Raw genomic sequence first — 72,089 nt, forward strand, 5'->3', positions numbered from 1 at the left:
CATGTGCTCAGATGAGTTGAATAGGGGTTTGTGAAAAGTCCCATAGTCTTAATAACCACAGCTTTCTAGGTGCATATTTAAGTCCCCAGATAAGTTGGGAATATGGCTAAGAGTAAACAGCATTCAAATAAAAGGTTCTACAGTGGGGACTAGTTGAACTTGGCTGGAAATTAAATATGGCTACAGATGTTGTCTGTTTCCACTTTTTCCTATTCCTTGGCAACTTATTTGATGGGTGCTAGGCACACAGATGCCACTGGAACTAATTGGAGCCTTCCTAGGCTCTGTGCTCTGAGGTTGGTAGATGACCACAGTGGTAACATGATGGTGGAACAACTAGGGAATTCCACCTTCTCAGAGTTGGGAGGGAGGAAAGTAGCCAAGGATTTCAGTGCTATAAACAAAATAGCCCTAGTCTTCTGTGGAGTCACCTGCCATTGGAGGAATCAACCAGGTCCAGTGTGTCATTGACTTCTCCATACCTATACATAGATCCCCTCTTTTCTTTTTTCTTCCCATTTAGGTCACCACAGAGCATGGAGTAGAGTTTCCTATGTCATGCAATCTGTTCTTGTTAGTTATCTATTTTATACATAGTATTTTAACCTTGGAAATAACCTTGGAAACAACTCAATATTTCTGAATTTCTCTCCAAAGAGTTTATGACGATTTATACCATCAGAATCAGTCTTTGAGAATTCCAGTTTCTCACATTTGAGTCAAAATTTAGTATTATCAGACTTTTAAAATTTTGCCAATCATGAGGGGTATGTTTTAAATTTGCATTTCCCTAATTATTAGTGATGTTGAACATATACTCATGATCTTCTTCAGGTGCTCTCTTCTGTGAATTCCCTGATTCTGGTTTGTGTGTGTGTGTTTTTTTGTTTGTTTTTGGTTTTTTTTGCTCAATGTTTAACGTATTTGTTTTTCAGCTTTGATTGATAAGAGTTTTTAATATATTCTTTACATACTCTACCCCCTTGTCAGGAATAAGAGGTCTAAATATTTCCATATATTGCTTGACATTTTTCCACTAAGATGACATTTGATGCACAGAATTTTTTTATTTGAACATAATCAAAATCACAGATTATACTGTTTTTCATACACTACACTTTTGGAGACTTATTTAATTCTTCCTTACCCAGAAGCACAAGATATTAAAAAGAGGTGGCAAGAATACACAGAAGAACTGTACAAAAGACATCTTCATGACCCAGATAATCATGATGGTGTGATCACTCACCTAGAGCCAGATATCCTGGAATGTGAAGTCAAGTGGGCCTTAGGAAGCATCACTACGAACAAAGCTAGTGGAGGTGACGTAATTCCAATTAAGCTATTTCAAATCCTGAAAGAGGATGCTGTGAAAGTGCTGCACTCAATATGCCAGCAAATTTGGAAAACTCAGCAGTGGCCACAGGACTGGAAAAGGTCAGTTTTCATTCCAATCCCAAAGAAAGGCAATGCCAAAGAATGCTCAAACTACCGCACAATTGCACTCATCTCACACGCTAGTAAAGTAATGCTCAAAATTCTCCAAGCCAGGCTTCAGCAATACATGAACCGTGAACTTCCAGATATTCAAGCTGGTTTTAGAAAAGGCAGAGGAAACAGAGATCAAATTTCCAATATCTGCTGGATCATTGAAAAAGTAAGAGACTTCCAGAAAAACATCTATTTTTGCCAAAGCCTTTGACTGTGTGGATCACAATAAACTGTGGAAAATTCTGAAAGAGATGGGAATATCAGACCACCTGACCTGCCTCTTGAGAAATCTGTATGCAGGCCAGGAAGCAACAGTTAACACTGAACATGGAACAACAGACTGGTTCCAAATAGGAAAAGGAGTCCATCAAGGCTGTATATTGTCACCCTGCTTATTTAACTTATATGCAGACCACATCATGAGAAACACTGGGCTGGAGGAAGCACAAGCTGGAAAAAGATTGCCGGGAGAAATATCAATAACCTCAGATACGTAGATGACACCACCCTCATGGAAGAAAGTGAAGAAGAACTAAAGGGCCTCATGATGAAAGTGAAAGAGGGGAGTGAAAAAGTTGGCTTAAAGCTCACCATTCAGAAAACTAAGATCATGGCATCTGGTCCCATCACTTCATGGCAAATAGATGGGGAAACAGTGGGAATAGTGGCTGACTTTATTTTTCAAGGCTCCAAAATCACTGCAGATGGTGATTGTAGCCATGAAATTAAAAGACGCTTACTCTTTGGAAGGAAAGTTATGACCAACCTAGATAGCATATTAAAAAACAGACACATTACTTTGCCAACAAAGGTCCGCCTAATCAAGACTATGGTTTTTCCAGTGGTCATGTATGGATGTGAGAGTTGGACTATAAAGAAAGCTGAGCACTGAAGAATTGACGCTTAAGAACTGTGGTGTTGGAGAAGGCTCTTGGGAGTCCCTTAGACTGCAAGGAGATCCAACCAGTCCATTCTAAAGGGGATCAGTCCTGGGTATTCATTGGAAGGATTGATGTTGAAGCTGAAACTCCAATACTTTGGCTACCTGATGTGAAGAGCTGACTCATTTGAAAAGACCCTGATGCTGGGAAAGATTGAGGGCAGGAAGAGAAGGGGACAACAGAGGATGAGATGGTTGGATGGCATCACCGACTCAATGGACATGAGTTTGGGTAAACTCTGGGAGTTGGTGATGAATAGGGAGGCCTGGCGTGCCGCAGTTCATGGGGTCACAAAGAGTTGGACACTACTGAGCTACTGAACTAAACTGAACTGAACTGAACTGAAAAGGAGTACTAGATGGCACACTTCTCTTCTTTCCAATGTCCTAAGAGCTAGAGGTAACGCTAGTGTCCCTAATGGCTCAGTCTCATGTCCCTATTAGCTCAGTTGGTACAGAATCCACCTACAATGCAGGAGACACCAGTTTGGTTCCTGAGTTGGGAAGATCCCCTGGAGAAGAGATAGGCTACCCACACCAGTATTCTTGGACTTTCTTTGTGTTTCAGCTGGTAAAGAATCCGCCTGCAATGCGGGAGACCTGTGTTCAGTCCCTGGGTTAGGAAAGGTCCCCCGGAGAAGGGAAAGTCTACCCACTCCAGTATTCTGACCTGGAGAATTCCATGGACTGTACAGTCCATGGGGTCGCAAAGTGTCAGACATGACTGAGTGACTTTCACTTCACTTCTAGGGCTAGAGGAGGCAGAACATCAGTCTGCTGAGCCTGGACCATGGGTAAGCCTACTCAACAGACCACCTCCCAATGATATTGAGCAGTCAGACCCCACATTATTCCGTTTTCCAAGCTCTAGTCAAAAAACATCTCAAGCTCTTCAAAATATCAGCCTCTCCTGACTATAAACTGAGAGCCACAAGGCCCCATGCCCAAATCAGATACAAACCTTCAGGATAATAGTGACTTTTACATTTTTTCTGTTGTTTGGGCTTTTGTTGCCTCATGTAAGTGAGGAGGCTGTGTTAGTTGCTCATTCGTGTCTGACTCTGTGACCCTTAACCCACCATGCTCCTCAGGTCCTCTTCCCTTCTCCAGAGGATCTTCCCGACCCAGGAATCGAACCTAGGTCTCCTGTATTGCAGGCGGATTCTTTACTGTCTGAGCCATCAGGGAAGGTCTCATGTAAAGCTGCTAATAACAGTACAGAGTATCTAATGTGTTCAGTGCCTCCTGGATCATGATTGCCAATAATCTCATGACAGTCCCTCAAAATTCAATGTCTCTAGCTAAGTGGATTAGAGACAGAATTGGACTTGATGCCTGGCCTACTGCCTTCCAGTCTAGAGAGCACTCTTTCTAGTACATTACACTGTGGAAGTGACATGCACACAAATTTCTAAGAACACGACTACTATGTAGGACAACATAACTATATATAAGTGAGGGCCCACCTAGTAGATAGAATAAAAACAGACATTTAGTTTCATTAGCTGGCAGAACCTCATAACTGAGACACTCCTATCTGCTGCTTTCTCTTCTAACATTTCTATGATCTGATAGCTTTGAAGTTTCCCCTCTTAGTCTTCTGAAGTAAAAAAAAAAAGTTGTATTTTTATACATTTAAGTTCTGATTCACCTCATGATTCTCTATGGCTTCAGGCTAATTTAATTGTTAGAATTAGTCCCTTGAAGAGTTGAAACTAACAATAATCAAGTTAAATTCCTACTACATGATCAGTGTTTATTAGATATTGATGCAAAATACTTGTTAATTACAATATGGTTATCATTACAAAATGACTCACTTTTTACATATCTCAGAGGAAATTAAGGCAAAGTATAATGGAACCCAGAGCCAGTCAAAGTCCTGAAAAGGTTAAAAAAATCAAGGAGGTGCACACAAAAATGATCCATTGATTTTTTGCAAATCTGCAAAATAGATCCAATAAAGGAAAGATAACCTTTTGAGCAAATGGTGGAAACTTGGAGCAATCAGCAAAAAAATCTATTGGTAAAAAATAAAGAGAGACCAAAACTTCATACTTTACACAAAAATTAAATCAAAATGGATCATAATATAAAACATAAAACAATAAAACTTTTAAAAAATAGGACAAAATCTTTACAATTTAAGATTAGGCAAAGTGTTTTTAGATTTGACACCAGAAAGACGATCTGTAAAATGAAAAATCAACAAATTGGACCTGATCAAAATGTAAAACTTCTGCTCTGCAAAAACCCATGTGAAGACGATTAAAAGACTGCAAACTGGAAGAAAATATTTTCAAAGTACGTATCCAACAAAGGACTTTCGTCTAGCATATATGAAGAGCTCTCAAATTCAACAATAAGAAATAATAAGCCAATTAGAAATTGGGCAAGCGACATGAAGATATTTTCACCAAAGCGAGTATACAGATTACAAAAACCACATGAAAAGAGGCTCAACATCATTAGCCATCAAGGAATGCAAATTATAACCACAGATACCACCACACCCCTATCAGAATCATTAGAATGAAAATAGCAGCACCATCAAACACTGGGAAGGATGTGAAGGAAATGGATCACTCAGAAATTTCTGGTAGGAATGCAAAATGGTACAAAACTATTTAGCCATTTCTTATAAAACTAAATATGCAAAAAAACCCTAAATATATAATTTCTGTACAATGCAGCAACTGCACTCTTGGATGGTTATTCCAAAGACATTAATGTTTATATCCATACAAAACCCCATACATGAATGTTGATAAAGCTTTGTTTATATTAGTTCCAAACTGGAAACAACCCAGATGTCCTTCAGCAGATGAATGGATAAGCAAACAGAGGTAGCAACCACAACATGGGATTCTACTCATGAAAAACAAGGAGTGAACTACGATACATGCAATGAACTGGATGAATCTCTAGAGAATTATGCCAAGTGAAAAGTCAATCCTGAGAAGATTCAAACTGTATGAACCCATTTATATAACATTTTTTAATATTTACTTTTATTATTTATTTATTTGGCTGTGCCAGGTCTTAGTCGTGGCTTGTGGGATCTAGTTCCCTAACAGGGATCAAACCCAGGCCCCCTGCATTGGAGCTCGGAGTCTTAGCCGCTGGACCACCCGGGACGCCCCTGTATAACATTCTTAAAATGACAACATTACAGCGATGAAGAGCAGACTAGTGGTTGCCAGGTGTTCAGGGATGAGATGGTTGGATGGCATCACTGACTCAATGGACATGAGTTTGAGCAAGCTCCAGGAGATGGTGATGGACAGGGAAGCCTGGCGTGCTGCAGTCCATGAAGTCACAAAGAATTGGACACGACTCAGTAACTGAACAATGAGTTAGGGATGGAACCATCATGTAGTCACTGGAGGGAAATGGGTATGATTATAAAGGGCAATTTGAAGGATCCTTGCAATGATGGAAGAGCTATTCAATACCTTGATGGTGATGGTGGATACATGAACCTGCCCAAGGGATAAAACTGTATGGAGTTCAGCAGACACACCCATACACACAAGTATATACACATACATGAGCACAAGTATAAATGGAAAAATCTCAATAAGATCAGTGGATTGTATCCATGTCAATACACTGGTTGTGAAAACTACTACAATTTTGCAAAATGTTATTATTGGGGAAACTGGACAGAGTTTCTGGACAGTTCCCCAATACAAAGTCTTCAAATTATTTCTCAAAATTGCATTGGAATCTACAAAGATTTCATTAAAAAATAAACTCCAAAGAGGCATCTAAGGTCTATGTGTGAGAAACACAACTTTAAAGCTGTTAGAAGAAAACAAAGGAGAATATCTTTATAACTCCCTAGTAAGAAAAGATTTATTTTAAAAAGACAGGAGCACAAACCATAAAGTTAAAGATTGACACATTGAAATAAAAATTCTGTGCATCAAATACCATTTTAAAAGACAAGCTACAGAGTGCCAGGAAATACATGCAGTACAGCCATCTGACAAAGGATTGATATCCAGAATACATAACAAATATATCAATAAACTAAAAATTAATGGGCAAAAGACATGTAGACAGTTCCCAGAAGAAGAAACCTGATTAATGTACATGTTAAAAGGTATTCAACCATACAAGTCATCTGCGAGAGGCCTAAATACCACAAGAAACAATTTCACACCCACCACATTGGCAAAAATTTAAAAGGTCTGACAATATCAGGTGTTGGCAAGGAATTGGGACAACAGGGCTCTCATACACTACTGGTAGTGTGTAATTTTATGTAAGCACTTTAGGAAGCAGTTTGGCAATATCCAGTAAAGTTAAAGATGCATCTATTTTGTGACCCAACAATTTCACTCACAGATCTATAACCTAAATAGTGCTTTGAAATCTTCTTTGGTCATAAGTCACAGTATGCATTAATTTTAAGTTGTAACCCAATGTGTATTTATAATGGAAGCAAAAGTTTTCTTGAGGATTTTTTATCCTGCATGCAAAGCACTCTCATACTTTTATTTTATTCTATTTAATTTTTTAATATTCAGCACAATTAATAGAATTGATTTCATGATCCAGTAAAGCAGTGGTTCTCAATCTTGTCAATATTACAGTTATCTTTTGGGCTTTAAATCTCAATTACCCAGACCACTACCCAAACAAATTAAATTAGAATATTTGGAAACACAAACGGCCATCAGCAGGAAAATAGATAAATGCACTGTGCTATATTCATACAATGGAATAATATGCAGTAGTTAAAATACATGAACTAAATAAAGTGCATATATCATCATGGATGGGTCTCAAGAACAGATAATGAGCCAAGCAAGTTGCAGAAGGGTCACTTATAGCATGATACCATTTTGTGAGGCTGAAAACCATGTGTGGTGTGTTAAGATGTGTGTTAGTGGCTCAGTTATGTCTGACTCTGTAAGCCCATGGACTGTAACCACAACTGTAGCTGGGGCAAGGAGCAGGGAGAAGCATCACATGAATTCTGAGCCCTTGGGGCTGGCATTTCATTAATGACTCAAAGAGGAGTAAACTCAGATGACAGCCCAGATCCTTTGACCCTACTTTAGAGCTTGTCACCTTGTTGGTATTCTCTTGAGGTAGAGCTGAGACTAAAACATAGAGCCCTAGGAATAAGGTCAATCTATGCAAACGCCACCATCATCAGTCACAAACATTTCTCTAGTACAGCCAAAGTCTGCGACAGGAGTAAGAAAAAGAGAAGTGGCATACCTTAGCCTTTGAATAGGAACTAGCCCCTGCTCGAGCTGTGAGTCATCAGACATTTGCCAAGATCACTCTTGGGTGTAATCACCCTGCTGACTTCCACTGTCTAACTGGTGTCACTCAGCATCCCACTGACAGGATGAATGATGGAGGAGGTGAAGGAGTTGATTTTGGATCCGGGACTACTTTGAAGAGATGACAGTAGCGAAAGGGTCGTGGGCACCTAAGGCCAGTGCAAAGATATTGAATACCCAGAGTACTCGAGAAGAGAATAAAGGTTGTTTATGTTCAGCTGCTAAGTCACGTCTGACTCTTTTGTGGCCCCATGGACTGTAGCCTGCCAGACTCCTCTGTCCATGGGATTCTTCAGGCAGGAATATTGGAGTGGGTAGCCATTCCCTTCTCCAGGGGATCTTCCTGACCCAAGGATCGAACCCGTGTCTCTTGCATTGGCAGACACTTTCTTTACCACTGAACCACCTGGGAAGCTCATAAAGAAAGGTGAGAGTCACCAAAGACAAACCCCATCTACTTCCTAATTTAGGCTCAGTCCTGGCTCCCACACTTTACCCCAGAGAACAGTGGGAAATGTCTTCCAAGGATGAAGGTGTATTTTGGCCCATTCTCTACCTTCCCCTGGTGAAGTTCCAGGGTCTGAGGGGTGAAGAGGTACAGTGTACCAACACCATCCTTTCTGCTTCCATGACACAAAGCAGAGCTTCTCCCCTGCCCATTGGCCCAGACCTCCCTCGAGAAAGGGAAAGTGATTCCTGATATCTGTTGCCAAGATACAGAAACTTGAGGTGACCCACTCATGAATGGGGCCATCACGGGAATCCTCCGCAGCAAACTTGAATCCCAGATGGGTATCTCCTTGTCCACGCAACAACACTCAATTACTGGAGAGACAGTGAGGAGAGGGAGGGTAGAAGAGACTCAGAAGATTGTGTTTACAAGCTTTGACCACTGATATGGGGATGCAAAGGGAGAGCTGTTGAGGATGGGAGTTGAAGAAGGAGTTGCAGAAAGTGGCTAGTCAGTGGGTCCTCATCCCTGAGATGCTGGGGAGAGGCAGGGAAACTAATCTGGGTGAGATGAGATGATGGTGATTTTCCTTGTTCACTTGCTCTACAGGATGAATTTCAGAATTTCAGGGTGTAACTGAGTGGAGGCGTCCAAGGTGCATGCGGCTCGCCAGGTTTGGAATTCAGAGGAGCGTCTAGGCCAGAGAAACATGTTGCTTCCCTGTGACAGTTCCTTGAGGGGAAAAAAGGCAAAAACCTTTGCGGAAAGGTGCCAGAACTCCAGTAGGAAATCAATGCATTTGATTTAATTTCCAATATGACATCATTGCCACCCCAACTGCTCCACGATTTGCACAAATTCAGGCAGTGGAATTAAACCAGAAAGGATTTTCGAGGAAGACACTGTACGTTGATGAAATAAATTGTGTTCCCTAAACCACCCTGAACGGCTCTTTATCTCATTTTTCAAGACCAATCTTTTAAGACAAAAACTTATTTTGGCCAAGTCTTAAGACACTGGATTGGAAAAGGCCCCTTAAATGATGGAGTTGGAGAGCATAATCAGACAGCAATTTGCTCCATCCTAGTTGAAAAATCATGATGAGCTGAGTAGAGGTTCTTTGACCAACTACGTACAGAGCATAATTTTATGTCTAGCTGCCAATGACAGTACATATTTCCCATAATAGGCACTCTAACTGCACAAAATTATGAACTGAGAGGAGGTGAGAGGCTGATAATGGGCTTAGTAAAACCTTAGCAATAGCCGAGTGACATTGATTAGGGAGCATTGAGAGTCCGTGTGACTAAGTCTTTAGCATACTAAATTCCTTCGACTAGCCCCTCCATCTCAGCATGGAGTTTTACTTCCTTTTGTCAGTGACAAGACTATATGAAGAGGGGGTTCGTGTGAATCAGACAAGTGACCTTCTCCCAGTGACTAGTCCCTGAGCTGAGAACACTTGATGTGCTCCCTGTTCCAAAAAGGTGCTTTGAGCCCGTTGATGAAGAAGCCCTTCGACACCAGCCTTCTCTGTCTCCTTCCACTTCTAGAACCTGCCCATTAGGAAGAGACAGTCATGATCGGGGGGATGAAGGCCTCTTGTACAGTGTGACACTCTCCCTGGAGCCCAACAACACAGCCTGCTTGTGGGGGGATCCTAAGAGATGAGGTGAAAGGAATTCTCAGGGGGACTTCAGTAATTTCGAACAGCCATATATCACATTGTCAGCATCCAGGGAAGGGAATTTGGGGAAAATATGCTTTACCTGCTGCATTCGTTTTCTAGGGATATTGTTAATACATACACACACACACATCTCACAAAGTAGAAGGCTTAAAATGAAATTTGCTCAGCTGTGTCCAACTCTGCGACCTAGAATTCTCTAGGCCAGAATACTGGAGTGGGTAGCTGTTCTCTTCTCCATGGGATCTTCCCAACCCAGGAATTGAACCCAGGTCTCCTGCATTGCAGATGGATTCTTTACCAGCTGAGCCACCAGGGAAGCCCAAGAATACTGGAGTGGGTAGCCTATCCCTTCTCCAGAGGATCTTCCTGACCCAGGAATCAAACCGGGGTCTCCTGCATTGCAGGCAGGTTCTTTACCAGCTGAGCTACCAGGGAAGCCCTTGAAAAATTTTTGTCTCAGTCCTGGAGGCTTGAAGTCTGAGACCAAAGTGTGGGTAGGCTTGGTTCCTTTTAAGGCTGTGAGGGTACACTCTGTTCCAGGCCTGTCTCCTGGGCTTGCCAATGACTGTCTGCTCCGGGTGTCTCCTGGTGTGCTTGTCTGTGTCTGTGTTCAATTTTCCCCCTTTATTAGATTAGGGCCCACACTAATGAATTCATTTTAACTTTATTATGTCTATAAAAACACTACCTCCTTATAAGGTCACATTCTGCTGTACTAGGGGTTTGGATTTCAGCATATCATTTTTTTTTCAACATATCATATTTGAAGTGAAAAGTGAAAGTGTTAGTCACTCAGTCGTGTTGGACTCTTGGCGACCCCATGGACTGCAGCCCACCAGGCTCCTCTGTCCATGTAATTTTCCAGGCAAGAATACTGGAGTGGGTTGCCATGCCCTCCTCTAGGGGAGCTTCCTAACCCAGGGATTGAACCTGGGTCTTCTGCATTGCAGGCAGATTCTTTACTGTCTGAGCCATGACAATTCAACCTATGACACTTGTCAAGTCTATCATGTGGTCCCTGGAGGAAAGGACTGCTCCCATGTTGTGGAGTTTATTGCTGGTAAGAGCTTTTGAGACTTGGGCCCACGGACAAAGCTACAGGGTACCCCTAGACACCATACTAAATTCATAAGTTAGTGGCTCAATTGAGACCACAGCTCAGTTTTTAGAAAGTACAAGAAGCCTAGGGCAGAAGCCCTAGGGAAGATGGCAAGAGGAGTACCCTTTCCCTAGGACCCACCCACAGAGCCTATTGTGATGGCAACTGAGTGACTCATAGCCACTGTCTTGGTGGTTTTCTGTCCTCCCCCATGGCCTCTCCCCTGCCCTCATCCCTTCCAGGTATCCATGAGGCCTGACAGTGAGTTCAACTGAAATGGGTTCTTTCACCGCTCCAAGAAGAGTTTAATTCCTATCCAAAGTGAAAGAGCAAAGACAGAAGGAGAAAATAAAGAAAGGTGACTCAACTAATTACAAAATGAGATTGAAAATCGTGGTAACTTGGACATATGCTGTTTTCTCTTTCAATAATAAAATGAAGGATCAAATTTATTGCCCAATCTTCATGCAGTCTCTCTTTCCAAGGTCTACAGACCATCTGTTACCCCCTTTCTTCTTTTTTGTTTTCTTTCAAAAAATTGTGGTAAAACATCTATAACATTAAAATTTGCCACTTTTCAGTGTGAAGTTCACTGATATTAAGTACATTCATATTGTTGGGCAGCCATCAGCACCATCCATCTCCATAACTTTTTTCACCTTCCCCAACTGAAAATCCATATCAATTAATTGAACAACTCCCATTCCCCTCCCCCCATCCCCTGGTAGCCATCATCCTGCTTCTTGTATCTGTGAATTTACTACTCCAGGTCCCTCGTATAAGAAGAATTACACAATATTTGTCCTTTTGTGATTGGCTGATTTCACTGAGCATAGCGCTATCAAGGGTCATGTATGTTTTGGCAGGTGTCAGCGTGTCCTTCATTTTACTTCTTTTAGGAGAGGTCTGCCTTCGGAAACTTAGCCAATGGATCATATTCAACTGAGAGAGGCCACTAGGACCAAGTATAAGTGGAACTAGGAAGTGATTATGGATGGATAAACAACAAGGTCCTACTGCATAGCACAGGGAACTATATTCAATACCCTGTGGTAACCCATAATGGAAAAGAATTTGAAAAAGACTGTATATGTATATCACTGAATCACTTTGCTGTGCAGTAGAAAGTAACACAACACTGTAAATACTTCGCTACAAATTAAAAAAAAGGGGGGGGGTTATGTTTTGAGATGAATCTTGAGCTCAGTGAGCAAGATTTGGAGAAATAGGCAAAGAAGAACAGAAATATAACTGAGCTCACAGCATAAGCTCAAACCTGAAGGCCAGGGCCTTTTCCAGTAGCTTTGTCTATTCAATCCAACTCACCACATGGTTATTGAGTACTGACGCACAAAGCATTATGGGCAATGCAAAGAGGACTTAGAGCAGGCCGGTGCGATGAGCTTGCCTACGGAAGGAGGGAAAGTGAGAGGAAGGCACTGAAAACATTCGTCCACCTGGCCTTTGCTTTCCATGGACACGTAGCTCCCCCTCCCTAATAGTCTCTGGCACCATACCTAAGGAACCAGTGCCACCAGCCATCTTTGGCCACTGCAAAGCCGAGTTAGGGAACTGACTGCTTGGAGTCTTATTCATTCCCTTCTATCTCATTCCAAAATGGACTTAAAGGGGGCTAGGGCAGTGAACTGTTAAGTTCTCTATAGCAGACCCTCCAACCTGTGGGCTACAAACTAGTCACAGGCTCACATAGTTGATCCCCTCAGTCTTTCCATTGGCTCACAGAGGCCGGGGCAGGGGCTCCACGTGTGGGAAGTACAGCTCGAACTGTGAACAGCCTCCTCAGTCTAACTCCAGTGTGCCGCACGACAGCGTTTTCTAAGTGGGACTTTATGTGCCAAGTCATTGGGAAGTCGTGAACGATGCGTTGTGCTTGCTTCCTCTGACCATGGCAACCGTATCTGTTCCCACCTCCTCTGTGCATTTCTCCTCTGTCACTTCCTGCCCAGCCCTCAGGACACATGGATTTCCCCCTTTTGAGGGTACAGATGAGAAGATACCAATGAACTGCCTTATTCTGAGCACTGATATTATACCGTGTAGAGAGGTGAACAGGAGAAGGGAAATAACCAGCACTTACTGAATGCGTGCTCAGTGCAGGGACTTTACATAGGGAATCTCACAACATGCTCAGCACAATGACCACCATTATTAACCCTAACTGATGGATGAGAAAACCAAGGCTCAGAAAAGTTGGACTAAGTTACTGAGTTTTATGATTATGACATCTTAGCAGCAGGATTTGAACTCAGGGAGCTCTTACTCGAAAGCCCACGCTGTCCTCAACTCACACCTGACTGCAGACCTATTTATGTCTTGTGCTTCCTCTACTCCTGCCAGACTGAGCATCACTTCCACATTGTCTAGTAGCACCGGGGCACATAGTGTTTCTGGACTGAGTTTCTTCCTTGGGTCTGAAGGGCGACATATAGTTTGCAGCCTGACACCATCAGGATTCAATGGATCTATAATCACTTTCAAGTTACTCTAATGATTTTATTTTCTGATCCATTTTTCCATACTTTGAAATGGTTTCTACTTTGTTGAAAAATCTTTTAGTCCATTAGGAGCTTTTAAAACTTCCCCTGACAGCTCAGCACATTCTACCAGCAACGGAAAACATAGATTGATTCCAAAATACCACCTTGGCAGAAATCAACTGATAAGCCTTAAATCAAAGCCTTTCAAGAAGCATATTGTAGATGATTGGAGCACTTAGCCTCTACAATAAATACTTCAACCCCATGTGAAATTAGAAAACAGTGAACTATTTTGGAGATCAGTGATACTTGAAAAATCCTTCAGACCACTTCACTAATTTCTCTGAAAAAAAGAAAACAAACTATCACCAGGAGCCTTCATCATAATAGTCTTATCAACACTGTTTAAGAGGGGGCTTCATGGGGCTGTGGGTGGGACACCCCGGGTAACACAGCGTAAGGTTACTGCTCTTAGTCCACCTCCCAATATACAAAATGAAGGGGCAGTGGACAAGTCAACCCCAGATTCTGTTAGCGTCTAAACTGACTATTTTAAAATTATTAATAGGTTTGAGAATATTGTAACTGACACAAGCGGGCCTCTAATTTTTGTGTTCATAGCCTACATATTAGAGTTTTTTCCGTGGCACAACCTAGGGGATTAAAAGGCTCAATACAATGCCAAACAAGCAAGCAGAAGTGACAACACCCCAAGCGTCCATGTCGTGGTGTCTTTGTCTACTTAGAAAAGAATCTCAGCCATCACCCTACACACTGGGTGGCCCGCTATCCCTGAGTCATGGTGAGGAGACACCTGTTTGGTACCTCACCCAGAGTCCATATACTTAGAAAGCAAACTTCTTGAACACAGAAACCACTCTGTTTCCTGTGGGCCATTTCTGCTGTTACACCACACATGCCTGATCTTTTCCTTGAAGCAAATTGTATCCCCTCTCCCTACCCAGCTCACTGAGGGCAAGAGGGAGAGAGGACCCAAGAGAATCAGAGAGGAAGCAGGAGGGGGAGGTAGGGTGACTGGGAGGAAGACTAGATAGGACTTTTGGGTTTCCTTTAAGAGAGAGTTTTGGGCAGAAGAGGGACAAAATTCAGTTTTACTTTGAGAACACCAACCTGGCAATGGGGAAGAGGATGGGTGGGATAGGATAAGGGTATGTGCAGGAAGAGTGGGCAGGAGGCTACTGTAGTGATGCCAGCCAGAGAGGCTACTGCTGAGAGGGAATGAAGTCGAAGATGTGGTGAGAATGAGAAGTGGCTATAATAGGAAATCAGGACACAACATGTTGCTGGATGAGACACGGGCTTGGAGAAAGTGATAAATTTTAAGCTCCAAGGTTTTGGCCTGAGCAACTGCTCTTTATGGAGATGTAGAAGTTGACGAGAGGAATGGGTTGAAGGAAGATGACTAGGGGTTGGATGTGAGGTGTCTTGTACATTGCGAGTCTATGCAAAGTTCATAGTCAAGTGTACAAGTCTAGGGATCAAGGAAGAGGCCTGGGTTGGAATATCAGTTTGGGAGGAGCACATGAAGGGTTTGAAAAGCCATGATTTTGAATCAGATCAGAAAGGCAATGAGTGTTAAGAAGATAAGTGAGGACATCTGCCGAATGAGTCTTACGGCTTTCTAACTAGAGACCAAATGAGGAGGTGCTGTCAAAAGAGAGGGAAGGATGGTGGAGTAGAAGGATGTCTGCTCATCTCTTCCTGCCAAAACACCAAAATCACAGCAAGCTGTTGAACAACCATCAACAGGAGGATGCTGGAATGCACCAAAAAAAGACACCTCCTGTCCAAAGATAAAGAAGAAGCTGCAATGAGATGCCTCCTCCATCAGAGGGCAGACAGAAGAAGCAAGAAGAAAACCACAGTCCCACAGTGACTAAAAACCCACATTCAGTTCAGTTCAGTCACTCAGTAGTGTCTGATTCTTTGTGGCCCCATGGACTGCAGCATGCCAGGCCTCCCTGCCCATCACCAACTCCCGGAGTTTACTCAAACTCAATTCCATTGAGTCGGTGATGCCATCCAACCATCTCATCCTCTCTTGTCCCCTTCTCTTCCTGCCTTCAATCTTTCCCAGCATCAGGGTCTTTTCAAATGAGTCAGTTCTTCGTATCAGGTGGCCAAAGTATTGGAGTTTCAGCTTCACCATCAGTCCTTCCAATGAATATTCAGTACTGATTTCCTTTAGGATGGACTGGTTGGATTGCCTTGCAGTCCAAGGGACTCTCAAGAGTCTCCTCCAACATCACAGTTCAAAAGCATCAGTTCTTTGGCACTCAGCTTTCTTTATAGTCCAACTCTCATATCCACACATGACTACTGGATAAACCATAGCTTTGACTAAATGGACCTTTGTTGGCAAAGTAATGTCTCTGCTTTTTAATATGCTGTCTAGGTTGGTCACATCTCTTCTTCCAAGGAGCAAGTGTCTTTTAATTTCACGGCTGCAGTCACTATATGCAGTGATTTTGGAACCCGTGAAAATAAGGTCTGTCATTGTTGCCATTGTTTCCCCATCTATTTGCCATGAAGTGATGGGGCCAGATGCCATGATCTTAGTTTTTTGAATGCTGAGGTGTAAGCCCACTTTTTCACTCTCCTCTTTCACTTTCATCAAGAGGCTCTTTAGTTCCTCTTCACTGTCTGCCATGAGGGTGGTATCATCTGCATATCTGAGGTTATTGATATTTCTCCTGGCAATCTTGATCCCAGCTTGTGCTTCATCCAGCCTGGCATTTCACATGATGTACTCTGCATATAAGTTAAATAAGTAGGGTGACAATATACAGCCTTGATGTACTCCTTTCCCAATTTGGAACCAGTCTGTTGTTCCATGGCCGATTTTAACTGTTGCTTCTTGACCTGCATTCAGATTTCTCAGGAGGCAGGTAAAGTGGTCTGGTATTCCCATCTCTTAAAGAGTATTCCACAGTTTGTTGAGATCTACACAGTCAAAGGCTTTGGCGTAATCAATAAAGCAGAAGTAGATTTTTTCTGGAATTCTCTTGCTTTTTCTGGGATCCAACTCTGCCTTTTCTAAATGTAGCTTGAACATCTGGAAGTTCTCGGTTCATGTACTGTTGAAGCCTGGTTTGGAGAATTTTGAGCTTTACTTTACTAGCATGTGAGCTGAGTACAATTTTGTGGTAGCTTTGCATGAAATGTTCCCTTGGTATCTTGAATTTTCTTGAAGAGATCACTAGTCTTTCCCATTCTATTGTTTTCCTCTATTTCTTTGTATTGATCACTGAGGAAGGCTTTCTTATCTCTCCTTGCTATTCTTTGGAATTCTGCATTCAGATGGATATATCTTTCCTTTTCTCCTTTGTCTTTAGCTTCTCTTCTTTTCTTTTCACTTTTTTGAGGGAAAAAAAAACACATTACAGACAGTTAATCAGCATGAAAAAGCAGAAAGTTTTGTCCCATGTGAAGGGACAAGATAACCCCCAGAAAAACAACTAAATGAAGTGGAGATGGGCAAACTTTCATAAAAAAAGAATTCAGAATAATGATAGTGAAGATGATTCAGGATCTCGGAAAAATAATGGAGGCAAAGATTGAGAAGATGCAAAAACTGTTTACCAAAGACCTAGAAGAACTAAAGAACATACAAACAGAGATGAATAATACACTAGAAGGAATGAATAGCAGAATAATTGAGGCAGAACAACAGATAAATGACCTGGAGGACAGAATGGTGGAAATCATTGCCACAGAACAGAATGTAGAAAAAAGAATGAAAAGCAATTAAGACAGCCTAAGAGACTTCTAGGACAACAGTAAACACACCAACATTCGCATTATAGGGGTCCCAGAAGAAGAGAGAGAGAAACGACCTGAGAAAATATTTGAAGAAATAATAACTGAAAACTTCGCTAACATGGGAAAGGAAATAGTCAACCATCTTTTACTTTTGTAAGTATTGCTCACTTAATACCATTGTATCATGATTGGTCACAGTGAACAAACTTAGGTGGCACTACTAATGATCACGCATTCTAACAATCTAAGATCAGCCATCCTGCCTAACCACAATCTTGCCTGCCACCATCCCAGCCCGAGTTCCACTGCTCTGGCTTTTTCTCACCACTGAGCACTCATTGTGGGCAGGGATTTTAGAGTTAGCACTCTAAAGAAAGCTGAGCACTGAAACATTGATGCTTTTGAACTGTGTTGTTGGAGAAGACTCTTGAGAGTCCCTTGGATATGAGAGTTGGACTATAAAGAAAGCTGAGGGCCGAAGAATAGATGCTTTTGAACTACGGTGTTGGGGAAGACTCTTGAGAGTCCCTTGGACTGCAAGGAGATCCAACCAGTCCATCCTAAAGGAAATCAGTACTGAATATTCATTGGAAGGACTGATGGTGAAGCTGAAACTCCAATACTTTGGCCACCTGATACGAAGAACTGACTCATTTGAAAAGACCCTGATGCTGGCAAAGATTGAAGGCAGGAAGAGAAAGGGACAAGAGAGGATGAGATGGTTGGATGGCATCACCAACTCAATGGAATTGAGTTTGAGTAAACTCCGGGAGTTGGTGATGGACAGGGAGGCCTGGCATGCTGCAGTCCATGGGGTCACAAAGAGTAGGACATGACTGAGCAACTGAACTAAACTGAACTGAACATCTTGAGCCAGGCTCAGCCACATACCAACTGTGTGACCTTGGACAAGTTACTTTACTTCTTCTTAGACTCTGCATTTCCTCATAATTTAAACAGGCTCTACATCCCAGGGCACTGAGACAGCACTTGTGCTCTTATCACTGGGCACAGAGTAAGAGCTCAGTGTCTTATCTCATTAGCCATTCTCTCACAAGAAGTAATGAAATGTAGTCTACTATCTGAGAAATCAAGTCACTCTACATTGATGTTGCTGAAACTCAGAGGAAAAAAAAAGGTTAAGCTACCTCCTTTGAGATAACATCAAGGTGGTGTGATGATTTCTCAGATAATAGACTACATAATAGACTACATTTTATTACTTTTAATTTCTTAGTTGCTGCAAGGGCTTAGTTGCCCTAAGGCATGTGGCGTCTTAGTTCCCTGATCAGGAATCGAACCCGCATTCACTACATTGAAAGGTGGATTCTTAACCACTGTACCACCAGGGAAGTCCCCAGAGATATTTATATTTTCACCAGGTTAATAGTTTTTGAAGCACCTTAGCATCAGCAAGAGTGGGAGAAAATGGAAACTTTCACACACTGCTGGTTGGTATTCAGTCTTAAAATGTGCAGAACACCCACCCAGCACTTTTCCAGGAATTTGTGCTAAGGAAATAATTATAGATGCACAAAAAGACTGAAGTGTAAGGATATTCACCATAGTTAATAATAGTGAAAATGCTGCAATAATTTAAATACTCATAATGGAGAACTGGTTAAGGCAATCATGGTACCTCATACAATGAAATATTTTGTGGAAGAATATTTAATGACATGAAAAAGCATTTGTTGTGTGCTGCTAGTTTTTTTTAAAAGGAAGCAACAAATCAGTCACTCTATCTGCACATTTTTAAGCACTTGTGTCACATGCATAGGTAGATGATAGAAAGACTAAACTTCAGATAGACTTTAAGTGTAAGCAGTGGTTACCTCTGGTGGTGGTTTTTGTAATTTTTTTTTTTTCTCTTTGGAAGGAGTCATTGTTTTCTACAATGAATATATATCCTCTGATAATAAAAACAAATGATATGTTTAAATTTTTATGAAAGACTCAGCCCAGCCATCACTGATTCCCAGTTGCCCTCGCTATTCCCTGATTTTGCTGCTCTTGCCTTGCAGCCTGAGTTAGCCGCTTCGTTCTCGTGGGCCAAAGCACCCTGTCCCTACCTCCTTTGGTGTGATTTCCACATAATACTGACCTGCTTGTCTATGTCTCTGTCCTTCCAGCCCTCAGTGTATTCAGATGGTGCCATGTCCCATCTGTCTCAATACTGATGTTTCCATGTACAGGGCCTGGTAAAACACAGGCACTTGGTGTGGTTGCAATGGAAATGAATGGCATTGCTAACTTACAGCCAAGCCAGCTGGTGTTAATGGCTGGGTTCCTTTACAGCTTTGTGAGGCTGTCCTGGGAGGAGAAAGGGCATTATGGATGGTGAGGGCTGAGTCAGCTGCACCTCTGGCCCAGACTCTGGCAACTTTCTTTGGAATAGCTCCAGAATCGAGGAGTGGCCATGGCACAGCACCTATTTATTTAGTGGTTCTCTTAGTGAGGGACTTCCCTGGTGGCTCAGATGGCAAAGAGTCTGCCTGCAATGCAAGAGACAAGGGTTCAATCACTGATTCAGGAGGATCCTCTGAAGAAGGGAGTGGCAACCCACTCCAGTATTCTTGCCTGGAGAATTCCATGGACAGAGGAACCTGGTGGACTATAGTCCATGAAGTCACAAAGAGTTGGACACGACTGAGTAACTATCACTTTCTCCTAGTGAGAGAACTAAACTGGTGGGATGTTATTTACTATGCTATTTGGTTTCAAGACAGTAGACTGACCAACAAATTGAACTTTGTTTTGGTAACCTTTAGTTCTGTCCTAGGTTTCAGCAATTAAATGATGGCAGGCCAAGTTGAAGCAGAGATCAACTGAATTCAATTAATAATGTCTCAGAAATGCACTAAAAATAGCGCATGATCCGTATCTAAGTTGGCTCCTTTACCATCACCCATACAAGCAGACCAAATAATGCTGTGTATTCAGGCTCTGAAATATGACTGCCCAACTCTGCCAAGGCTTCTACATTCCAAACAGTTGTGAACAATTTAATTGATATGACAAGCATTTGGGACAAGAACATATGGCAAAGTTGCATCATAAACGGTCTTTCCTTACTGAAAAAATTGGGGACATTTTAATTGGGTCTTGAATGATATTTATATTATGAAAAGGGAAAATTAACAAGGAGGGATGCTTCAAACATCTAAGCTTCATTTCTATAATAAATGTCATGAAATTAATCAAGGACCAAAGAACCACAGATGAACAGCAGAGCAGGGAAGTTTCTTAACATCTGAAATGCGAGACCAGCTAATGATAGTAATACCCTTCAGTAGCAAACTGTCCTCAGGCAGAGAGGCCAAGAAAAAGTGAACATGGGGAGAGATACACAACTCAGCTCAGGAGCCCCGCTCTAATGTGGCTTTGGTTTCCCTGGGTGACCTCAGGCCTATCCTGGGCCACCTCAGAGACTCTGGGCCATCCAACACCAGAGGACTCTGGGATGGATTGAGTCTGTTCCCCTAGCTCCTCAAGGCCTTGAGTTTCCTGGGAAGGTTCTAGAGGCTGTGGGTGGGTGTAGTGGGGATGAGTATGAAAGAACATCCCTCAGCCGACCAGTACACACACACACACATGTGCACTTCAGCCAGAATAGCTGTGCTCACCAAACTTTCCCATAATGATATTAAATTTTGGTAGGGAAAGATATTCTGTTTAAAAAAAGAAAGAAAGAAATGAAGACTGTTAAGAAACTTCTGGGTTCTTTAAGTTCTAAGATTCTGTGATCTCGGCAGCAGATTTGTTGATTCTGTACTCAGGTAACAAGTCAGTGAAAATATGGCCAGCTCATAAGAATTGGGTGGCAATGGTTTCTTGTTTTTTATTTTGATTTTTGGCCTTGTTTGTTTATCTCCATGCTTCTATTCCCAATTGCCTATTGCCTTCCAGGCTCCCTTGTACAGAACCAAAACAAACTGCTCAGGTAAATGACAGCCTGACATTTCGGATTTCTGATTCATTTGATATTAGTCACATTTTCCCCCACTGGGAAGATCCATATTTTTGTGACAGGCGCTTCATATTAATTTTAAAAGTGAATTCAGTGATGTCATAATTTCTCATTTTGTTCAGTCCTGAAGCAAATAAGTCATTCCCTGTAGAGAAGAGGGAATACATTCCACCATAAAATTACTGTTGTTTATTATGGAAGCAGAAAGAGCAATAATATCTTTTTTAGCATATTTCCCTCATTCATAATAAGGAGATTAATAAAAGATTAAGGAATAATGGGGGGGGTCTTTATTCTATTATGAAACACTCTTTTATTTATTATCAGTAAGATAAAATGTTGGACTTAGAAAAATAAGCAAGATTTGTAGCTAATTCCTATTGTCTGGTGGCTATTATGTTTTCTGACTTGGGAAAAAGTGTTTTCTGTAGATATGGAAATCGGAGGTTTCTTTTCAAGCTTGTTTGGCCAGTGGAAATGATAAAAGCAATGTTTCTGCTCACCTTAAAGTGTTGAACCTGGAAAAGCATTCTGACTTGGATTTGTCTGTCTGTCTGAGGGCCTGCAGGTAATTAATGTTGTTAGCAAAGAGCTCAGGAGGTAATTGTGCTGTGGCTGGAAGCCACATAAAATAGGTGCAGACTCAGTGGTGGTTCTATTAGAGGCTCATATTTTTACATTGCAGTTTTTTTCTGCAGAATGTAGCCTTTCAGTGACATCTGTGGTTTTACAAAGTGGTCCTGCTTGTCACAGGAGGAGATTTTCATTTTGTTTGGGTACAGTTTCCAAAATCGATTTCAAAATGAGCACCAGACATTAGAAAATAGGTGTCATAATCTCAATAAGGGCACCCTGAACTCACCCCCACAGCAAACCCACCTACATGGGTGCCACAGGCCAGTCTTGTCTCTGCTCACCCTGAGGTCATTAAGGCCCAGAGTGATTATGGGAAGTAGACAAAATGTCCCTTGAAACGTGTGATATGCATTCCCCAATGTGTATCACATTGAGCTCATCCATGAGGCATGCCTCTAAAAATGGAAAAATAAACGTGGACCCAAATCATCTCCATGTCCCTTCAGTCCCTGGGGGTTACCTGGCCTTGTGTTGCTAAAAATCAAGGAGAAATAGACTCTAAGTAGGGCTCTGTGGATGTCTCGTGCTTTCTGAAAGAAATCGAGCCACCCATGCCCACCCCTATCAATCACATAGCCACCCTCTCTGAGGGTCCTCCTTCCCTTTCTATCAGTGAAATTCACCGTAGCCAGGAGCACAATAGGTCTCAACAAAAAACAGGGAAATGAACTGATTGTGTTTCTGCTGTTGGTGTGAAAACCCAATGTGTACATTGGTGGGCGGGGATGGGGTGGGGTGGGAGGGATTTGGGGGCAGCAGGACAGTTAGGAGGGACATGGTAGTATATCTCAGTGGACTTGCTTTACTGGCTTTTGGGAAAAACAGACAGAAAACCAGAAAGGCTGCTTGGACAGTCTCTCAACACCCACCACCACCAGAATAAGCACAAGGTGAAATAAATGCCTACTTGGCCTATCACTGAAAAAACACAGATTTGTTGTGAAGCCACAATATTCAGATAGAACACAGGCTCCAAGTTCCCCTCAGTTCCAAGCCAGCCTTCAAAAGTACACATAAGGGCATTGTGAATCCCTTCCACTGCTCTGCCATCCACCATGCTGGGTCAAGCACTAGCTCATTCATTCCATCACTTCTCCCCTTCCTAAGCCCTGTAGGTGAGCATTCAGCAAACATTCATGATGTGTCTGTTGCATGCTAGGTGCTATGTTTCCAAGAGCCGAAAAGTTCTAGATAAAATAAAAAGTGATTGTTTACACACGTGTTTTCTTGTTCAGGATATCGTTTCAGCTCAAGATACCCCATCATCCTGCCACATCTTACTACCCAGCCTGACCTTGCACTAGTGTCTCATGGTTCAGATTGGCTGGGCTCCCTGCTATTCCTTCCAGACCATGCACTGTTAACAAGAAAATCCTTTACCCACCCCATCACCACCACCACCAAGCAGCCATGGCTACATCCATGTTTCAAGAAGCTCACTGCCACTCAAAGCAGGTGGTGTCAACACTGGGCATCTCAGCAGACCAGAAAATGTTTCCTCAGATTGGGCCAAAATCTACCTTCCCTGGTCCATTTACACAACCCAGGACGTGGAGATGCCGGTTACCAGGACTGTTATCAATAAGAATGTTTGGTACTGAAAGAACCACGGGAGCTTTCTCCCAGGTAGCTCCACCTCCAGGAAAACTTGCCAAAGAGACAAGCCAGGGAAAGTTTTCTTTGTTTGTGTGTTTGTTTTCCTTGTTCTTTCTTTCTTTTCCTTTCTATATAACTCACATTTAAATTACTTGCTGGGGGAGGAATATAAATGAGCCTCAGTCGGACCTCATGAGTCATGTTTCAGTGGGAAACAAAGTAGCTTTGCTTCAAAAAGCAATTTAATTAATTTTGTTATGTGCTGTGGAAATAAGCTTTTAGAGATGATTCAAAACACTTAGGTGAAATTGTCTAAAAATAAGTGAACAACACAATTACTGTCTGCTTTTTTAATGTAGAAATATTAAAATAATAAGAGGAGATTTTAAAATGTAAAATAACATAAAGTTTGTATGTAATATTAAAAGAGGAGAAAACCCAAGTGGATTCTTGGCTAGAAGCACGTCAAAGGTAAAGAAAAGCAAACATATTGCCCATGAAAGACAAAGCTCAGTTTTAACAGCCCTCTGCTGACCTAGGAAGAGAGGACACACCTTCTATTCCAGCCTTTGGACTTACACTCTCTGCATCCCAGTTTCCACTTCTGGAATATGAGAATGGATCCTGTTGTACCAACTTCCAGAGGTGACAGCCAGCTTGAAAAGTGGATGTGAAAGCACTTTGTAAACTGCAAAATGGTGCACCCATATATGACATGGTTCCACTTACTCATGAATTACTTTGAACCTGTGGGTAACCGTTAGTCAAATCCATTTCACTGGCCTTCACTAACCAAGGTCATTTAAATTGTGGCTACAAAAGACTTGCAGGTCCTCCAAGTGGCAGGTAGCCTAAATAACATGTTTGCCTACGTTGTTTTCCAGGAGCTTGGAGTCAGCCATATCTAATTGGAGCTGAGTGAGTTAAGACTAGATAGGACCACTGACCCTCCAACTGGGACCTTTTGACGTCATAGGGCCAAAAACTCCACCCTCAAATCCTGCTAAGCACCTCCATTTTTGAACATGCAGAGGCCTGGAACTTAGTTATACCTGCCCTGAACAGCTTTTTTTCCCACACTTTTTTCCCCAATCACCTTGTCCCTTGCTTCCCATTCTCAGATTACCCTGCTTTTTATTCTGTATCCCATAAATGCCCCGAGGCCCTGGCCTTCAGGGAGGCGGACCTTAAACTTGTTCTCCCATCTCCTTACTTGACTGCCTCTTAAAAAAACCCTCTGTTTGTTGCAAACCTTGGTGTCAGCATTTTGGCTTGCTGCATGGCTGGGCAAAATGAATCTGTTTTGGTAACAACTATTTCTATAGAGTAGAAAAATATCACCTTGAGTTATAGCTCTTTTAAGCAAAAACACTGCCTCGGCTTTATTTTCTCACCCCATTACCTGAAAATATGGTGAAACAGGACATTGAGACGCTTCTCATCTCTACACCAAACTGCATTTGCCCCATTTCCTGGAATGACTCTTAGTTGTCCCAGCCAGAAACCTTGAGGTCCTGCTTGATTCAATGATTTCCCCAACACCCAGTTCATTGACTCATCCTTCCAAATATGTACAGAATACAACTATCTTCATATATATATATATATATGTGTGTGTGTGTGTGTATATATATTCTATTTTCAACTTCCTTTTTCCCCCTCAATATTATCCATGTTTATATAAATACATGTAAAGTTGGTTCATTCACTTTTGCCGTTCTGTGACTAAGTCACAATTCATCCAGCAGTTCCCCAGCTTGGGGGGAAGTTGGTCATTCATCTATAATTTCCCTCACACTTAAGGAGACTTACATGGTAAGATCAAGAGGGACCACAGAGAGGGATTTTTAAAACATCTTCATTTACCTGCTTTAAGTTCCAGCCTTTATATGCTGTGACCACTTGGAAAAGCAATGTTTCTAAATATACTACAGGCGTCTCAAGCAGATGGCACAGAAAGAATATCATTTAACACTCTCTTGAACACTCACTGTTATCCCCAGAGACTTTGATTCAGAGGGACTACTGCGATCCCAAGGGGCTGGTCTGGGAGCTGGGGAACTGAGAGCTGTCTCACCTTTTCCATGGCTTGCTGTGTGACCTTCAGCAAGCGATTATACTTCCCCCCTTCTAGGCCTCAACTGCACAATGAAGAGGGAGACCAGATGATCACGTGATGGTTGCTTCTAGTTGTGTGAGGTATTTACCAAGTTTTCAAATATGTGCAATTTTCTGTTGGAGGAATAGAACCAGTTATGCCCAATGGCCTTCTAGAATTTGGTAGGCTAGAGAAGTGTGGATTAAATTAAACACAAGTGATAATTATTATACTTGTTAAACATTGCCACGACATATAATTGAATAAGACCAGGGTATATTGACATAATAAGCAAATTGTGTCTAATTACAAGGTCTTATTTTTAATACCCAAACTCCTAACGTGCTCATTTGGTAACTGAAAATACAATAATTTCAACACTCTTGTCATCAAGTATCCACTTCTACAAGTACAGACACACAATTAATATACATCCATAAAGGGATTTGTCTCCACAAACTGTGTATGAAAACTAGTCTAGAGTGCAAAACAAACCCCCTAAGCCCCTTCAAATTACAGAGGTGATGACAAATAACAACTGATTTGGTGAAAAATTACTTTGTGCCTTCAAAGCCTAAATGACAGCCAGAAGAGGAGAGCATCAACAAAATAATATGGTTAGACTAGATTGAATCCACAGGATGTATTATAAAAGAGGCCCTTAACTAGCTGGGCAAAGGATGGGCTTACTCACCAGGTGAAGTTAATAAAAGACCCTGTGACCAAGATTTCCATGACAAAGCTCTGCTAATTTTCTCAAGAAGAATCTGTTCCAGTGGTGAGTCACTGCCCTTTTACTGGCATTATTCTAATAATATGAGATAGAAGAAAAGGTCACAATTTAGATCAATGCCATCCTTGGATGACAGAGTTGGTGAGTCACCAAATGAAATTAATGCCGAAGCATGGTTACCATTTTCGCTGTATATGCTCTCCCCTGATACATTCTACATACAACACATTCAATGAGGCATTTCAGGAGAGCTGGTTGCTAGGTTTCAGCCTCATTCTAAGCTCTTCATTTCAGTATAGAACAAAGTTACAAAAAATTTCAAGATGATAATATAAACTTTACCATGAGGCAATCAAGAGGCTCAAATATTTCTATATTGATGGGGCTGCTATAGTGACTGACAAAAAACACAAAAATAAAAGAAAGCTATAGTTGAATCTTAGCCATTACCCTTACTTTATAGAAGACAGAGATTAAGAAAGGGAAGTGACCTGCCCAAGATGAAACATTTGGTAGCAAGAAGAAACCAGAATTTATAACTTCTGTCTCCTTTCCCAATGCACTTCTCCCAAATTGGGCATTCTTAATTTAAACAGTTGACCCTTGAATGACGTAGCTTTGAAATGCACAGGTCCACTTACACACAAATATTCTTTAGTAGTAAATAGTACAATACTGCATGGTCCACAGATTAACCCTCACGTTGTTAGCATCAACTGTATATTTAGTTGCTGGACTTTAGATTTTACAAAATGTTTCTTATAAATGATAATGGGAAGTAACAGCCAAATGAACAGGAAGACTTCTAAAAAGGGTTTGAAAAGTTTGTCAGATTTTTAATCTTTATTAAAGCATTTATTATAAAGATGTGCTTTAACACCTTACCAAAGAAGATATACAAATGGAAAATAAACACATGAAAATCTCAATGTCATAGGTCATTAGGGAACTGCAAAATAAAACCATGAGATACCACTGTACACTTATCAGAAGGGCCAAAATCTAACAGAAACACCAGATGCTGGCAAGGATGTGGAGCAACGGGAACTCTCATTTGTTACTGCTGGAAATTCAAAATGGTACCGCCACTCTGGGAAACAGTTTGGCAGTTTCTTACAAAGCTAAATATACTCTTACCATACAAACCAGCAATTACATGCTTTTACATTTACCCAAAGGAGTTGAAAACTTATTTCCACACAAGCTTACACTCATTAGTGTAAGCAAAGCTGATTTGCTTATATCAGCCTTATTTATAACTGGCAAAACTTGGAAACACCCAAGATGTCCTTCAGTGGGCTAGTGGACAAACTGGTCTATCTAGACAATGGAATATTATTTAGCATCAAAAAGAAATGAGCTATCAAGCCATGAAAAAATATACAGGAACCTTCAATGATATTGATAAATGAAAGAAGTCAATCTGAAGTCTATATAATGCATCATTCCAACCATATAACATTCTGGAAAAGGCAAAACTATGGAGACAGTGAAAAGATCAGTGGTTGCCAGGAGTTGGGGGTTGGGGGACAGAGGCAGGAGGGATATACCACTCTGGTTTGAAATGTTGATGGTAGGGGAGGCTGTTTTGGTGGGGAGGAGGTATATAGGTACTCTGTGTACTTTCCATTCAATTTTATGAACCTAAAATTTCTCTAAAAAGTTAAGTCTATTAAAAAAATTTAATGTGCTGTAATTTTTGTTTATGATCTTTTACAACTCACAGAATTTGGAATAGGAAGTTCAACATACCCCACTGGGCCAGTTTACAAGGGAAAGTTTGATAGATTCTCAGAAAATCCACTATATATTCTTTGGAACATGAAAGACAATGACTTCACCCCCAAAGAAGCTAATACTTGGTACAGACAGAAGACCTCTTTAGGCACCAAAAACCACATTGCATATTCACTATGAAAATAATTAAATATTCAATATTCTAATGCTTATTTTGTTAAAACAATTACATATATTTTAACATGTGACCAGGATTGAAGAAACTTGTTCCTTGAGTTCAGTGTGATGATTAAAACATCTGTCATTCAAGTGCTCGGGCCTGGTGCACTGGGAAGACCCAGAGGAATCAGGTGGAGAGGGAGGTGGGAGGGGTGATCGGGATGAGGAATACATGTAACTCCATGGCTGATTCATGTCAATGTATGACAAAACCCACTGCAATGTTGTGAAGTAATTAGCCTCCAACTAATAAAAAAATAAAATAAATAAATAAAATTAAAAAAAAGATAAGAATAAGTAACCAACACTTCATAACAGTCTTATCATGCAATGTTTTTGGATAAATCCTCCAAATTGTTTTTAAATTAATTTGGTATTCTTTATGTATTGGTTGTTCTGTTTGTACATTCTATTTTTAACCTGTTCTTCCTTTTATGCCCATTTCATAAACCTGTTTCTGCTTCATTAAATATTTTTCACAATTAAAAAAAAAAAATCTGTCATTTCTGGTTAGAAAGGTCACGCTGAAATAGCCACTCTAGTGGCTAAACCTCTTGGATTGGGCATAATCATCAAGTTATCTGAAGGTTATTATAAAAAAAGAGTAATTACTACTAAAAGTAAAGTAAATTAGTAAAACCAAAGCTTAATGAAACAGATGAAAACATAAAAATTATCACTTATTATTATGGAATTGTCACAAATTGAACTTTTAAAACGCACTGGGTTAATAGAAAGAATAAATACCTTCTAGAATGAAAACTACATCTGTTTCTGACATCAAAGAATCATTTTCAAATGATATCAAATATGAACAATGTGCATTCTGCAGCAAACGTCATATTGAGGGCAGATATCACCGACTCAATGGACATGAACTTGGGCAAACTCTGGGAGACAGTGAGGGACAGGGAGGCCTGGTTTGCTGCAGTCCGTGGGGTCGCAAAGAGTCGGGCACGACTTAGCGACTGAACAACAACAACATGGGGCCATATTCTGGCAGTTTCCCTGCCACTCATGTGGGGTAAGTCCTTGGCAGGGCTGCTCCTGCCCCCGCCCAGGACTCCCCTTCTATGGCAGATTCAGCTGCTTCAGGGGCTCGAGGAAACAGAAACAATATATAAATGTGGAACTCACTAGAAAGGATTCTTAAAAGGCAAATAATATGGAATGAAATTCATTCACCTAACATACGCACTGGACACATACTGTGTCAGACACAGAGCAGGGCGCTGGGCAAACAAGAATGTAAGAAAATTGCTTGCTGTGGTTTCCGCCTGCAGATGGGATGCAGGAATGTGGACAGACTTCATTTTTCACAGTCCCAAAACATTTTCATTTTGTTGTGCATATTTTTAAAATAACACAGAAATGCACAGACCACAAAAGCCCACCCCCAGCAGAAACTGGGGGTGGGAGTCAAGCCGTTGAGAACCAAGTCTTGAAGATCCCCCTGAATTCTCTTAAGCCCGCCACTGGGAAGCGGGTGTTTCAAGAAGCCTCTCCCAGCTTCTGGTAGGTGCAGGCGTCCTTAGTTTGTGGCCACACCACTCTAATCTCTGCCGCTGTCTTCACATGGCTTCTCCTCTGTATGGGTTTGTTTCGAACTCCCTCTGCCTCCTTCTTATAAAGATACATGTGAAAAATAAATAAATAAAGATACATGTGATGGTATCTAGGTTGTCAGGCATTAGCAAAGATTATCCCACCAGGATATCCTCTCAAGATCCTAAATTTAATCCCATTTTTCCTGATATAAGGTAAGTTCGACTCTTCTGCCATTTAAGGTAACATTCAGATTCTAGGAATTAGTAAGTGAATATATCTTAGGGGTACCTGTGTGATAACATTGGGCCCACCCAGATAATTCTTGATACTCTCCCCTTCTTAAGGTCACCTAAATAGCAACCTTCGTTTCATCTTCACTTTTAAGTCTCCATTGCCCAAGTCAAGTAACATACTTACAGGTTCCCGGGATTAACATGTGAACATTATTATTATTATTATTTTATTATTATTATTCTGTCCATGACAGATACAGCATAACTGTTACAGGCTGAAATGTATTCCCCTTAACTTCACATGTTGCTATCCTAATTCCTGGAACCTCAGAATACAGCTAGGTTTGGAGACAGGGTCTTTGGGAGATGATTGAGTTACAAAGATGTAATTAGAATGAGCCCTAATCCAATATGTCTGGTGTCCTTAAAAGAAGAGATGATGACACAGACACCCACATAGGGAAGAGCACGTGAAGGCACAGGGAGAAGACAGCCGTCTATAAGTTAAGGAGAGAGACCTCAGAAGGCACCAACCCTGCCAACACCTGGATCTCTGCCTTCTAGCCTCCAGAACTGTAAAAAGATAAACTTCCAATTGTTGAAGCTGCCTGGCCTGCAGTACTTTATGTTAGCCTGAGAAAACTAATACAGTAGCCCCATCAAGGGAGCTACTCCCCCACCATATTTGCAGGTTTCATTCAAGTCCAAGGGAAAGGGACTACACAAGCATGTATACAGGGGATGGGGCTCTGGGGGGTATCTTAGAATTCAGCCTAGTGCAGGTGGCCTTCCCCATTGACTCCTTTTGCCATGTTAGTCAGAACTTGGTTAACTTCTCTTGCTTGTCTCATTTTACTAAGCTTTCTATTCCTTTCCCACTCACCTTTTATTTATTTTTATTTTATTGGTCACTCAATTTTTACATAACCTTAATTCTAGTTGCAGCTTCCCTGATAGATCAGTTGGTAAAGAATCTGCCTGCAATGCAGGAGGCCCTGGTTTGATTCCTGGGTCGGGAAGATCTGCTGGAGAAGGGATAGGCTACCCATTCCAGTATTCTTGGGCTTCCCTTCTGGCTCAGCTGGTAAAGAATCCACCTGCAATGTGGGAGTCCTGGATTCACTCCCCAGGTTGGGAAGATCCCCTGGAGAAGGGAAAGGCTACCCACTCCAGTATTCTGGCCTGGAGAATTCCATGGACTGTATAGTCCACGGGGTTGCAAAGAGTCGGTTACGACTGAGCGATTCAAGTTGGGATCAAGGTGGACTGGGAATGAAGAATGAGCAAAGTGTGGAGGATAAGGACTGTCTCTATCTAAAAGCAGTAGAAATACTAGGGGGAAAAGAGGCACAATACTCTCAATCTGTCCTACATACAATTTTTTCAAGAAGAAATGGAATAGAGAAATGTGAACAGACTTCATTTTTCACAGCCCCAAAACATTTTCATTTTCTATTGTGAATATTTTTAAAATAACAAAGTCTGGCTATGCCACATACATTTTTCTTTTAAATATGCATTTGTATAGTTTACACATAGCTGAGAAAATCAGATTCTGTTTCTACCATCATTCTGCTTTCTTTAAAAAAAATTGTAATTGAGGTGTAGTTGCTTTACAATGTTGTGTCAGTTTGTGCTGTACAACGAAGTGAATCAGCTGTATATATGCATATAAGGTTGGCCAAAAAGTTCATTCAGGTTTTTCCATATGATGTTCTAGAATAAATTTCCTCCCTTCTGAGTCTCCCGCCCACCTCCCTTCCATTCTTTGTTTTTGTGCGTGTTAATGGGCCAGATCTGAACTTGTGTGTTGCCTCATCCAGTTAAGAAATTGGTGGAACTCTGCAGCCAAAAATGCTGGGAGCCATACCAGCATCAAACCCCACCACCCCCACCCCATCAAACCTCTCCCAGGGGTGGGCACTGAGTGGCCTGAGTCAGCCAGCATCATCTCCAAGTGATTGGTTTGGGACTGGGCACTTGTCCAGGCACAAAATCACCAATGCTTAGCATTGCATGACCAAAGTGATCGTTTCTCTGATGGTTTCACCTGAGTTAGTCCAGAGTAAAGCCCAGAGGGTTGTTCGCAGGTTTGATGACTGTCGGCAGTGTGCTGGTAAAGCCCAGGAATGGTTGCAATCATTTTGTCCTCATGAGAGAGGGAAACCTGAGGATGTCACCGATGCACTGAGAAGGATATGCATAGAGAATCGCAGAGAAATGGAGCAGGCACCCTGATTAAACTGGGCCAGTAGATTAGCCCCATCACTGGCCATTTCCATCATTTGAACTGCATTTTCAGTTACTTGCCATTGACCAAGAATATCCTTACTAAAACCAGAGCCAGGCCCTGGGAATTCAGTGGTGAAGAAGACAGTGCCTACTCTCCTGAGCTTATGCTTTCAGGGAGAGGTAGATAATAAATAAGATCATTTCAATCAAAGTTTTGTGCTGTGAGAGTGATGAGGGACTTGTGACTTTCAATTAGGAGGCCTCTCTAGGGAGGAAACAGGAGAGTTGAGATCTGAAGAGTGAGAAGGAGCCAGCCCTGGGAAGATCTAGGGCAGAGCAAAGAGCAAGCAGGGAAGATCTGGTGAAGGGAAGGTAGTCCCACAGGCTGCCCAATGCTGACCAAGGGGGAGCGAATGAAAAAGGGCAGAGGCCTTGCTTCTAGGCTATGCATGGAGCCAAGATACTACTCTGGGGGAGACTGGGAGTTATTTGGAGGATTTTGAGCAGAGGTATGGAATGTCTGATCGAAGATTTTTAAAGGAGGAAACCTTCTAGCTGCTCTGTGTTAAAATGACTACAGAAGCAAAAAGAGCAGCCAAGAGCAGTTAGAGGCAGCAGGCGAGGGGTGAAGCTGGTCCAGATCCAGGTAGTTACAGGGAAGACAGTGAGAAGCAGAAAGATACAGGGAGTTTCATTTCTAGCATCCAGTCCCTCAAGGCAGCCTGATGCTGCCCTGAAAGGACATGTTAACTGAGGGGCAAGGGGTGAGCTACTCCCCACCCAAATCCTGCATCTTCTGAGGGTTAACCTAAATGCATCTTTAGTGGGCGGAACAGCAGGATGTGTGTCAGATGAAGTGGAATGATGTCAGTGGAGAGAGGGAAAATATTTGGGGACAGGGGTATCACAGTATTAATGGAGCAGATATGCCTGGGAAACCACTTCTTGGGTTTTTCTCCATGACTTCCTTCACCATTGAGACCAAATTCACTTAAGTTCCTGGGTTAGGTTTTTGCCTCTCTCCTAAGACCACGGTGGTGAGGATTCCAAATGTGGGGAAGGCACCAGAGGAGCCCAGTGGCCATTTCTCGGCACGCTGAAGCTGTCTCCAAGTGGGCTGTCTCCTGTACGCCAGTTTTCAGTTAACATAAGTAAAGTCAATATGGTCAAGGACCCCATAAATTGATTATAAACTTTCAATATAGCATTACACAGGATTCTACCTTTGCCTAATAAAGTGCCTGCTACTTCAGGCCTGCTTTATACAAACATCAAGTCCAGCATTAAAAGCATACATGTATAATTCTGTGTCCAGTGGTGGTTTCAAGCCATCTGCGTCAGAGCACAACCTGTTGTAAGTATGTATTTCCCCCACCCTCCAGAGTTTCTGACTCAGGCCAGGGTTAGGTCTGGGCAGTAAATCCCACAAGGAGATTCCAGTGGTTTCTGTCTCCTGAGCTCACAGCACACTTTACATCGCATACTTCTGTATATAAATACAATTGTATGTAACCTGTACATTTGGATATGTAGATGTCTCAAATCTTTTTTGGAGTGGATATTATTGAGAACTAGCTAGAACTCTCCAAAGCACAGGAAGCAGCTGGAATGAGTACAGTTGACCCTTGAACCAATGAAGATTAGGGACTGGACCCTCCCCTCAGTGGAAAATCCTTTAACTCGACACTCCCCACCTGTGGTTCCCCATCTGCAGCTTCAACCAACCTGAGTGTTCAGCACTGTAGTATTCACTACTGAGAAAATCCGTGCGTAAGTGGACCCACACGGTCCAAACTCGTGTTGTTCAAGGGTCAACTGTACAACCAACAAGTGGCCTAGAGGACAGAGGAACAGGGCACTGGCATGAGGCCGTCTAATAAATTGAAGTAGCCACAAGTATTTCCCAGCCTCACTCCTTAATTGGTATTTGAAGCCCATTCACTCCCAAATGAATTTTCTTAAGCCACAAGGCAAGGAACTGCTGTCTTTCCCCCACTGCTCCACCAATTCTCATGGGCCCATTGCAACCCTTCCTGTCTCAGCATCCCTCACAGCCCCACCCGCTTGAGTATCTCTGGCCTACATTTCCCGCACAAAAGCTTACCCTTAACAGCTCTGTTCATATCTGATATGGTATAAACAGAGAGGTAAACAAATGCAAAAAACTGAAGAGGTTAATCAACTTACTATTAATTGAACGAGGAGACACCAAGGTGGCATTATGAACACTTTTTTAATGACAACAGATGGTAAATTTATACAAATTACAGGTTACAATATAACGAATACAAAAACCATCCAGATAACAATTAGAAAAGCATCACTTACAAAAGTAAATCTGATTCAAGTGGCTAAAGAACTCAAGCCCCCCATTTTGATAATTACACGCAGCTTTTAAGGTAGCGCATCTAAACTCTGCCCCTTGCCAGGGCACTATTCAAGACTACAGCATATTCAGTGACTCTAAAGCTCCTAACACTTTTATCATCAAGGTCAGGACATCTGGTAACAGGTTCACTAAGCAAAAAAAAAACAAGAATATGTGAACGTTCTTTGCAAACTGTAAGGTGCTGTGCAGATGTTAGCTATTGCTATTATTACTGTTCAGTGACATTTCACTGAACTTGAGAAAAAGGAAGACTAGTCTGTGTAACTGACAAATATGACCTATAGAACATCTTCAAAGGAATGCAGATATTACTTTCAAATACACGTAGCAAACAGGCAAGGAAAGTGTGGCCAGGAGTGATGGTAGGCTGAGGAATTCCAGACTATTTTAATGAATATATAAAGGATTAATCTGTTCATCTGTTACATGTAATGTGTATCATTAGAATCCCAAAGTTCCTGAAAATAATTTATTTTCTCAGGTGACCCTTTTTCCCCTGCAAAAAGGAAAAAGAAATCTTGTCAAGTTATGAATACACTGCTTCAGTCCAGCTCTTGCAAAAACAATCTTAAATTTAAGAGCAGAGTCTGAGTTAATAAAGTTGTACTCTTCTGATGGAGCACAAAAGTGCCTGACAGGGAGATATCTGCTGCTGACCTAACGAGTGACAATTTTACTTATAAAATGGGTCTAACAGTCTACAACTTCACTTAAGCATAAGTAAAAGAACAAACATGAACTTGTCTGGAGACAAGAAATATACACTAGATATATTTAAAACAGGATATAAATTCTCATGTACCTTTCATCTTCCCTTGGGTACTTTTACTGGTGTCCTTGGGTACACTAGCTGTATATATAAAATTTATTTATATGAAAATGGAAAATAAACACCAAACAAGTCAACTAGTTGCTTTGGGGGCAAAGTTGATGAGCTCTTTATGATGAAAATAACCTTACAATATATTTCTGTTAGATTCCCATGAAATGCAGTTGGTTATTGTTAACAGAGGGTTTAAATTTCTTCAGTAACAACTCAAAAGTGAATTCACATGTAAAATTGGATTCACTTGAAGAGCTAATGACATCATATGCATTCTACAGCAGACTTTTTTTTAGCACGATGAGAAAAGAGATTATATTCTGGGGGTCAAAATGGGAAGTGAGGTGAGGTGAAGGTCATGTGTTCAATCAGTTCAATCAGTAGCCTGTACTGACACTTCAAGTTAAGACCCCTAACTGAGGTTATTCTTACAATCCATTTTCAAACAACATTGAACACAGTCCTACCTTATAGTATTTATATAAGGGCTCAATTGTAGCTTTTCTTTCTATACATCCTGAAGTATGTACATTGTACAAGAGGAAATCACTGAGACATCTTGAAAAATAAATCTATTTGTCATATACCTTATTATTTCAACAGCAGCAAACTAGTGAGTTAACAGTTAAAACCTTAAGAAAATATTAACTGGTTTGAAAACAAGTTTTTATTATAATAATTCCATATATCAACCTTACTATCCAAGTCTAACTTTCAAATGCTTGGTACTTTTTCCAAGAGAAAATTATGCTGCTTTTGCATGAATCCCTAGTTTAAATACTTGCAGAAAAACATCCATATTATCTACTCAGCAAATGTCTGAAATCAAACAAAATAATCCAACACTGGACATCAATATTTTAAAAATAGCATAAGATTCCAAAAGTACAAGAAAAACCTTGGCATTATAGAAAAAGAAATTAAGTGGGCAAATTCTAAGTACAACAAGACATCTAAAGAAGGGACCATCTAGAAATCTACCTTATAGTACATTAGATTCAAACTGGAGTATTTGACAATTTTATATTAAATTTGTACAACTGTATACTAAAACTGCAGTCTTTTTAAGAAAACAGATTCCATTCAGAATAACTGCTTAAGACATTTAAACTGCAAATAACATTTAACTATAAGCGGGAATAAAAAATAATCCTACAACGATCATTTTGTTTTTTCTCGGCAATTAAATAAACACAAAAGGCTTCTTGGCTTTTATGCCTAACTGCGTCTCTGCTCCTTTAGTCCAATTCCACGACATCCAAAAGTAGAGGGGAACTAACAAAATCTGTGATGGCAAACACTCACAGCAAGGGCCATTGTATGAGGAATTATTAATGACAGAAATACACACAATGAAATATCTAGTTAAAACAGTAAAGGTAGAATGTGCTGTTTAAGAAAACATCCAATAATCACTCATCTGAAAAAATGCAAATAGACACCAGATAAAATTGGCAGATTCTGAACTTAAACCAAACTTTGACTGTGTATTAAACTAGCATTCAGAAATGCACACGAATGTAAACCAAAACAGTGGTTATCTCCAGGTGGCCACACTACAGGGAATTAACATTTTCTTCCTGTTTTAATATGCATTTTTCCCTGTGTGTTTTTAGATTACACACAAATAGTACCAAGTGGCTGGAAAGAATACAGACCAAGGATACTAAAAAATAGGGTCTTTTTCTATCAGAAAGGACCTCAAGGATTATCTATACATATCTGGAACATAACAGCACTGATTAAAAATTCCAATACTTCCTGGGTGATAAAAATAATAGATTTTCATGATTGTTTACACTCTGTAAGTATGCAAAAATGAACATATTTAAAAGTAAATTCTTTCATATACATTATTTAAAAGTAGGAAAAACCGAGTTCATACAACCTCGTAATTAAAGTGTAAGCTCATTGTTGAGTGAGAGCAAAGCAGACCATTAAAGAGCTCCTCTGAAAGCAGGAGGCTGGCCTGTAAGAGGCCTTTAGGGAGCAAGCCAGGTGCCCAGGCAGCTAGCTCTTTGCTTTGCTATCTGCATTCTTTAATAAACCCAATCCTTTTACATGAATGCCTGTGATTCAGCCTAGTTTCCCCATGAAATAATGTAAAGAAAGATTTCCATTGACTAGGGATTACTACTACTTTAAATTTCTCAGTGACACTCAGATTAATTCCAGTGTCCACAATTTAAGAAATTTTCAACAGGCATTTACAACCCAAAATCTAATGACTTGGTATTTTCATGACAGTCAGGGAAAGTGTTCCAGCGAAAAATAAAATTTAGATTTGCTCCACTATGTACATCTGAATACAACCATAGAGTAAAACTCAAAGCCAACTAAAAGACAAAATGCTATAAAACATTTTTTTGTTATAAGATAATAAAATTCTTCCCAGAATAATGCATATTAATTTCAGATACTTATTTGTAACCAGTTTAGCTTTTCCAAATTCTCATTTGCAAATGAGAGACTCAGACAATTAAAACTGATAATACAAGGCATTGTTTTAGAAGGATCAAAATTTACACTGGTCAAATGTGAACTCCTCAAGATTGACTTTAACAAGTTCTTTCAACTTTATTGAAATCATCAATATCCCAGATCGATGTGCCATTTTCAATTTAACACTATCAAAAGGCAATGTTCACTTCAATCCTGTTTGCCTTCACGCCACTGCCGTGAGCCTTCATTCCAGGCCACATAAACAAAGAGGGCCAGCACCACGTGGACGGCGACCACTGCAACAATAGCAGCATAAAAATAGCTGTCCCTATTGGACATCCCAAAGGCGCCTATCAAGAGAAAAAAGTTTCCATTTTATTCCAAAATATATAAAAATATAAAAATCAAAACATTATTTTTATTAGCTATATATTTATTTAACTAGTCAGACAATTAAGAAGGAATACCTTGTGTGGTGATAAATATTCATATAAAAATGTGAATACCTTCTACACATGAAGAACATTATTTTGAATAAAAACCACAATAAATCACTTCATCTAAGAACTCTGACATAATAAAGAGGGCTTTATTTTCTCTTCCTTCCAATGTCTGCCAGCAAGAGAACATTCCCCCAAAGTCCTCCTCCCATGTCAACTCTCGCTCTCCAGGGGCTATTAAAAGAAAGGATCTGCAAGCTATCGCACAGAAAACCATAAACCAATATGATGTCAAACAAATAACTGAGTGATGAAAAATTCATTTCATGAAGATTCATTATGAGCAATGGGATTTTTGAAAAGCAAAACAGAAGCAAGTCAAATTAATATCCAGTTTACAGATATAAAGAGATCATGAGAGCATAGAGTCTCATATATAGTTAAGGGTGAAAATGTCTTGTTTTATGTCTAGGATTACCTTCAAAAACGTAAGATTTAGTTGTGAAATATAACCCAATAGGTACAGTGATCATTAAAGCTGTGAAGAACAGGAGTGTCTTCAGAGTGGACGCTAATGAACTTTCATTTCTGGAAAAAAGTAAACAAAGAGAAAATCAGAGCCTGCAAAGCCATTTTGAACCATTCTTGTGTTCGTAAATGCTATAAATACCCACAGAAAAGTTGCTGGGAACCTTGCCCTTGCCTTGAAAACAGTGGCCAGAAGAAGAGCAGTGCCAGGGACTCAAAATTCAAATAGCCTAGAGACCCAGTGGCAGACCCATTGTGAAAGGAAATGTAAAGTGCAAAAAGTGGTTTGGAATCTTCCAAGTGCTATGCAAATATACACGATTTACTGAATTCACAATGGAGGTAGCAAGGCAGAAGGTACACAGAAAACAACTAATGAGGTTCCTTCACAAAGCATCCTATCAGTGGCTAGCTGAATACAGTACAGACAAGGTATGCAAATCTCCAAAGAAAAAGGAGCCCAGAGCAATCTGGATGCAGCTGAAGGAAACTTTGCTCAAATTTCTTTGTAATTAAGTAGCGAGGGTACAACTTAGATGGTCTTCACACAGCAAGGATGCATTAAAAGTTTGGTATCAACACTTTATCTTCCATGCATTCTATCACTCATAGGCTTTAAAAATCAATGGAAATATTCCAATGGGAAAGTTGTGTTCCAGAATACAATAAAATGATTCTGAAGAATGCAATTAAGCTTCTAAAATCATACAATTAAAGAAAAATGAGTCAGATAAATGGCGACTTAAAACAGTAACAATGGGTAACATAAAAACGGCCAATAAAGGGGAAATGATTTCACAAATTATGCTTATCAATATGGAACCATTAAAACTAATTTTGACAAGTATTCAGCAAATATCTATGTGAGAAATCAACAAGGCAGATTACACTGTTTTTATGTATATCAGCGGTCTGCCAAATAAGCCCTGAAAGGCCCCTTGCCTACTTCTGTAAATAATATAACTGGCATACAGCCACACTCGCTTGTTTATGCGTCACCTAAGACTCCAGGGAGATTCAGAGACAGAGCTTAGTAGTGGTGCCAGACCACATGGCCCTCAAGCCTAAAATATTTACTATCTGTTCCTTTCCAGAAAAACTCTGCCAATAGTATAGATATATAGTCTTCCAATTACATTCAAAAGGTGTGCGCATGAAAAAGGAAGATTAATACACAATAATAACATAACTTGCCCACTTTCAAATATTCCTTAATGCTGTTTTACCCGCTTTTCAATAAGTAGATCTATGTCAGCATTGGTCCCATGCATCATCACAAATGATAATACTACTGACAGGGAAGCTGTAGTAAGCTTCCAGCAACCCTGGACACACACACACACACACCCCTCATCCATGTCACCGCAATGGTTGCGTTTAAAAGCACTAAGCTTTTATCCTATGGGCTTTTATCCTGTAGATGAAAGGTCCCTTTTCCCTTAAATCTAACCACTCTCACACTACCTTGTCAGGGATAAAGAAATTTTCCTCTACTGTCTAGGTTCTTTGTGGCTGGTCTAAGAATTAAACGGACATGAGACAGATTAACGGAAGAAAACAAAGTTTAATAACATGTATACATGGAAGAGACCCAGGAGAACTGAGTAACTTGCCAAATGGCCAAAACCCTCGCCTTAAATATTGTCTTCAGGTAAAGACAAAAGAAGACGTTGTAGGTAGGGGTTTGGGACTTCAAACAGGAAGAAGACAATACACATAGAGATGGAAAAGCAGATGTTCGGTCAACAAGTGTTTCCTAGGCCATGCAGAGTCTATGGGACCCAGAGTAGTCTCCGGTTTCTGTGCCCTGTCCCCCTGACCCCACCACACCTAGCCCATATTCTTTGCAAATACCTCTGGTGACAGCTCTCTTCCAGGAACAGGCCCTCTGTCTAAATTTTTTCAGGCAATTAAGGGGAAGGTCAAAGTTTCTTCCTGAGTCTCTGGGACCTTGACTGTTGTCAGTTTGAAACAATCTGCACATCAAAGAGACATTTTGGGGCGGCAAGTGTTGCTCCCTCTATAACCTTAACACATGTCTAAATTTATGTTCATAGTCAACACTTGAACTTAATTCTTCCTGGTAATCCTCAGCAAGAGGTTTCAGTTTTGATCTACATCTCTATGAAGAATACAGCCCAGCCATCAAGGTCCTTTCAAAATAATAAGCTGCCTCTCCTCTAGGCAGACTTCCTGATTATGCCAGCTGGTATGATTCACAGCTCTGGGACCCAACCACACTTACTTCATGCCTGTTATTATAGCACTTAACATGACCGCTTGTGTCCCAGACAGTCCTGCACATTCCTTTGTACCTCCAGAAAATCCAGGCAAAGGAATTCTTATAATTGTGTGCATACCACTTCCGGGGTAAGCTTCTGGCAGCCCGGAAAGAAAGAAACCATCTTAAGTTTACACCAATGGTCTACAAACTTTTTTGACTGTGTGATCCATCATTAAAGTTTTGAGCACATATCCCCATAAAGGCATAATGATTTTTAAATAAATTATCTATACACATATTAGTCATGGAATCTTTAAAATATAAAAACAAGGAAAAACAGACACTAAAAATGTTAAGGTTAAAAATATTTATGTAGAAATCTGTTTTCTTTCCATACGTCAATGAAACATCTTTTAATACATCTCACTTTAGTGATCACTGAGCTATACAATTCTCATCTAATATACCTAAGCTTCCGTACACTGTTTCCTAATAGAAAATTTTTAGAAAATTTATCTTCATCAAGAATGAGTGTCTGCAGTTCTATAAAAATACAAAAAAAATCATGTCCACAGAAAACAAAAAACACTAATTTGAAAAGATACATGCACTCCAATGTTCACAGCAGGATTATTTACAATTGCCAAGATGCAGAAGCAACCCAAGTGTCCATTAACAGATGAACAAAAGAGATGCAATACACACACACACATGCATAATACATACAATGGACTACTACTCAGTCATAAAAAAAGAATAAATGCTGCCATTTCCAGCAACATGGACAGACTTAAAGGGCATTATACTAGGTGAAATAAGCCAGGCAGAAAAAGGCAAATACTGTATGATATCATTTATATGTGGAATCTAAAAAACACAACAAACCAGGGAATGTAACAAAAAGAAGCAGATTCACAGATAAAGAGAACAAACAGTGATTACCAGAGGGGAGGGTTAGGAGGGGCAATATAGGGGAAAGGGAGTGTGAGGTATGAAATATTGTGGAGACAGACCACAAGGATGTATTGTACAATATAGGGAATATAGCCAATATTTTGCAATAACTATAAATGGAGTGTAACCTTAAAAAACTGTGCAAAAAAATTTAAAAATACATACATACATACATACATACAAGAAGTCAGTATTTGGCCATTTCTTTTGTGGACCCCAGCAAAAAATGTGGCCTTCACAGTGTTTGTGTTTTGGGTGTGCAAAGTACAGATCATCTAATCTGATACAGAAACAAAGCTTGAGAATCTAGAGAAAGGGAAGGTTAACCAGTTTGTCTGTTCTTTAGATGATCCCTCGAAGATCAATTATCTGGCCTGGCTTTGAGAAAAGTTTATTACTGAAAAGAGAATATAATATCATAAGAATGTTTTAAAGCACACAAAATCACTTACCATCCCATCACCCAAACACAACCTTTTCTGCATGTTAATTTCTAACTCCACACACTCTACATAGAGCATATCTCAACAACTTGCTGCTTGTCTTCAATTCCTTCTTACCTGTCTATCTTAAGCCCCCAAAATTTGACTTTCAGTCTCTCAAATACAGGACTAAGGACAAAGTTAAGCATACAAACTTTTGAAAACTAGTTTTAAAACTTTCTCCAGTGTTTATATGACATTTTCTCCTTGGCTTCCAGCCACAGCCCACTACAGCTGGTAGTTCTGCTGGCACAAGCCAGCCTGGGTTATAACCCGGTGAGGTATTCTAAAGCAACTGAGGTCTTTCAGCTGATTTCTTCTATGTGTATCTGATTGAGCAAGGAAGAATTCGAACATTTAGAGTTAGAAGTAGCCTCACACAAATAATTGAGGATTGTGCCCCCACTCTGAGAACCATCTAGAGTTTACCCACTTCAGATAAACTTTTGAAGCAAACACGAAGCAGATGAAGCTTACCATGTTCCCCTTTATTGCGAGGCCTATACTGCAAGTAGATTTCACCGCAAATTCCATGCAGAAACACTACAAGCAGTCTAGGAGGCATATACTGTATTTTAAGTATACTTAATAAAAATACTTGTTGGAGGCCTCACTAATAAACAGTAATTAAAAAAAACCCCACCTACATCGCCATTGTGAGAGTGAAAAAAGATCATGGGGGCTCCAAAGATCCTGGGTTTGGACAACTGCTAGCTTTCAACACTAATTGTGCGAGGTAACCCTGTGATCTTGCGCAAGCCACGCATCTGAGTCAACTTCACAGTTTTTATAAATGAGCAGCAAACTAAGCACTTTTCAAATTCTGATAATGGATGTAACAAAGAGGGCAAAGAATCTGCCTGCAAGGCCGGAGACACAGGAGACGTGGGTTCGATCCTTGGGTCGGGAAGATCTCCTAGAGAAGGAAATGGCAACCCACTCCAGTACTTCTTGCCTGGAAAATCCCATGGACAGAGGAGCCTGGAGGGCCACAGTCCATGGGTCGCAAAGGGTCAGACACGACTGAGTGACTAACACACAGGCATGTAACAAAGCGCCTAAGCTGGGCCTGGTGCACACACACTGAATGGGAGCTAAACCCCTCCCCACCCTCTGACCTCTAGAGGTATCTTGGGCCAGGCTAGTCCACCAGGACCACCTGCTTTTTCCTCAGGTTCCTTCTACTCAGCCAGCAGCCCCCATCCTACTGACGCCCTGAGTGAAGTAGACTCAAACCCGGGGCGGCCCTTTGTCCCTTCCATTCGTTCACTCATGCAGCAAACATTTATTAAGCCCTGACGATGTGGGCCCTGCAGGGGACCCGGAGATAGAGAAGGCCCGGTTCCTGTCCTCAGGGAGCTCACCCTGAAGTGGGGAGAAAGGCCGCAGACAGCAAGATCGCAATACAGACAAGAGAGAAAGAAGTGCTAGGCCAGAAACAAGAGCTGAAGAACCCGCCCACCTAGCCACCACGACCCCGGGTCCCTCGCTCCCGAGGGAAGGGCAGGGGCCCGGCGTGCAGACGATGCAAGCCCCAACCTGCTTTCCCGCCCTCTTCTAGCCCGCAGTCCCAGCCCCGAGAGTCCGGATCTCATGCCCACCCACCGGTCGGCCCGGGCTTTCCCTCTCGCCCCGCTTCCGGCCCGGGCCAGTCCGCCTGGTGCTTTAGGCCCCCGCCTGACTCCGGCTCGCTCCGGACTACCTGAAGTCGGACGGCTGCAGCGCGTTCAGCGCCGCTTTATCAAGGCGCTCCATGGCGTCGCCACGCCCGCAGCTCAGACGCTCAGACGCCAGCCGGGCTCAGCAGTCTCGCTCGGTCTGCTAGGCGGGCAACCGGTCCGAGCGGGCCACGCCGGAAGTGCCGGCGAGTGCCGGGCTCTGGGCTGCAGCGCGCAGGCGCGGCGCCCAGGTGACGCCCGATGGCGGTGGCGGCCGCGGCGGCCGGCGCAGGCGCGGTTGGGAACCTGCATGTGACTTACCGGCCAGGGCTGCGGGGCGAACGCCCTGCCAGGAGCGGCCTGCGCTCCAGGAGCAGGCCGGGCGAGTAGCCCAGCCACTCCACGTTGAGCCGGGACTTGCCTCGCAGCATTGTCCTCCGGGGAGGGCGGTGCTGCGGCCGCCCCCTGAGCGCGCGCGAGCAGCTCTCGTCTCCGTTCCGGCCCCTGCTGCCGATCTGCGCTTGCGAGGCGGCTGGAACAGATGATCTGCGAGGAAGGACGACCAGGCGGACGACTGGGGTGCTAGGCAACCAAGCAGTTTCCGACGACAACAACAACACAAAAAAGCAGTGAACATTATTCCCCAGCCCTTGAGTAAACGCCTCATTAATTATTGCCCGCAGTGAAAGTCCAGCCTTGGGAAGCTGGGAGGAGTTAGTTTAGCACTCACCCGAGTCTGTCAAGCTAGGCAATGTCAGAGCTGAAAGAGCTCTTGCTGAGAGTGACTGTTCCAGGCCAGACGCTGGGGATCCTAACTTCCACTTAAAGTTAAAAAATTATTTTGCAGCTGCTCAGAAAGCTGCCAATGAGACAACAGGGACTCAAATAGTAAGGGACAGATGGGCCTCCAGGGCTGAACAACCAGAGAGAAGTATAAACGAAAAGGGTGCATGAGCCTAGGGTCAGGCTTGACAAAATTAGGTTGCTGCTGGCTGCTAATAAGAGGACAGCCCTTACATGGTCAACGCCTGGAAAAGGCCGCTGACCACACATCTATTTTCTGCACCGCATGGATACAAAGACCGCATCTGAAATCATGACTAAACCAACAGCTTAGAGCCGCCTTAGGGGCCGTGGACTGGAAAGCAGGAAGTCCGGGTTTGCATTCTAATTACTAAAATTGTAATCCCTCTCTGGGCCTCATCTAGACCCTTGGGGTTATAAGAACCGCCTAATGCCAGAGCTACAGTAGTATTAGAGAGACTAGCTCGTGGGTTGGCAAACTGTGGCCAGTCTGCCAAATACCTACAGTATGTCTGCCACCTGTTTTTCTACAAGGTGTGAGTTAGGAATGGTTTCTCCACTTTCAGATGTTTAAAAAAATCAAAAGAAGAATAGTATTTCACTACACGTTAAGGTTATATGAAATTCAGATTTCGGTGTCCATTAATAAAATTTTATTGGAACTCAGCCATGCTCATTCTTTTGTATTGCCTATGGCGGTTTTCATGTTACAATGGCAGCATTGTGTAGTTGTTTGTGACAGAGACTGGGCCACAAAGCCTAATGTATTTACTATCTGCCCCTTTCCAGGAAAAGTGTGAGGACCCTTGCTCTAGCTAATCACCTTGGGACGAGGTCCTTGAAACCCCAGGGATCCAAAATGTAGTAAAGGGGGTCCTGACAATTTTTAATATTTTTAAAAACCTAATGAATCACCATAAGAGATCAACAGTTACTTTAAAACATCACCTTCCTTTGATTTTTGGCACTAATTATATCACATTGATGAGGTAATCTTAGTTAACTCTTGAGAAAATGCACAACTTATTACTAAACTAAAATAAACTGTGCTATATTTAGCCAACCAAATCTTTTAAAACTTAGAATGAACACAGAGGGGAGTGATATTTGCTTTTAGACTTTGCATATCTCCAATGCCAGGATTTCCTTGGCAGCTCAGTGGTAAAGAATCCACCTGCCAATGGAGACTCAGGTTTGATCCCTGGGTTGGGAAGATTCACTGAAGAAGGAAATGGCCACGCACTCCAGTATTCTTGCCTGGGAAATCCCATGGCCAGAGGAGCCTGGCGGGCCACAGTCCATAGGGTCATAAAGAGTCGGACATGACATCGACTAAACAACAGCAAACAACCTACTCTGGTATGACTGTAATTAAAAAATTACAATGACCCTATTTCCAAGTAAGGTCACATTCTGAGGGGTTAGGAGTTCATACAAACTTGGGCTGAAGGGGGCGCACAATCTGCCCATAGCAGTATTCTAAGCTCCTCTTTGTACAGTGAGCAAACTGGTCTGGAAGGGACTTGTCAGAAGTCACACATTTATCTAATTGAACATCATTCAAGTCCCGTCTCCAAGGCTGGTACATTAGCAGCCTCTGGGGCAGTTGTGTGATAACTCAGTCAATAACCATTCATAAATACAATTTGAGGTGGGACAAAATGCCTGGCTAATCTTATTAGCATATTGGTGTTTTATATAAGCTAAACCTCTGTACCTCTCTTTCTTGCTGACTCTTACACTCTACCAATATTTACTGTGAGCTCATCTCACAGTAGATGGAGAAAGAGCTTGTAGCATAAACTCAGAAATTGCAAGAGAAAGATAGAAATTAGCCAGCCCCCTGGTCGCTCAGCAAAGGCCTGAAACCTCCTACCTGCAGCAGCTGCTAAAGAGCTGGAGGGCAGCGGAGCCCAAACAGAGCTGTTGCCATGAGAATGAAATGGCATGTCAAGTGGTTTGGTCATTACAGAGGCATCAGTAAGTAAAGCTTCCGTTGTTCCCTCTGAGAATCAGAAAATGATTCTCAAACTGAAAGAGCCCCAGTCAGACCCTTTCATTTTAGTTGAAAAAAGTGAGAGCTGAAGTTGGAAAATGACTTACTCCAAATTCACTGGATCAGTGATGGGATTAGAGAATTCATAAGTTCCTAATTCTTCAGTGTAATAATATTTTTTACACAGTATTGTTTTATATTCTGTAGTATAAAACCAGTGACATGGAAAGTGTACACACAAAGTCCAGTTTGACAACAACCTCCAGTTTGCTTTACTGACTCAAAACCATAACACTCTCCTCCCCCAACAAGTCCCCCTTTGGGTGGCCCGAACTGGGGTTGCAGAGAAATGGCCATACTAGAAACACCAACTGATACTTTCTGAAGTGGTCCTTGCAGAGAGTGGCGTTTTAAAAACTAAGCCGTGAAAGAAGTAGAAATAAGCTCTATCACACAATCAACAAAACTCATGCTTAAAGAGAGAGAGAGAGAGTAAATCTGGATTCTTTATAATGTGGGTGTGATTTGTATTTTCTTAAAAATACAAATTGGTGAAATATGCCCCCTGGTGAGAAAAAATGTAAATAAGGGGTTTGGGCTGGGAGTTGTTTTAGTAACAATTTCCTCTGTCAGGACCCCCTGTGCAATGAAACGCAAGAGTTTGTTGTTGTTTTGTTTATTTGTTGCTCTCTCTGGCAACAGAGAATTAACTTATTTATTTAACAAATGAATATTCATTGGAGGTGCTGAAGCTGAAGCTCCAATACTTTGGCCACCTGATCCAAAGAACTGACTCACTGGAAAAGAGCCTGAGGCTGGGAAAGATCCAAGGTAGGAGGAGAAGGGGAGGACAGAGAATGAGATGGTTGGGTGGCATCACCGACTCGATGGACATAAGTTTGAGCAAGTTCCAGGAGTTGGTGATGGATAGGGAAGCCTGGCGTGCTGCAGTTCATGGGGTCGCAAGGGGTCGGACAACAACTGAGCAATTGAACTGAACTGATTTAACAAACACTTATTAATGAAAGGCAAGTTTTGCTCAAGAATGAGCATTTTTTCTTGAATCCTGCTCCTTTCTATTATTTCATCTCACTCTACTTCTGCCACCACCATTGCCCTAAGTGTGAGTCCAGTGGTTCCTTTTGCTGTGTGTATTCACTGATCCCTGCAATTTATATTCCCATGTTATAGGTGGAAAAACTGAGGCTCAGGAAAATTGTGGAGTTGAGTAAAGGTCTCATAGCACCCCTTGTCCCCTACTCTCATTCCATTTCCCTAAAATGTGCCTCAGGCAACTTCTTCCAGGTCTACTGCTGGAGGGCTAAACTCAGATCTAGAGCTAGTGCAGGGACCTGCTCCTGCAGTCAAGAAATGCTTGGAGTTTGTGGCTGAGGATCCTTTTCACCCACGTGACCCCACGGGATTCGGAGCCCAGGAATTGAGACCTACATTGCACTAAGCACAGCTCGTGGACATTCTGGCAAAATGGAAGTAAACAGAGGGGATCAGTGTAACAGCCCCCCGGTCTCCCTAGGGTGGTGCAAGGTCAATCCAGGGAGCCGCATCCTTGGCACATCATGCGCTTGTTACTAGGAGAGGAACCCCGGCCCGTGACGGGCGGCAGGGCCACAGTTGCCAAAGCAAAGTGAAGAATTCTGGCCCCGGAGCTTTCCAGATGGGCTTGCCACCGAAGGCTGTGCTATGGGAAAGGGGACTGGACAATGGCACCCTGAGAGTTGATGTGACAGGGTCACAACGCACAATATACACAAGTTGTGCCCAACGAGTGCCAGGCTGAGAGCAAGCACTTGTTGGTTGAATGAAGAAGTGACTGCTAATACCAAGACCACCAGGCTGTGGCTCATCGAGACTTTGAAGTTCAGCAATACAGTCATGGCAGAGCTCATGGGCCAAGACTTTGGGGTGGAGTTGCCACATGGTCTACTCCTGCATCAGGTGGACAGGCAGGGATGGGTGGGGCACCGCTCCCCTTCCAGCTCAGGCAACTCTGATTGGCCTGAAGGCTCCTTCTGCACCTCGCAGGAGGCCTGCTTCTCCCGGCGGGCCAGGACAGGCCCTGGAGAGGTGGGAAGCCCCATCCACCAGAAAGCCCCGCGCACTGCCCCTGGAAGCTGGTGGAGTCTGGGGCAGGTGCAGTGTGTATTCCAGGCAGTCAAATAGGGGCTGCGAGGTCTCCTGTTACCCCAGGCTGGCACGCCCAGCCCAAGCTGCACTCCCAATATTCGTCCAATACAATTAATACATAACTGGTGAATGAGTGAGTAAGAGAGAGACACCCAAGGAAAAACGCAAAGTTCTAGGCAGCTTCACAAGGCAAAAGAGCTATAAGTTTTGTTTCAGGATTTTGCTTTTTCTTTTTTTGTTTTGTTTTCTTGTTCTCTGTCTTGTTTTTCTTTTACTGAGGTTTAATTGACATGAAAGTCGCTCAGTCGTGTCCGACTCTTTGCAACCCCATGGGCTATACAGTCCAGGTCAGAATACTGGAGTGAGTAGCCGTTCTCTTCTCCAGGGGATCTTCCCAACCCAGGGATCGAACATAGAATATTATTTGAGTTTCAGAGGTACACGGTAATGATTCATGTTCTTTGTTTTTACTTCTTTTTCTGTGATTTGGTTGGAAAAGTTACAAAAACTGGAGAAAGGAAAAGTGCTGCAGAAGCGGGTAAATGAAGCCCAGGAGAAGCAAGACATGGAGGAGCTGGTGGTTTAGGCACAGTGCAAAATACATAATAAAAGAGGAAGAAGGCGCTGGACAACCACGTGTGGCCTTGGCCTTCCTGGCTGAGCCATTCTAGGCACAGTCCTGGGAAGAAGACTCTGCCTCCCAGGAGAGTGGGCTGAGGGATGTGCAGGTGTGTACGTGTCTATGGGCTGTAGGTGTGGGCATCCATGCGTGGGTGAGCTTGCATACATTGCTGGGGAGATTTGGTTAAAAACAAACTTCCCTCCAGGCCAGGAAACAGTTCCAGAAAGGTAGAAAAAGAAAACTTTATCGTCATTGAATAAGCAGGAAACCAGAGTGGGCTGCACCTCCCAGGGATTGTAAAGACAGAAACCTCAGTTGGGCTAAGTGGGCTAGGATACAAGCCATACCATTCTTAGGTTTAACAATTCGGAGTCACGTGACAGCCAACAGCAGGATGTTATCTTCCCTGATGATTATGTTGCAAGGATTTGGCTCCAAGACCCTCAAAGAAATTCCTGAGTTGTGAGACTCGCAAGAGGCATCTTTAGCCATTAAAAACATTTATGTATTAAAACCTTTGCTGGCTCCTTTAGCTCCCAGGTCAGGGCCGGTCCCACATAGCCCCAGGACACCCATCTCTGCAGTGTGCTTCCCTTTCCCCTTCTCATGCCCCTCAACTCCCTCTTGCTCCCACACCCACACCTTGGACCACTTTACAGGACATCCAAAACAACCCAATCATGAATTGAATCCTTCCATGTCCCAACCTGAAGTGACACTGCCCCCATTTCTGCCACCTGCCAAGTCCCATTTTTCCTTTCAGTATTCCCTGTGGCAACTTCAGCCTACATGACAGTTTTGTATCTTGCTATAGACAAAAACCGTTGCCTGCTATCAAGCCATCAGCTGCTATGGCCACCCCAAACGTGTGCCCTGAGGGGAATTCAGGATGGAGAATAGTATACGGGTCCTAGATAAGAGTGTATCTAATGAAGAATTTCAAGGAGCCCAGACTTCCCGTGCATAGAAAAGTACTAAATTTATTAACTTGAGATGTTTGGTTTTTGTGATTAGCACTAGTCTTCTGGTATTCAACTACACTTTTTTTTTTTCAGCAAAAATTCCTACCTATCCTGGCTCCTCCCTCACCTCTTTGGAACAGTTCCTGTGAGCTGAGGGGCTGTTTTCCGGGCTATAGTCCTCAGTAAGGTCCCCAAATAACATAACTTTGCAGCTTTTAAGTCACATTTTTTTTTTTCAGTTGACATCTTCTATCACCTATTAGTGTCCTTGGACTTCCAGTCATCCCACTAGGCTCTATTCTAGTGGGGAAGAGGAGAACATGACTGATGGCTTTTTCATCTCTCTACTGCCACACAACAGGGGCTTGAACAGGTGCCCCCAATCAGAGCTGCACTGAGAATCTTTCAAGGCCCACTTGTCTGGCTTCATCTCTCCCACCCTCTTTCTGCTTCTTTGCTCCCTAAACTGTGCTGTGAGAATACTACAGCTCAAAGAATAAGAATTTACAAGACGTGTTCCTGAAACAATTCCCCTGAGTCCTTAGAAATGTGTAAGGACCAAGTTTCGTGCCTCCCCATGCTGCCTCCCTGCCTCCCACCCTCCGTGCTCTGAGCCCCTCATTCTGGAAAGCCCTAGGGAATCTAGGTTTTCTTGCAAGGAATTATGTCCAGCACCCCCTTGTGGTGGGCAAGCCAGTACTTCAGGCCTAAGGAAGCCAGAGGGGTTGAAAGAAGAGCCAGCTTCCTGGAAAGGCCTGTCCAGGCAGGTCTGTCCATAGCCTTGTCAACCAAGAAAGCCGAAGTTTGCATTACAAAATAGCCCCTCCTTTGGAAATCCTGATTTGGAGAAGTTGTATGCTCAGTCATCTGATTTCAGGTCAGGCAGAGATCCCACTGCAGGACAAAAATAGAACTTTTGCCTGGAAAGTTCTGCACCAATAAGGCAGCCCAGCAGCAATCCGCCACCCACTTTCCAGGAGCCACTTTGGCACTGGTGTCTCCTGCTTTGTCTGGACACATCAGACTTCCACCTGTCACAGAGCCTGGCCAAGACAGCTACCCTTCCTATCTTCTCTCTCAAAAAGGCCCCGAGCCCCGCGAAACAAGTTGGAGCAAACACTGCCTCTGAGAACGTGTGAGGCAATGGAGGCTCACATTACCACAAAAGCGATCCTTCTGGAACTGCTGACTGCCAAGTGCCAAGAGCTCAGTCACTAAGTCATGTCCAACTCTTTGACCCTATGAACTGTAGCTGCCAGGCTCCTCTGTCCATGGGATTCTGCAGGCAAGGATAAAAGTGAGTTGTCATTTCCTCCTCCAGGGGATCTTCCCCACCCAGGGATCGAACCCAGGTGGATTCTTACCACTGTGCCACCTGGAAAACCAAGTACTCATCCAGCCTGTATTTCCCCTTCCAGAAACAAAGAGCTCAGTGCTTCCTAAGATGTCCCCAATTTTTTTCTTGCCTCCATAAGTAGCCTGTTGATGACACAGGTCAGCCTAACCATATCCTCCCCTGTGCAGATGGTGGTCTACCATTAACCTTGCCAACACTTACTGGTGACCACATTTCACTGCCAAAACATAGTCATCTCTCTGTCAACAGGGCCTTAAATCGTCTCTCTGCAGGTCTTCTCTGTCCTGTCCTGGGTGGATTTTTAGAACCAAATGTCTGTCCCCACAATGGTCACTGTGGCATCTCACCTCTGTGTCCACAAGGTAGACACACAATATCCAGTGGGGAAACAACTGGGTTAAAATGGAAAGAACTAGATTTGATATGTCAGAAACTAACACAACACTGTAAAGCAGTTACCCACCCCCCAATTAAATATACATTTTAAAAAAATGAACTAGACTTGAAGCTAAGGACCTGGACTTGAATCTGAGTTCATCTTTCACTTCCTAGCTGTGGGACCACACACAAGTCATGTCTGCATCTTCTAGATGTTCGTTTACTTCATCTGGAAATGATTTATTATGAGGATTTGATGACCAAGCAGGTGTAGTAGTCACTGGATGAACTGCGAAGACCTGATGTGGTACAGTTCAGTTCAGTCACTCAGTCATGTCCAACTCTTTGTGAACCCATGGACTGCAGCACGCCACGCCTCCCTGTCCATCACCAACTCCCAGAGTTTACTCAAAGTCATGTCCATTGAGTCGGTGATGCCAGCCAACCATCTCACCCTCTGTCGTCCCCTTCTCCTCCTGCCTTCAATCTTTCCCAGCATCAGGGTCTTTTCAAATGAGTCAGTTTTTTGCATCAAGTGGCCAAAGTATTGGAGTTTCAGCTCCTAAGGTGGTACAGGAGGAGACTGATAACTGGGCTGGGGGGCAAAAAGAACTGGGGACCACATGTGACTCTGTGTGGGACTCCTATGTGCCCCTGAGCAGGCCACTTCACTTCCCCATCGGTCAATGTCAGAAGGAGATGTGGGTGGGACTAAAGGCATGTCTGGTTGGCTTTCCAGGGTATGTGAAGAAAGGATGGTTGAAGAATTGTCTGTTCTTTGAGAGTGGAAGTTCTTTTCTAAGAGCCAAGGCATCTCTTTGTTCCGCAGACAGCTTTGTGATCTGCCGCACAAGAAGGATTCCCAGGATGAAATACAGGAAGCCACTTCAAAGGAATGAGAGCAGAGAGTCAGTGTGGTGGGTGGTGCGCCTCGCACACAGGTGTCACCTGAGGCACGGCTGCAGGAACAGGCCATGGCACCTGCGGCAGAGGTGGCCAGGAGGAGTTTTGCCTTCAGGTGTTTGAAGGGCTTTCACAGGAAAGGGAAAGGAAACGAGCAGTGAGTACAAAGCGGAGTGGGTAGGCAACTAGGATCCCCGGACAGAAACCACGGAAGGTTGCTTCCTCTCATTCTCAAGAATCGCTTTCTGCCTGTGGGACTCTTAAAGCTGTTGCACCCAAGCATCTGCCCTCTTGGTGCCCTGTCACTCTGAGAAGGAGGTGGAAGTGGAAGGTAGTTGCTCTTAGAGGACTAGTCCCTTCCTCCCCACATCAGATGACTTTGTGTTGTCTGAGCCCTTGGTGAGATCAGGCATATTTTTTATAGCACCTACTACAGATTTGTGTACACAGTTGCACTTAGCTGAATGAGTGAATGAATCTTTCTTTCTTCATCTAACAGGGAAGGCCTATAATGGGGTGTTATCTTTGGCTCCTGATGTCAGGAGCAATGATGGTGTCCCACAGTAAAACATTTTTGTGTGTCAATATCACTTAAGTCTGCACAGTGGTTGTCAAACAGTGAGGCCCTGACAGAAGCCAGTGCACCAACCTGGAAACATTTTTATGGTAATCATTTTCCTACAGAACTCAGAGCTTCAAAAGGAGGGCATTCAGATACTCCCCTGGAAGGTTGCAGCTGGAAGGAAATTGCAAGATCACAGAATCCAACCCTTTCATTTCCCAGATGGTGAAGCCAAGGCACCAGCCGTAGACAGAGGGATGGGGAATGTCTTCCCTGGCCCAAGGCCTGGCACATAGTGGGAACTTACCAGAGCCTCGCTGCTTGCCTGCTTGATGGCAAGCCCACTGGGGCAATGGCAGAGTGGGCCCAGAGATCAGATTTCGCCACCACCCTGACGAGGCACTGGGGCCCAATTTAGATGCAGAGGTGGCTGCAGGTAAGATGACAGTGGTATAGACAGGAACTGGAAATGAGATTGTGTGGGCATAGGGGAGAGAGCAGGAAAGGAGGCATAAGAGAAAGGATGAGGGAGGCTCCTCTGGGGAAGATCACCCTATGGGTCCCTGTGATGTGACAGGACCAAGAACACCAGCCTGTACCTCCCTCAGGTGTGACTTGTAAGCTCAAGAGTCATCATCCCTGTAGAGGAGGGAGTTCTGGCCAACACTGAACAGGTCCTTCTGTTCCAGAACTCAGAGCAGACCCTGGACTGACAAGCACGGTCCACAAAGCCTAGTCTCTCCCAACCGCACCCCTGCCCTCGGTGGAAGGTGGGACACTCCATCTCCAATTTACAATTCCAATAGCCTTGGGGGCTCAGAATGCATTTCTCACTGAGAATCCTGAAATTCCACCCATCTTTAATAGTTGAGCCAAAATACTGCCTCTTCCGTGAAGCAGTTTTCAGTGTCAAGCCCTTAGATGCCCCCTTCTTCAGCACTCATCTCCATCTGCTTTCCATTCATCTGCTCCTGGATCACCCCGATATATCGGCTGTCTCTCTTCCTTGCCCAGACCTTCTGTCCCACTGTTCATTTATTGAGCAGAGAGAACCTGTTTCATGAGAACCTGTGGCATCTCTAGTCCCTGGTGTTGTATGTGCTCAGGGAACACTGGTGGCCCACTTAAATGTACAGAGGAAAGAATGACTGAAGAGCGGGGTTGGCTGCCCATTTGTACCCACCACAGAAAGTTGCACTTCCCCTCCAACATCCCCCAGAGGAAAGGAGGGGAGGAAAGAATGCTGAGAGGGAGGGAGGAGGAGAGGGAGGACTGTTGGGAAAACACATAGGCATTCATTATCCTGAGAGCCTCCTGAGGTGAGACACCAGTGATGGATGGGGTGCTGGTGGAATAGCAGAGCAGATTTGCCAAATGAGGAGGAACACTTCACAGTTCCGTAAAATGGGAACATAATAGTTCTTGTGAGGATTGTAAATGATTGAGTTGATATTGAATGTTGAACCTGTCTTGGTAAGGTAAGCTCTATTTAAGCAGTGGCAATTAGTTTAGGCACTATAAATATATATATAAATATATACATCGGTGAAAAAACTGATGAAAATCTTTGCCCTTATGAGCTTAAATCTGCAGGTTGAATCTGCATCTTGGGGCTGGCCATCTTGCAGGTGTTTGCTTGTTTTTGACCATGGCATGTGGCATGCAAGTTCCCCTATTAGGGATTGAACCCACGTCCCCTTCAGTGGAAGGCAAAATCTTCACCACTTGATCACCAGGGAAGTCCCTCTCACACTTTTCTTAACCCTCACTAAGGCTCCCAGATTGCTTGCTCTCAGAAGCATCTTTTGGGGAGGGGATCCTTCAAGGTGCCTTGAGTTGCTGTTGAGTTAGAGAAGGCGCAGGAGCAGGCAAGGAACCAGAGCCAAGGCCAATAGAGCAGTGTAGACACTTGTGGCCAACTCTGGCAGCTGCCAGGTCTCTGCAGAGCAAACACGACCCTGGCAGCTGGCACAGAGGCGGCTGGGGAGCCAAAGTCCTTCAGCATCTTAGCTACTGAGGGCCTACAGTAGGAAGCTTGGTTCCAACCTTGCCACTCCCATGGGACTGCATCACTTTTTTTTCTTGTGTTGGGCTTTCTCTTACCTGGGAAGGCTGGTGTAACAAACTGGGCATATCCTGAATTTTTAATGAAGTATGAACTACAGAAGGTTTGGCTATGAGGGATTCAGAGAGAGTGTTTTCCGAATTTCTTGGAGAAATAACTCCTGAGAAAGCTATAAAATCAAGGCATATTCTGATGGCAGGATTTGTCATGAGTCTTCCCAGTTGGCATCCCCACCACCTGTCACACAAGGGCTAGCCTGGAAGGTCACTTTACCAATCCCAAGTCCCCTCTTTGCTTCCTGACTCGACTCTTCCCCCTTGTTCTGCTCCAGTGCTGCTCATGGTGACTCAAGTGGTGGCCAGTTCACCTTTGGATTGCGTCCCTGCAATTGGACTGTAAGTTCCTTAAGATCGTGAACATGTTGGAAGAGGTGACAGACTTTAGAAGGGTCACTTTGAAAGATGTATTCAACTAACTATTCAATAAATATTTATTGAGCACCTACTAAGTACCTGCATTGTTCTCATTGTGAGTGAAGCAGCAATGAAGAAAAGAAACCAAAGTTCTTCCCTCACAGAGCTCATATTCTAGTGAGACAGACAGACAATAGGCATAATATGTATATGAGACAGTATTGGGCAGTGAGAGCTGCCATGAAGAAGATAGAAAACAGTGCACAGGAACTCAAAGTGATAGGTGATTTTTCAGTCAAGATGGACAGAAAAAGCTCCTCTGAGGTGCTGAGATGTGAGTCAGTGCTGCATGAAGCTGTGAGTCAAGCCATGTCCAGGCAAATGCAACAGTGAGGGAAGAGTAGCAAACTCAAAGGCCCTGAGACAGAAATGTGTTAGTACAGTTTTGTCACTTCACTCATGCAAAAATCAAGGTCAAAAGAGGGAAAATGTCTTTTCCAAGGCCATGTATCAAGGAGGAAGTGTATAAAGGAGAGATCCTGGCACCCATGGATAACCACAATTGATATTTTTATGGATTTTCTTCCAGGTATATAAACATATGTGCATGTATATGCACATGTTTAACCACACACTGCTTTTTTTTTCTTGTTATTTTTCAAATTTTCCCCCCACTTAAATATATTCAAGGACAATTTCCAATGTCCATAAATATTTATCTACATTGTCATTTTCTCAGTTTAGTGCTTGTACCAATTTGAAATGTCTTTTTGCTTGTGTGCGTGCTCAGTTGCTCAGTCGTGTTGGATTCTTTGGGATCCCATGGACTGTAGCCCCCCAGGCTCCTTGCTCCATGGGATTCCCTAGGCAAGAATACTGTAGTGGGTTGCCATTTCCTCCTCCAGGCAACTTTTCCAACCCAGAAATCGAACCTGCATCTCCTGTTTCTCCTGCATTGGCAGGGGGATTCTTTACCCACTGAGTCACCTGGGAAGCCCATACAGAAATATTATTTACTTACAGTAAAATTCACCCTTTAAAAACAGGGGTCCCCAACCTCTGGGATCTAATGCCTGATGATCTGAGGTGGAGCTGATGTTATAATAATAGAAATGAAGTACACAGTACATGTAATGTGTTTGAATCATCCTGAAATCATCCTCCCTGTCCTCCCACACCAGTCTATGGAAAATTGTCTTCCACAAAATCAGTCCCTGGCCAAAAATGTTGGGAATTGCCACTTTAAAGTGTACATTTTAATTCATTTTTATAAATGTATACCCAGTATTCTTGGGCTTCCCTTGTGGCTAAACTGGTAAAGAATCTGCCTGCAATGCAGGAGACCTGGGTTTGATTTCTGGGTTGGGAAGATCCCCTGGAGAAGGAAATGGCTGCTTACTACAGTATTCTGGCCTGGAGAATTCCACGGACTGTATAGCCCATGGGATCACAAAGAGTCGGACACAGCTGAGCAACTTTTACTTCTTCATAAATGTATAGTCATGTGATTATCATCATATTTAAGAGAGTGAAATTTTCCATTATCCCAAATAGTCCTCTCATGCTCATTTGTAGTCAAATTACCTTCTCCCACTTCCAGATCAGATCCCTGGCAACCAATGATTTCTATACCAGTAGTCTGAATGTTTTGGTATTTTCCAGAATATCATATAAATGGAATAACAGAGTATGTAGACTTTTGTGTCTAGCTTAGTTTATTTAGAACAATGTTCTTTGACATTTATTGGCATTGGTATGTCAATGATTCGTTATTTTCTTGGTAAATGGTATTCCACTGTATGGATTTGGCTCATCTGGTAAAGAATCCGCCTGTAATATGGGAGACCTAGGTTCGATGCCTGGGTTGGGAGGATCCCCTGGAGAAGGGGATGGCTACCCACTTCAGTATTCTGGCCTGGAGAATTCCATGGACTCTATAGTCCATGGGGTTACAAAGAGTCAAACAAGACTGAGCGACTTTCAGTTTCAATTTATTTGTCCATTCATTGGTTGAGGGACACTTGGGTTCCTTCTAGCTTTTAGTAATCATGACTAAAACTGTTATGAATATTCACATGTAGGTTTCTTTAACGGACGTGTCTTTATTTCTCTTGGTTATATACTGAGAAGTGGGATTGCTGGGATTATGTTAAAGGTATATTTAACTTTACAAGAAACTGTTGTCCAAAATGTCTGTACCATTTTGTATTCCCACTAGTAAACTATAAGGAATCTAATTGCCCCACATGGTCATTTCTTTTTTCAAATTTTATTGGTTCTATTAGGAGTGTAATGATATCTCATTGTTGTTTTAATTTGCTTTCCCCCTAATGACTGGTGATATCGAACATGTTTTCACGTGCTTATTTGCTATTCTTTGGTGAAAGGTCAGTTCATGTTTTGCCCATTTTCTAATTGGGCTGTCTGCTTACGGCTTAGCTATATTCATTTTTTAGGGCTGCTGTAGCAAATTACTACACATTTAATGGCTCAAAGCAACAGAAACAAATTATTTAAGTTTTTAAAATTCTATCAGTATTTTAAATGAACATATACTTGGTTTGCAATGTTGTGTGTTAATTTCTACTGTACAGCAAACTGATTCAGTTTACATTCTTTTTCTAAAACACTCTTTTCCTTTATGGTTTATCACAGGACATTGAATATAATTCTCTGTGCTATACAGTAAGAACTTGTTGTTTATCCAATCTATATATAAAAGCTTACAACAACATAAATTAATTATCATACAATTATGGAAGCCAGAGTCTAAACAGTCTTCTGGTGTATCAATCAAGGTGTCAATCAAGGTACCAGCAGAGTGGGTTCCTTCTGGAGGCACAAGGGGAAAATCCACTCCTTGCCTGTCTGGTAGCTGCCTGTAATCTATGGCTTGTGGCTACAGTGCTCCATTGTCTGCCTCCATAGACACATTGCGTTCTTTTCTGTAGTCAGACTGCCTCCTACCTCCCTCTTTTTTTTTTTCTTTTCATTTATTTTTATTAGTTGGAGGCTAATTACTTTACAATATTGTAGTGGTTTTTGTCATACATTGACATGAATCAGCCATGGACTTACATGTACTCCCCATCCCGATCCCCCCTCCCACCTCCCTCTCCACCCGATTAGGATTTCATTGAAGTGTAAATGTTAGTCGCTCAACTGTGTCCGACTCTTGGAAACCCAATGGGCTATAGCTTGCCAGGCTCCTCTGTCCATGGAATTCTCCAGGCAAGAATACTGGAGTGGGTTGCCATGCCCTTCTCCACGGTATCTTTCTGACCCAGGTATTGAACCCGGGTCTCCCACATTGCAGGCATGTTCTTTACCATATGAGTCGCCAGGGAAGCCCCAATTACATTTAGGGCCCATCCAAATAATCCAGAATAATCTCTCCATCTCAAGATCCTTAATTTAATCACATCTGCAAAGCTCCTTTTTGTCATATAAGATGACATTCATAGATTCCAGAAATTAAGCCCCAGACAACTTTGGGGGACATCATTCAGCCTACCACAGGAACTCAAGAGAGTTCTTCATAGATTTTGATTCATTGTCCTTGATCAGATATGTGCTTTGCAAATATTTTCTCCCTGTCCATTGCTTGTCTTTTCATTTTCTCAACATTATCTCTGGAAGAACACAATTTTAAAAATTTTATTTTAAGGAAGTCCAATTTATAGATTACATCAATTTTTTTTTCAATTGTGCTTTGTACTTTGTGTGTCCTACCTAAATGATCTTTGCACAAGCCAAGATCACAAAGATTTTCTCCTATATCAACTTCCAGGTATTTTATAGTTTTGGGTCTTACATTTGAGACTACAAGAATTTTGAGTTAATTTTTGTTAAGTAGTGTAAGATATGGGTTCAAGTTCATAACTCTGCATGTGGACAGTCAATTGTTCCAGCACCATTTGTTAAAAAGACTACTTTGTCCATTGAATTGCCTTTAAACCTTGTCAAAACCTGTTGACTATATCTAGTTATTTCTAAACTCTGTTACTTTCAAATGATCTGTGTCAGTCCTTTCACCAGCACTACATTATCTTGATTGCCATTGCTTTATAGTGAGTCTTAAAATTCGTTGGTGTGAATAATCCAATTTTGTACTTTTTTAAACTAATACTTTTGTTATTGCTTATTGTTTTGATTTTCTATTTTATACAAATACAATTGACTTTTTGTATACTAGTTTTATATCCTCTTCTAGAAGCTTTTTTGTAGATTCCTTGGGATTTTCTACATAGACAATAATGTTGCCTGTGAATATAGGCAGCTTTATTTTTTCCATCCCCATCTGAAGGCTTCTATACATTTCTTTGCCTTATTGCATTGACTAAGACTCAAATATGATGCCGAATGGGAGTAATTAGAGTAAACATTCTTATTGTGCTCCCAATCTTAGGGGGGAGCATTTAGTCTTTAATAATTAATTATGATGTTACAGTGGCCTTCCCTGGGGGCTCAATGGTAAAGAGTTACTTGCTAAGTCTGGAGACGAGGATTTGACCCCTGGATCAGGAAGATCCCCTGGAGAAGGAAGTGACAGCCCACTCCAGTATTCTTGTCTGGACAGAGGAGCTTGACAGGCTGCAGTCCATGGGGTCACAAAAGAATTGGACACAACTAAATGACTAAACAACAACAACCACCATGATGTTAGGAGCATTTTGCTGTTACTGTTGGTTTTGTAAATGCCTTTTTCAAGAACAGAAAGTTCCTTTTTAGTCTTAGCTTGTTGAGAGTTTTATTATGAACCAATGTGTGATTATGTGGTTTTGCTTCTTTAGACTTTTAATTTGATGGATAACATTGATTTATTTTTGAATGTGAGAGAACTTTGCATTGCCAGAATAAGCCTCACTTGGTTTCTTTATATATTGCTTGATCAATTGCTAATATTTTGTTGAATATTTTTCACACTGTGTTCATGAGGAATATTGGATTTTAGTTTAAAGTTTATTTTTTATACTGTTTTGTCTGGATTTGGTGTCAGGGTAGTACTGGCTGACATTATTAAATAATTTAAGAAGTATCCCCTCATTTTCTATTTTCTGGAAAAGTTTCTGTAGAACTGGTATTACATATTCCTTAAACTTTAGATAAAAGTTGAAAATGAATTCATGTGGCTTTAATTTGTGGGAAGATTTTCAAGTCAGAATTCCATTCAATTCATATTTAACAGATGTAGGACTTCTGGTTATTTCTTTTTTGAGTGAATTTTGGTAGTTTGTCTTTCAAGCAATATGTCTATTTTAGCTAAGTAGTGAAATTTATGGGCATGGTGTGTTATGTATTGTACCTTATTATCCTGTTAATATCTGTAGTATTCATTTTTCATATTTGCCTGATATTATATTATATAAAGTATCAAAATTTATTTAACTGTTCTGTTATTGTTGAACTTTTAGATTACTTTTGTTTTTCCATCATTATGAATATGATCAGTACATATATACATATACATCTTTGTAGGAATGTCTGACTTTTTTAGATAAGTCTTAGAAACATAGTTTATACTTGCATTTATCATACCACAAAAATTACCCCCAAACTCAGTGGTCTAAAGCAACAAACATTTTGTCTCCTTATTTCACTTCACAGACTGTTTCTTTGAGAGCTGTTTGTAAAAAATAGAACTATCATATGATCCAGCAATCCTACTCCTGGGCATATATTTGGAGAAAACCATAATTTGAAAAGGTACATGCACCCCAATGCACTGCAACACTATTTACAATAGTCAAGACATGGAAGCAACCTAAATGTCATTGACAGAGGAATGGATAAGGAAGTTGTGGTACATATATACAATGGAATATTACTCAGCTATTAAGAAGAATGAAATAATGCAATCTGCAACAATGTGGATGGACCTAGAGATTATCCTGCATACTAACTGAAGTAAATCAGACACAGAAAGGCAAATATTGTATGATATCTCTTATATGTGGAATCTAAAAAAAAGATACTAATGAACTTATTTACGAAATGAAAACAGACTCACAGACTTGTGAATACCAAAGGAGAAAGGTGGGGATGAGAGAGAAATTAGGAGTTTGGGATGAACAGATGTATATATACCACTATATAAAATAGATAACCAACAGGGACCTACCGTATAGTACAGGGAACTCTACTCAATATTCTGCAAAAACCCATATAGGAAAAGGATTTGAAAAAGAATATACACACAGATACATGTACACATATATATAAATATATACACATATGTATGTGAAACTGAATCACTTTGCTGTACACTTGAAACTAACACAACTTTGTAAATCAACTGTAATATAAAAACTAAATTAAAGAAAAAGGAGATCTGTTTGGCTTATAGAATCTCCCTGAAGTTCTGGTTTGAAAGAAATGGTGGCAGTGAAGATTCTTGAAGATGAAATAAACAGCAAACATTTACTATCTCACAGTTTGTGGAGGTCTAGAATCTGGACGTGGCTGGGCTGCACTATCTAGCTCAGTCTCTCCCATGGCTGCAATCAGTGTGTTAGCAGGAGCTACAGTTACCTTAAGGCTTGACATGGGGAGGATTTGCTTCCAGCTCACTTATATGATTGACAAATTTCATTCCTTCTAGGCCATGGACTGAGGGTCTCAGCTCCTTACTGGCTGACCATTGACCAGAGGCCACTCTCAATTCCCGTTAAGGCAGTTCACAATATGGCAGCTTACTTCTATCAGCAAAGCAAAGAAGTAAGAGATCAGGAGAGGGCCAGCAAGGCAGAAACCTCAAAATTTTTGTAACTTAATCTTGGAAGTGGCATCCCATCACTCTTGTTGTATTCTATTTATTAGAAATGAGTCTCCTTCTGACTTACTTTACTCTCTATGACAGCCTCTAGAGATGATCGTATTTCATTCCTCTTGTTGTTGTGGTTGTTTAGTCACTAAGTGGTGGCCAATGCTTTTGCGACCTCATGGACTGTAGCCCACAGGGCTCCTCTGTCCATGGGATTTCCCAGGCAAAAATACAGGAGTGGGTTGCCATTTCCTTCTCCAGGGGATCTTCCCAACCCAAGGATTAAATACACATCTCCTGAACTGGCAGGCAGTTTCTTTACCACTGATCTACCAGGGAAGCACTACTATATATATATATATATATATATATATATATATATATATATACATTACTATGTGTAAAATAGATAACTAGTGGAAAGCTGCTGATAGCACAGGGAGCTCGGCTAGGTGCTCTGTGATGAGCTAGAGGGGTAGGAATCTCAAGAGGAAGGGGAGAAGCCCAGACAAGTGCTCGGGGCTGGTGCACTGGGAAGACCCAGAGGAATTGGGTGGAGAGGGAGGTGGGAGGGGAGATCGGGATGGGTAATACATGTAAATCCATGGCTGATTCATGTCAATGTTTGACAAAAACCACTACAATAAAAAAAAAAAGAAAAAAAAGAGGAAGGGGAGATATGTAAACATAATAAGTGATTTACTACTTTGTTGTACAGGAAAAACTGACACAACATTGTAAAACAATTATATTCCAATTAAAAAAAAAAAGAAATGGGTCTCTAGGTCTGGGCCACACTCAAGGAGGGAAGATTACATAAGGACACAAATAAAAGGAGGTGAGAATGTTTAGAGAGCATGTTAGAGAGTGCCTAGCAAGGAATATTGGTTGAGAGGGTATGTAGAATCCTTTCACTGTTGGTTTGTTTGCAAAGAATTGTCATCATGGGTTCAATTCTACCTCTTCTTTTCCATAAAATTCTTCAAATTCATAATTCGTGAAGATATTTTAAAAATAAAGCAATGAGTAAATAGAAAACATTTTTAAAGTATGTACAAGATTTTAAAAAATAATGACTCAACAAACAGCCACATAATTACCTCTCAGTTTATTTTTATTTTATTTTAATTTTTTGAGGCAAGGAATATGACTTTATTCAGAAAGCCAGCAGGCCAAATAGATGACAGACTAATGTCTCAAAAAGAACAACTTCTTTTTTTAATTAATTTATTTTTATTTTTAAAATATGTATCCTTTTCCCTTCCTTCTGAGGGCTAACCACTATTTTATTTTGTGGCCGTTGTTTATTCCCTTAATTTTCTTTAAATTTAACACCGTATTTATATCTAACCAACATATTGTTTACTTTCATTTCCTTTTGAATTTTGTAGTGTGCTGCATACATTATTGTGATTTCTTTTATTTTTTTTTTTGTTTGCCAAAAGGGATACCTCTGAGATTATGTTGTTGCATGTAACTGCATCATATATTTTCTCTGCTATATATAATCCTATTTATGCATCTACTGTAATTTATTAATGCTTTCTACTAGTGGTTCAGTTCAGTTCAGTCGCTCAGTCGTGTCCAATGCTTTGTGACCCCATGAACTGCAGCACGCCAGGCCTCCCTGTCCATCACCAACTCCCGGAGTTTACTCAAACTCATGCCCATCTAGTCGGTGATGCCATCCTGCCATCTCATCCTCTGTCATCCCCTTCTCCTGCCCCCAATCCCTCCCAGCATCAGGGTCTTTCCCAATGAGTCAACTCTTTGCATGAGGTGGTCAAAGTATTAGAGTTTCAGCTTCAGCATCTGTCCTTCCAATGAACATCCAGGACTGATCTCCTTTAGGAGGGACTGGTTGGATCTCCTTGCAGTCCAAGGGACTCTCAAGAGTCTTTTCCAACACCATATAGACATTTGTAATAACTGAAATGTGCTTATGAATAGTCCTATATATCTATATGTCTCCAGGTGCACATATGTGCACAGGTTCTCCTTGGAGACAGATGTGGCCATCAATGGGTGTATGTTATGGGCTGAACTGTGTCTTCCTCAAATTCATATGTTGAAGTCTTAACCTCACAGGGTTTCCCAACCTTTTTGGCCCCACGGACTGATTTGATGGAAGACAATTTTTCCACGGACCGGGGATGGGGAGATGGTTTTGGAATGAATCAAGTACATTACATTTATTGCACACTTTATTTCTGTTTTTAACACATCAGGTCCACCTCAGATCATCAGGCATTAGATCCTGGATGTTGGGGACCCCTTCTCTGGCACTTCAGAATGTGACTGTATTTGGAGATAGAATCTTAAGGAGATGCCTATAACAAAATAAGGTCACTATGGTTGGCCCTAATCCAATATGACTAGTGTCTTTATTTATAAGAGAAGGAGATTAAGACACAGACAACAGACAGACTGAAGAGCAGCCATGTGAGAATGCAGGGAGAAGGTGGACACCTGCAAGCCAAGGAGAAGTTTCAGAAGAAACCGAACTTGCTAGTACCTTGATACTGAACTTCCAGCCTCCAGAACTATGAAAGGGGAGCTTTCTGTTGTTGAAGCCACTCAGCCTGTGGTATTTTGTTATGGCAGCCCTAGTAGACTTCCCTGGTGGCACAGATAGTAAAGAATCTGTCTTCAATGCAGGAGACCTGGGTTCAGTCTCTGGGTCAGAAAGACTCCCTGGAGAAGGAAATGGCAACCCACTCGAGTATTTTTGCCTAGAGAGTCCCATGGACAGAGGAGCCTGGCAGGCTACAGTCTATAGAGTTGCAAAGAGTCGGACACAACTGAGAGACTAACACACAGTGGCAGGCAACTAGTAGAGTGTGTGTTTTGCTGCACTTGAAATTTGCGTGTATTGAGCTTGAGCATCTTTTCATATGTGGATGAGCTATTTGGTTTCCTCACCCATGAAAAATGCCTAGTAATGCCATTTACCCATGTGTTATTGTTACTGTTGTTGGGTTATTTGTCTTTTTCTTGTTAGTTTGCCTTCCACCTCTCTATATATTCCAGACTTTAATCATTTGGCCATGTAGGTATTGCAACCTATATTTTCTCAATGTGTGGTTTCTCTTTTCATTCGATTTTACACTATCCTCACCGGTCTATGCTGGCAGATCATGTGTTTTACTTTTTAATAATACAGTGAATATTTGTGAACTTGCTGCCATCTCAAAAATTACAACATTTATAAATAATGTAAGTTCTCCTATGGCCTCATCACCTGTTCATTCCATCCCTCTGCCACTCATTTGCTTAAAGTAATGATAATGGCTAACATTTGCATGGTTCTCAAAGGGCATGGCAACCCACTCCAGTATTCTTGCTTGGAGAATCCCATGGACAGAGGAGCCTGGCAGACGGCAATTCAGTGGGTCACAATGAGTCAGACACAGCTGAAGTGACTTAGCATGCACACACCTTCCAGGCATTATTTGACACACTTTTATATGTATTAACTCATTTAAACCTTACCATAATCCTGTGAATTAGCCATGTTTCTACACACAAGATCACTGAAGCAAAGAGAGGTTAAGTTTCTTGCCAATGTTATGGCACCATTTGACTAAGTCAGAGTTTGAACCCAGTCTTTTCCTTAACCATTTTGCTATACTGCTTACTGTTAATCATTTAAAAAATTTGTGTTTCTCATTTAATTGCCTTAAAATTTTTATTGCATATTTATGTATGTCTACATAATACACTGTTTAGTTTTACTTTTTTATTAGCTATATTAAAAAGGCACCATACCATATGCTGTCTCAGGCAACAGCATATGGGATTATTCTGATGAATAGAAGTTCTTAATAGTAGCATATTTTAAATTATCAGCCTTTTCCTTTATGGATTGTACTTTTTTGTATCTTGTTTAAGAAATGTTTCCCTACTGCAAGGTTATAAAGATCTCATCTTGTATTACCTTCTAAAACATCTATAGCTTTGTCTTTCATTTTAGTGTTTTTTAAAGCTTGTGTTTTGAGGCAAATTTAGACTCATAAAAATTGAAAAAAATAGTATGCAGAGTTCCTGTACTCTTCATTCAGCTTCCTCAAATGGTAATAGTTATCTAGCCATAAGAAATTATTAAAACTTGGCAACTGACACTGGTATGATACTATTAACTGAACTACAGACCTTATTCTATACCTGCAGGCCTTTTCATTTTGGTGTATAGTTTTATGAAATTTTACCCATATATAGATGTGTTTAACCACCATCACAGTTGTTATGTGTATGGATAGTTCGTCTCTTTTTATTGCCGAGCAGGGTTCCATTGTTTGGACTTACCATGTCCTCTTTTTCCATTCACCTACTGAGTGACATTTACATTGTTTCCAGCTTTTGACTATTACCAAAAAAGCTGCTACGAACATTCATGTGCAGGTTTATATGTAAACATGAAGCTTCATTTCTCTGGGATGAATGTACAAGGGTGGGATGACTGGTCATGTGGTAAATGTACATTTAACTTTACAAAGAACTACCAAAACGTTTTCCAAAGTTGCTGTACCATTTTACATTCCCACTAGCAATGAGTGACTGATACACTTTATCCATATTCTTACCAGAATTTAATGTTATCACAAAACTTTATTAACTTTTAATTTATGGTTTTTTATTTTAGCTACCAGGTGAGTGTAGACTGATGTTTCATTGTGGTTTTGATTTGTGCTTTCTGAATGACTAATGATGTTGAACAGCTTTTCATGTGCTTATTTGCCAGCTATATTTCCTCTGCAGTGATGTGTCAGTTTAAATCTCTTTGCCCATTCAAATTGTTCATTGCTTTTTTCTTTTCTTCAACTGTTGAGTTCAGAGAGTTCTTTATATTTTCTGGAGATAAGTCCTTTGTCAGATTTGTGATTTGAAAGTATTTTCTCCTAGTGTATAGTTGGTCTTTTTATTCTCTTAATAGTGTCTTTAACAGAGCAAACATTTAAAATTTAGAAACCCAGTTTGTCACCTTTTTAATGGTTCCGTTTTTGGTGAAGTAGCTCTGTCCTGCAGACCTACTCTCTTCCCAGTCCTGACCAGAAGGAATAGGCTTTTCTTAAGACTGCTTTTGTCTTCATTTCAAGGTAGTGGCCTGTCCTGAGGAGAAACAAACATCCAGAAAACTCACTGCTCAGTCATCCCTTGAATCCTAAGATCCCAGGCCAGACCCCTCTGTGCTTCTCACCTCTCAGTCTGCTGACATTTATCCATAATTTCTGTTGTACTTAGTGGGAGGAATAGGGTAGATAGACTGCATTTAATCCATCTTGTCTGTACCTGGAGACCCACATTTAGGTCTTTCATTCACATAGAATTTATTTTGGTGTATGGTGAATGATAGGGATCCAATTTCATTATTTTAGTATACAGAATCAATTGTTTTGTGACCATTTCACAAATAGTTCACTTTCTGCATTCTAGTGATCTATTATGACAGCTCTGCTGTCTGGAAAGATCATGTCCCTCACCTAGTTCCCTTCTTCAGAAATGCTTGGATTTTTTTTTCAATTTTCATTGATATATAGTTGATTTACAATGTTGTGTTAGTTTCAGATGTACAGTGAAGTGATTGTTTCTATATATATATATACTATTTTATATATATTACTATATATATTATATTACTATATATATTATATATAATATATATTATAGATATAAACAATCACTTTACATTATTATATATTATATATTATATTATTATATAATACTTTATTTCATATATATTATATTATTATATAATATTATATATAATACTATATTTCATATATATTATATTATTATATAATATTATATTATATATATTATTATATAATATTATATTATATATATTATATTATTATTATATTATATATTACTATATATATTATATATATAATATATATTATATATATAAACAATCACTTTACATTATTATATATTATATATTATATTATTATATAATACTATATTTCATATATATTATTATATAATATTATATTATATATAATGCTATATTTCATATATATTATATTATTATATAATATTATATTATATATAATACTATATTTCATATATATTATATTATTATATAATATTATATTATATATATTATATTATTATATATTATATTATTATATATTATTATATTATTATTATATTATATATTATATATATAAACAATCACTTTACATTATTATATATTATATATATTATATTATCATATAATATATATTATATATATTATATTATTATATATTATATTATATAATATGTATTATATTATTAATTATATTAATAATTATATTATTGTATAATTGATTATTATATTATATATTGTATTACTATATATTATATATATATAATAAATATATTATATATAAATAATCACTTTACATTATTATATATTATATATATTGTATATATATAATAAGATATATATTATACTACTATATATTATATATATATACTATTTTTTAGATTCTCTTCCATTATAGGTTATTGCAAGACATTAAGTATAGTTCCCTGTGCTATAGAGTAGGTCCCTGTTGTTGTTTAGTCGCTAAGTCACATCCGACTCTTCTGCAAGCCCGTAGACTGTAGCCCACCAGGCTTCTCTGTCCATGAGATTTCCCAGGCAAGAATACTGGAGTGGGGTGCCATTTCCTTCTCTAGGAGATCTTCCTGATCCTGAGATCAAACCAGCATCTCCTTCTTGGCAGGTGGATTTTTTACCACTGAATCATGGGGAAAGTAGAGTAGGTCCTTACTGATTATCTATTTTATGTATAGTAGTGTGTATCTCTTATCCTAAACTTTTAATTTATCCCTCTCCTCCTTTCCCCTTTGGTAACCACATGTTTGTTTTCTATGTCTGTGAGTCTATTTCTATTTTTTAAATAAGTTTATTTGTATCATGTTTTTAGATTCCACATATAAATGATATCATGTGATATTTGTCTTTCTCCATTTGACTTACTTCACATAGTACAATAATCTCTAAGTCTATCCATGTTGCTGCAAATGGCATTCATTATTTCATCCTTTTTATGGCTGAGTAATATACAATGGAATATTACTTAGCCATAAATACACACACACACACACACACACACACATATGCTTTATCCATATATCTATTGATGACATTTAGGTTGCTTCCATAGCTTGGCTACTGTAAGCAGTGCTGCAATTAACAGTGGGGTACTGTATCTTTTCAAATTACAGTTTTCTCCAAATATATGCCCAGGAGTGGGATTGCTGGATCATACAGTATTTCTATTTTTGATTTTTTAAAGGAAACTCCTTGGAGGCTTCCCCAGCAGCTCAATGGTAAAGAATTTGCCTGCAATGCTGGAGATGCAGAGATACAGGTTCGATTCCTAGGTGGGGAGGATCCCTTGGAGGAGGAAATGGCAATCCACTCCAGTATTCTTGCCTGGGAAATCCCATGGACAGAGAAGCCTGGTAGGCTACAGTCTATGGGGTTGCAAAGAGTTGGACATGCCTGAGTGACTAGACAACAAGGAACTTCCATACTGTTCTCCATAGTGGCTGTACCAATTTACATTCCCACCAACAGTGTAGAAGGGTTCCCCCTTTTCTACACTCTATCCAGCAAGAAATGCCTTGGTTTTTCTTGACCATTTATTCTATCTCAAGTTTTGAATCTGCTTGTCGAGTACCATGAGAAAAATGTGTTGAAATTTTTATTAGAAATGCATTGAATCTTCAGATTAATTTGGGAAAGAATGGTCATCATTGAATGGTTGAGATTTCCAAAATATGGATACAGTATATTTTTTAATTTATCTAGGCATTTTTTAATGTCCTTGTATATATCTTGTCAAATTTATTTTTATTTGCTTTCAAATTTTAATACTAGAAAACTCTGAATAGTTTGGAAAATTGGAAAATTATTACCAATGAAAAGATTCAGTAAAGTAATGGGGCACAGACTAAATATGCAAAAGACCAAAGCTTCCTGGTAAGCTGGCAATAATTAGTTTGAACACATAATAGAAAAAAAGCTCCTATTCACAAATATAATATAAAATATATAAGATTTCTAGGAACGAACCTTACCTGAAAGATATATTTGGCAGTAAACTTTTGCAACAAATGTTAGGACCAAGGGCTAATCCCCTTAACCTAAAACGTTATTACTAGTCAACAAGAAAAGTACTAATCCTCACAGGAGGAAAGTGGGTAAAAGTTTTGACTAGGATATGCCCACAGGAAGTAATGTAAATGGGGACAGTAAACATTAAAAAAGTCCAACCTCGCTTAAAAAGAAAGAGACTAAAGCAATGACATATTTTTTTACCCATTAAGTCTGGTAAACATGTCTTTGGGGTTTCACAGTGCAAGAAGGGAAGAAAAATATCTGCCTCCCATGCCACTGATGGGAGTATAAATGCGCATGTTTCTGTAGGACACTTGGCCATGTATATGGAACAGTTCTATTTCTGGACATTAGTTCTAAAGAGGTCATCAGATTAGCATGCCTCATTCCCTTATCTGAAAAACGCAGTAATAGTGCCTTTCTCACAGACTCCGTTACGAGCATTCATGAGACCATGCCCTTGGGGCTGGTAACCTGTGTGACCCACACTCTGGGAATGAACTGTGTCTTTTCGAGGTAGATGTCCAGGGCTTGGCCAAAGTACACAGCTTTGTGGGAAGAAAAAAGTGCCCCTTGCTCCAGGGGTAGGCAGGCCTGCTCCAGGATCCTTTGCTTGCGGAGTGGGGAAAGGGCTTGATGTTAGCACCTACTCTACCCCTGGCTGGTGCCTGTGTTCCGTGCACTCCTATAGGATAGCTCTAATGTCGCTTTTAACGAAATGCCTAGCATTTAATGATCACCACATAACATTTGTTAGTATGAAGGACATCTATTAGTTTAATGACATTCAACTCAGTGGTATTATA

At 41.1% G+C, this 72,089-nt stretch overlaps 1 protein-coding gene across 2 annotated transcripts; it reads right to left on the reverse strand.

Moving 5' to 3' along the window:
- Positions 1-35,642: 35,642 nt before the first annotated feature.
- Positions 35,643-45,208, reverse strand: VMA21 (vacuolar ATPase assembly factor VMA21). 2 transcript variants are annotated; one of them, XM_065915461.1, is made up of 4 exons: positions 44,928-45,208; positions 44,519-44,779; positions 38,830-38,939; positions 35,643-38,261 (listed from the first exon to the last, which is right to left on the reverse strand). In XM_065915461.1, exons 2-4 carry the CDS (start codon positions 44,626-44,628, stop codon positions 38,119-38,121), a joined length of 363 nt encoding a protein of 120 aa, XP_065771533.1. In that variant the 5' UTR covers positions 44,629-44,779; positions 44,928-45,208; the 3' UTR covers positions 35,643-38,118. The 2 variants fall into 2 exon arrangements, with proteins under 2 accessions (XP_065771533.1, XP_065771534.1); XM_065915462.1 differs by lacking the exons at positions 44,519-44,779; positions 44,928-45,208 and adding an exon at positions 44,242-44,426.
- Positions 45,209-72,089: the final 26,881 nt, after the last annotated feature.

The sequence above is a fragment of the Muntiacus reevesi genome, chromosome X (assembly GCF_963930625.1).
Source record: "Muntiacus reevesi chromosome X, mMunRee1.1, whole genome shotgun sequence".
In the NCBI taxonomy this organism is placed as follows: domain Eukaryota; kingdom Metazoa; phylum Chordata; class Mammalia; order Artiodactyla; family Cervidae; genus Muntiacus; species Muntiacus reevesi.

Excerpts from the sequence above, each read along its gene's own strand:
- VMA21 (XM_065915461.1), bottom strand. The coding sequence starts at position 44,628 with ATGCTGCGAGGCAAGTCCCGGCTCAACGTGGAGTGGCTGGGCTACTCG. Across the intron at positions 38,940-44,518 it reads TCGCCCCGCAGCCCTGGCCG|AAATGAAAGTTCATTAGCGT; the intron begins GTAAGTCACATG and ends ACTTTTTTCCAG. Across the intron at positions 38,262-38,829 it reads TAAATCTTACGTTTTTGAAG|GCGCCTTTGGGATGTCCAAT; the intron begins GTAATCCTAGAC and ends TTCTCTTGATAG.